The following is a 57,169-nucleotide window of genomic DNA, read 5'->3' as shown; positions in this document are numbered from 1 at the left end:
AAGCACAAGTGTAAATAATTGGTTAAAACATTACCCTGGATTCTTATTGGTCACGTAACTGGATATTTTCTTTATTCAAAGACCATGACGGACAATGAGGTCACATCAGTGTAGCTGCCTTCAATTTTTACAGCTAATATGTTGTTAATTATTATAGCCAGGGGGCATGTCTACATTAGGGGCCGCTGGGGCCCCCTAACCACATGTGCTAATTAAATAATTCAATTTCCAGTGTAAAAACAAGTAATATATATTTGTTCTTTTGTATTTGTTGTTATTATTGCATGTTTATTACATATGCCAATTAGCCTGGATACCAGACCGAATTTAGCCCCGCCCACAACATTTGAAGTCGGGAAGTTCGGTCTGGTGTCGCTCCATTAGGGAGAAATTATCTGCGAACAGAAATGGTCTGACCAATCAAATTGTCAAGGCGGGCTTTATACGATGATGGACAGATGATCAACAGTAACGTAACCAACCGCGTCACCAACACACGGGTTGAATTCGTTTTCAACAAACATGGCTGCCGCTGGAGAGCTGAAATGTATAGATTCGAGTCCATTTGGACATTGACAGTGCATTCATTTTGAAAGAGGAACAGAGAAACGCGATCAAGGCATTTGTCAATCGAAAAGATGTTTTTACCTTCCTTCCTACGGGATCCGGTAAAAGTTTAATTTATCAGCTGGCCCTGGTCACATACTACGTTGTTCTGATTGGTTGTAGGTAACCAATTGCACGAAGAGGCATTTTTTCTCCTGGTTCGGTTGAAACACGCCCCATAATCACAGCCCATTGGAGCGGTATCAGACTCATAGAATTATGAGTATGACATCGTCAGGCTATATGCCAATGGTAGCGCTGTCCGATACATTCCAAATATCTTCCTGTACCTGTTGAGTAAAGGTCAGTAGCCAAATGCAGTCTTCTTTTGGTGAGCATGGGATCAGCCCTTCAGCGCCTAACCAAGTTGGTTGAGAACACTGGGCCTCATTCTCGAATGCAGTTAAGAACAAGTTAGGAAGAAATTTCTTCTTAACTCCACTTACTCCGTTCCCGGGACAATTCTGGCATTCAAGAAGTTTTCTCATCTGGGATTCGTTCTTAATTTAGACCAGAATTTAAGAACGCTAAATAGCAGTCGTAAATTGGCCAGGTTGTTCTTAAAGGCTGAATTTTTGAGAAATCAATTCTACAGACATCCTCGGATTTAAATAATTATAATAATAATAAATACGAGAATATTTGTATCATTAACAATTACGTTTCACATTTATAGTCATGATTCTACGAGGCATCGTGATGTCCTAAAATAAATAAAAGCATTAAACGAACACTGCAAATGTAAGTGAATAAAGAAAATAAGCACTAAACTCAATCGCGTGGATATAGCTATAGTGGAATAGAATGGACACATCTACATTCTGCGACAGTACCTCCACCTCTGCACCGGTGAAGTTAGGTCTGCGTTTACTGACCTGTACACCACCAGTGTATGCTTTCCGCTTTGACATGACTGTCGATTGTGTTGCTTTCGAGTTGCTTACGCGTGGATTCTGTCGATTCTGACTGCATACGTCACTATGGTTGCGTGCCCTTATAAGGAGCCAGCGGGGCGTGTATGTATGCAAATCCAGGTGTACGAGAGCGCAAGTTCAATTTAAGAATTCTCATTCGGTGGAGCAGAGCTGAGAACATTTCGGCTTACTTTACACTGGCTTCCTGTTATCTTTAGAATTGACTTTAAGGTCCTCCTCCTCACATACGAAGCTCTAAATGGACAAGGACCTAGCTACATTGCTAACTCTCTTACTAAGTACACACCAGCTAGAACACTGCGATCATCAGATACAGGTCTATTACAGGTCACCAGAAACAGTCATAAGAAGATTGGTGATGCGGCCTTTGTCAACTACGCCCCAAAATTATGGAACACATTACTCATTAATATTAGGGAAGCAAACACTCTAAAAAGCAGCTTAAAACCTTTCAAATCTTTTTACCAAAGCATTTTATTAATTTTATCTGGCACTATTTATTTCTCTGTAACTTGCACTATTTTTACTATTTCTCTGTAAAACTGTTTTAAGGGTACCATAGCACTGTCGAAAACCATATTGTGGCTTCAATATATCTCCTGTTTTTCTCACAGATATTTCGCTAACGAATGTTCTAGTCCTCTGGGCGCGGAAAATATTGCAAGGGCTATACGAGGTATAGTCAAGTCCCTGAAGAGACGAATTAGGAGAGCTATCTCCGGTCCCCTGTAGGCCTCTGGGCGCGGAAACATAGCTAGGGAAAATATTTAACAGGGTAAGGCGGAATCTATGAAGCAGCACTATGGTTCCGACTGAGCTAAAGACCAGGCAGAAGGGTTTTATTCCTTTTATCATGATTTTAGTAATCCAAGAAGCCTATCGGAACATCAGGTTCTGATACGATGTTGATCATTATTTTACTCCATGTATTGCTCTTGCTGCTTGTTTTTATTGATTTTATGTAAAGCACTTTGAACTGCAACTCTTGTACGAAATGTGCTATATAAATAAAGTCTTACTTACTTAGACAACAACAAACCCTGTCAAGATCCTGGTGGGATCACAATTTCAGAGTTGCCAACTTTCAAGGCTGACTTGGCGTGAGAATCGGCGAGATTGACAAAGACTGACCAAAACAGGTGTATTATTTGTCGTGAGATGCATTGAAGTCAATTACATTTTTTGAGAGACCATGTGACAAGCTGGAAGGAGGAAATAGACCCCACTGCAGCTGCTTTGGGCTAGCAACCCGTAGGAGCTGCATCTTTGGCTGATAGATCCAAGTAGATGTACCCAACTAAGGTACAGAAGCACAAACCAAATGAATGCCCCTAGAGGCAGTGAGAGCAGGGGTGGAAGATGACTCACGGGCAGTTGATGGAGGAAGGAAACTTCACTAAAAAAAGGCTTGAGGATTCACCAGGGAAGGAAGAAATGCCTGTATTTACAGGGACATCGCATTGAGCACTACTTTTTAAGAAGGAGCTCAAGTCAGTTGGTTGGAGTCCAGCGGCGGGTTGAGCACCAAAGAGCACAGTACCCCTGCAACAGTGGAAGGAGAACCAGAGGTAACAGGCCAAATTAACCCCCGCCCAGATTAAACCTGGGTATACTTTGGCCCAGGCCAGAGTATACCCAGGGGATAAACTGTACTAGGCCAAACTATACCCGGGGGTGTAAAATAGCCCAGGCCACACTATACCCCTCCAGGCCGGGCCGGTCCTTCCTATAGGCGACAAAGGAGGTTGCCTACAGCGCCACCTAGAGGGGGGCGCCAAAAAACTGCGCTTAGCAAAAAAATAAAACTTTGCTGGGCAGAGTTTTTTGCGCCCCTTCTATTTCTCCAACCAATATTTTGACATTCAAAAATATATTTAACATAAGGGGAAAATTTGCCAAAAATCTAAAGAGGTAGGGGGTGTTGTTAGAGCATGCTAGCGCATTGATGGGTATGGGTCGAGTGTGGGTCGAACGGACAATAACAAAATGTGTTATGCACTGGTTGCTAATTGCATTATGATATATATATATATATACCCCCAAAGTGAGAGGTAGTTTTAATTCATACTTCCCTCTTCACAGCACAAAGGCAACTGTAAGAACAAAAGAAATGAATAATAGCGGTGTCACCTGTAAGACCCAACCCTGTTTAACCAACCTGAAAAAAATGAAGCTTGAATGAATATATACTATTGTTCTCACGTTCTGCTCTCCTCCCTTTTCATGGCATCTAGACCGTAGTTGTTAATAGGTCAACCATACTTCTGTCAGTATTTACAGTTACTGTTTCATACAAGACAACACAGACATTCAGAATCCCTTTATTTGGTTTGATCAGTAATAAAACACAACAAAGGCCAAGGACAGGAGCGTCAACCACTGAAGACAAGCAACAACAATGATAAGATCTATGGCTTATGGGAACGGTGGTTTTGGAACAGCATGGTGGAGAAGAGCAAGCAGAATGTTGATAGGGGCCAACTGACTGGTCTTAACAGCAGATGACCGAAGAGCTTGAGCTAAAGAGATAAATGCAGCCGGGTGGAAGTGGTGACTGGGGGTTGGGAGGAGGGAGGTTTAGCTGCTCTCTTTGCCCAGCGTGTGCTTGTCAAACAGGTACTCGGCCATGCCGTTCTGGGGGGCACCCATGCGGCGCAGGTTGGTCACCCAGTCTGCCAGCTCCTTGATGGACTTCACATGCTCGTTCAGGTAGTGTGTCTCGATGAAATCACACATCTGTGAGGGAGAACAGCAGATCATGAGGGCGAGGAGGAAGTTAAAAAGTTGTAACCATCCCCCATAACCAGATGACTTGGCAACAGAGATCCATCACAGGTAAGTGGCTTCTAGGTGTATGTGTGTACTTACGTGAGGATCAACGTGGTCGGAAGCGACCTTGTGGAGGTCCAGCAGGGACTGGTTGACACTCTTCTCCAGCTGGAGGGCACATTCCAGTGCCTCCACTCCACTTCCCCACTCATCCCTTTCAGGCTTCTGTAGGCGATACAACCCAAGCACACACACTTGTTCAGTGACACAACCTCAAACTCACATCTTATTCACACACTACCCTCAACCCTTTTTACAAAGCCAGCTTATGGAACCATCGCAACAATTTAGTGAAATCCACATTGGTACTTTCCACTGAGGTCTGTGTCCTGGATTTGGAGGGTTTCCAGATTTTACTGACCACAGTTGTCTGGCTGACTAAATATTTCGCTTCGTGAAGTGCATTTGTGCGCCATTATTCCCCATCCATCTGTTTAAATTCAGTGGCTAACTTTCGCTTAATAGGAATTGTGGCCGAAGTGCTTTTTGGCATATCTGTTTTCCTATCTTCTGTCAAGTTGGGTTTTTTCTGAAACAAAACTTTGATATTACAAGACGTTCCCTTACAGTTGAGGTTTAATGTCTTTGAGAGATAGGTGCTCCACCCTTCACTCCCTCCGTATCTACACTCCCCGTTAGCCACCTCCCTTTGTGGGCTCTATATCTCCTCAATGCACACAAACACAAACACCAACACCAACACAAACACAAACACATGCTCACACTCAACAACTGGCATTCACATACCACAGAGAGAGCTCATGAAAAGTTATCCAAAACTATATATTCTGACACACTCACCCACAGACACACATAACAGCACGCATGCACACCACACAACATAAATACACACCCTGATGTCCTGCAGGAGGATCCTGCCTCCCCTCTGGTTCTGTAGTTTCATGAGTTTCTCAGCATGTTCAAGCTTCTCGTGAGACTGGTCGCGAAAAAACTTGGCAAAATTATGCAAGGCCTGGTCATCCCTGTCAAAGTAGTATCCCTGGACAGGAGAAAGAAGGAAAGCAAACATGAGTGCAGGGGCGGACTGGCCATCGGGGATACCGGGGGAATTCCCGGTGGGCCGACGGGGTTGGGATGGTCCAAAACACCAGGCCACTTCCATCACCAACCAGCCCTTCCTCTATCATCGCCGGAACCATCAATTATTCCTTATTATACAAAACACGTATAATTTCCACTATTACCTTTAGTGTAACCAAATCACTGACTGAGTTTTATACTCCTCCTCGCGATCTGTATTCACACTCATGGTGCCTATTTTTCGAAAATGTTCTGAAGTGTCTTCTGAAATGTGATTCCTATGGACTTTGGAAGTTCAACGTAAGAAAAGATCTCCACATTTTAATTCCTTCTTAAATTCTTCTGAACTGCGTTCGAGAATTAGGCTCATGGTTTCCATCTTCTTTACTCATCTAATCTCTTTCGTCAGTCTAACGTTGTTTTAGGTGTTATTAAATGTCAATCACTCTAGCCTACATTTTATTTTATTTATTTTAATTCTTTGTGGCCTTTCCTGTTATTGTATATGTAAAGCACATTGAGTTGCATAAATAAATAAATAAAGTTGCCTTGCCTTGCCTACTCAGCACTTGCGTCACTCGCGGTGGAGCTGAAAAGCTCAGGGAGAAAAAGAAAAGATGTCTGGAGGAAGGTGCATCAAAATATTTAAAAAATTCTGATTTATTTGGGAAACCACCGACTGGTGACAGTGATACGAAGGTAAGTTGTGGCGTTGACTTGGCCAATGTTAGCTTGCTTTTCACAGATGAGGTAACGTTCCCTACAAGCTAGCCTAGCTAACGTTAGGTACATATATGTCCAAAATTGAGACCTTAATGATCTGGTAAAATAAGCAAGCTGGCGCTGTTGTCATCATCGAGATTATCTATTTTAACATGTTAGTCGTAGTCACTTGCTTACAATCGATGAGCAAGCTATCCATGGTGGTAGTTGTAAAGAGGGCAATCTTATAATTTTTAATAATTTATGTAAAATAAGTTGACCAGCTAGCTTGTTATGCTAAAATCACCGTGTTACACACAACACTAACATTATAAACAATGTTAATATGTTATCTAGATTAGATAGTGAGGTAATGATAACACATGAGTATACTGATATTGTTTTTTATTATCATGTGACTATAATGCACCCGGGCCGGCAGAGTTAGTTTAGGTTCTGTTACTTAACTTATTGTTTTGTTATGCACCTTCAACACCCCTACACACACACACACAATCACACACCCAGCATGCAACACTACTGATACCACTGATGTTCACACCCCATCATATGTTCTATTCTGTTCATTTCTACAATATAGTTCATACTAATTCTACCCTCTGATTCCAGTTTCTGTATTGTGTGGACATTCATTCCTTAAGGTTCTGTAGTTATAACCATCTGATACTAGCCCATAGTTAATCATATTCATCTAGCAAACTATACCTACCTTGGAGTGTTACAATAGCCAGTATCATTTTATTCCATGTGTCCATCCAGGCAAATTGGTGGATCCAAATGTTATAAAAAAAATTACAAAAAAAAAACATATATGATGTAATTTCTTTGTAATCATCCAAAATAATGTTAAGTGTATGGGTATTTTTCCAAGTAGGCCACTGACTGGTCGATACGTGCGATGCATTGAGTGGGCAACGCGCCGTGTATTGAGTGGGCAGTGCGCCGTGTACTGAGTGGGCTGCGCGCCGTGTATTGAGTGGGCCGGTCTGACAGTAACTCCCGGGCCACTTTTTTCTCCCAGTCCGCCCCTGCATGAGTGTGTTGAAACATGGCAGAGAGCGGGGCTTAAATGAGGGAAGACCTATCTCCAGGTGAGGTAAGGGCAAGCCATGGCTTTTTCTTTTTATCTACAACCAAGGATGTGAACTCACTGCTCCCAGGTTGAACTGAGGTAAACAGTCACTCACCCACTTCATGCCCTAGTCCTCCAAGTTCAATCTGCCCTTGGTACATAAGACACCACCCCTCCTCATTTCAGCAGTTTTCAACCCTTCATTCTGAAGGTTTTGCAGTTTCTCTTACCATGGAAAGGTAGACATAGGAGGCATACAGCTCCAGGTTGATATGACGGTTGATGGCTGCCTCGCTTTCCTGGTGGAAATTCTGTCTCACCATATTTCTAGAAAATATATTCAAAAACAACAAAACATAAACAGGTGTGATGAAAAAAAGTCAAAGCTGCACTGAAAAATACATCTTTACAAAATGTACAATATTAACAGGGTTAACCACCCAGTAGAGTGGCCACATGGAGAAATGAGTGCATTAGGTACAGGTTTGTCCTTTAGAATGACCGTCTGGAAGTCGGCACAAAACAGGTCAAAGTTTAGTGAGATCAGGAGCTCCACAGAGGATCGGTTCCGATGCAACATCTCAAACAGCACGCAGAGCATGTCGATCTATAGCTCACCAATGGCAACGATGACGCTGACAAGCAATATCACACAGCACGCTGCTTGTCCGTGGCTCACTACTGAAATGAAACGTCTTCACTCTGCTTGTATAACTAGTTTGATATGAAACGACGTGTACGAAAATCGCGTCACTTAGTTGTTCAATTCAGGACGACCCCTGTACGGTAAGGGACGGGTGGCAACCCTACCATTCAGGATGTCCTCATACAAGGTCGTCAGGAAACTAAAAGGCTGTGAAGACAGAAGTGTGATGATGTAGAAACCAACATCGTGTTTCATTTTTCATGTGATCACTTCTTAAAAACAGTGCCTCACAAAACATTCAGCACAAAAGACATTATGACCAAAATACTGAATCTGCACTCAAAGACAACGCTTCGTTTTACTGCTTCATAAGATTATTCACAGGGTTATCCCAAGATGACGTCCTTAGAGAGTTTACATGAAATTGGGTAATGCCACTTCAGTCTGGAGTGTAGGTAGACAATACACGTAAGGGCCGATGATGAAATACAGGGAATTAACTGTAGATGACCCTGTTTATCCAGTGTGAAATGTTTTATTTGGTATGTCAAACGTGGTACAAAGGACCTTTAATATTAGATACTAAGAATTGTATTTTGTTAAAACGAAAGACTTTTATTTTGTTAATGTGACCTGTGACCTGGATGTTTAGAGGTGTATAGGTTGGCCCGCTGAAAAGTCACTGTGAGTTAGTTCTCTATTGACGGATTAAGGTTCGCTACTCTACTAAAAGAGATGACAAGCTCTTGCGGTGTTAAGGGTAATGTGTTTCATACAGTTTAATAAACGCAACAGTTTTATAACATCAGTCGTCGAGCCATCATTTGGTAGAGATAGTTACATTAACATTGGGTTACATTTTTTCATGTACTAGCTTCTGGGACATCGGGACTCTAATCTAACGTTACATAAACACGTCTAATCCTAAACATCAATCCACCTTCTCTACAATAGAAATGTATAAGTGACCCAAACTATGAGGTTGCAATTATTGAGCAAGTTGAGTGTATAAACTGACGACATAAAACAGTTCACATTTATTTCACTGCCGTTAACTTTCAACTTCTTTTCTGACCTGATACAGCAGCAGAGCACGTGACAAGAAAAACGGGCACATTCCCAGCTGCACTTTTTTTTTTGAGCTTCCCGCTTTTCAGACGTGAGCATAAACGTGATCTGATTGGCTAGCGCCTGTGGTGTCAGTTATGCATGAAAGGCAATTTGATTGGCTGACGCATGCATTGCCTCTCGAAAAGTTGAACATTTTTCAACTGTTGCCGCAAGCTATGCATGAAACGCAACGCAACGGAGCCAAAATTCAGTTCAGCAAAGGATGACGTCACCCCGTTCAAAGTGAATGGGGATGCGTCAACCTTGCCGGATCAACGCATTCCAACGGCTACGTGTGTGACCCCATTCACACGGTTGCGTCTGAGTGCGTTGATCCGTTAAGGGCGACGGATCCCCATTCACTTTGAATGGGGTGACGTCATCCTTTGCCGAACTGAACGGAGCTGTCATGGTAAAAGGTGTCCGGGCACCAGAAGGGGTCCGGGCGACGTCATAATGGCTTTCGAACGACTCTTGAGTGACAGTTGCTATACCAACGCTAGCATTACGTAACCCGGACCCCTTTTGGCTATCAGTCAGTGAGTCTCAAGAGTCGTTCGAAAGCCATCAGCTACTTTTTAATCGCTTAATATTGTGCCTAAACGGACACTACGTAACCCAGACGCCTTTTGGCTATCAGTCAGTGAGTCTCAAGAGTCGTTCGAAAGCCATCAGCTACTTTTTAATCGCTTAATATTGTGCCTAAACGGACACTACGTAACCCAGACGCCTTTTGGCTATCAGTCAGTGAGTCTCAAGAGTCGTTCGAAAGACATCAGCTACTTTTTAGTCGCTTAAGATTGTTGCACAACGGGGGAATTGCTAATCGCTAAGGAGATGCTAGTGGCTAAACCTATGTGCTTACTTACAGGAGACTGGCAGCCAATATTAAGCGTCTAAAAAGCAGCTGATGGCTTTCGAACAACTCTTGAGACTATCTGACTGATAGCCAAAAAGTGTCCGGGTTACGTAGTGTCCTTTCAGGCACAATATTAAGAGACTAAGCTGTAGTTTTAGCTGCACCTGCCTTGCAGGTATCCTGTAGCAAATTTCAACAGGTTTCGCCGCTAGCATCTTGTTAGCGATTAGCAATTACTCCATTGTGCTCTTCAGTTAAAGGTGCTGCAAACAATTCCCTGTTTTGTGAAAATGTAATTGTGGGTGCCGTCAGATATGTCTAATAATCACAACACATTAAGGACTTTCTTAGAGCAACACAACAAAGGAATTGCTAATCGCTAACAAGATGCTAGCGCGAACCTGAAATTTGATTACTTTGATACTATAACAAACTAGCGAGTCAACAACTTTCCTAACACAGTCAAACATCAAGCACATGGTTGTTTTGCTTTGTTTATGTCAGGTCAAATAAAGGCAAACTGGTCTCAGGTAGAGAAGTATAATGGGAGATGCTCTGGGGTAAATTGCGTTATTGAGGTACTTAATGCAGTGCAAGTCTGTCACTTCCAAAAAGCATCCGGGTGACGTAATGCTAGCATTGGTATAGCAACTGTCACTCAAGAGTCGTTCGAAAGCCAATATTACATCACCCGGACACCTTTTGCCATGACAGAGCCACAATTCAGTTCGGCAAAGGATAACGACACCCCATTCAAAGTGAATGGGGATCTGTCGCCCTTAACGGATCAACGCATTCGGACGCAACCGTGTGAATGGGGTCTGAGTCTAGTGTCACCGTCCCCAGCACCTGATTACTGATCCCGCACACCTGTCATTCACTCATATAACCTCCTCACGCCCTTCACTCCCTGTCGGTTCTAGCATCACGCTCGTTTCACTCCTGGACTTTCGGTCAAGATGACACGAGTTCTGGATCCCCGACCTCTGCTGCCACGCCAGTCTTCTCCGCGACTTCCCGGTCGATCCGTCACAGTTCAGAATTTGTCACGATTATCAGGTCGTTGGACTTCTAGTTTGATCCCGTTGACGCCGTTGTGTTTACCGCGACTCCCACGTCGTTTGATTCGAAGTCTTGTCCTGCACAACGGCACAGTGTAGTTTAGTTTCAGTAGTTCTTAGTTCCCCCGCCCGTATCTTTTGTGCTTTCCCGTTATGAACATGTCTACTGTGCTTTTTAATCCTGAGTTGCTTTGAGGTTTTTGCTGTTTTCACTGTTTGTAAGTTGTAATCAGTAACCTAATCGAAGTATCACAATATTAAAGTTATGTAACTTGATTACCTCAAATGTGCAAATGAAGGCAACACAAGATACATCAATAAGATGGCTTTTACTTAAGCATATTATGTAAGTCAACAGCACAATGTAACCTTAGAAAAGAATATGAGGAAACCAAGTTTTAGGAATTAAACCTGCCCTCTGCTCAGTGTTTTTTGAAGAAATGCAAATTATGCAAATTCAGCCTACAGACCTACAATGAAAGTGCACCACAGTTTACAAAGCATAGGCTGATAAAAAATTAAATCAGCTTATTTCACAAGAAAGATCTCTTTTGATTACAACACAGATTTAGAACATCCAAAGTATTTTTAATGAATCAAGTGTCTGAACTGTCAAAGAGAAGAAAACCTTAAAGTAAATACTAACAGTAGGCCTACGGGTTCCAAATTAAAATATAGGGCGGACCTACGGAGTAGTATAGTAGTATAGTTTATATGCTGTTTGAATGTTGTTTAAGTGAAAGTCCGCAGCCAAACTTGCTTTGTTAATAAACAGGTGTTACTCACACTTCAATTAAACTGCCATGAACATATTTAGGTCAGGGGCTTGTGTTTTATCCAAACACGATCATCCCAATTATCACAGTCCCCATTTTTCATTACGTTAGTAGGCAAGCACTAACTTAACTAACAGTTATACTAACAGGTTAGCTAACCAAATTTGTCTGTGGAGACGTTAGCAGTGTTGGTCTTGCTTCATTAAATTTGACGTGGAGTCCTTGGATAACGATGGTATTTTCACCACGGGGAGCCATAAGGTGCACTGCACTGTTATGTTCTTCCCACTTTCAGCTTTGAGGACAAAATAGTCGATTTTTCTAGCCAGGGTAACCATTTTTTGAACTCGAGGTCATCATATGGACTTGGATGATAGTATAATGTTCTGCATTTTAAAATCCATTTTAAATGTGTAATCCTGTTAGTAATCCCAATTTTTGCTAAAAGTATCTGTAATCTAAATGCGTATTTGTTTTCTGTAACTGTACCGGAATACAGTTACCTTTTTCTTGTATCCTAATTAAGTTACGCCATTCCACGTATCCCGTTACTCCCCAAGCCTGGAGAGGACTGTGTGCTGAAGGCTGTACTCACGGCTCTGGTATTCCTGTGGAGGAGCAGAGAGAGTAGAGGCAGCTCAGCAGCCCCCCAGCAATCAGGATCCTGATGAGGGCCATTCTACTGAGCCTGAAGAGGAGAGGCTCACACACCAGTGCTTCTGCTCTGAACTAAACACACTTTTATACCAACAGGCTGATGAAATCAACCACACACACACACAGAGGAGAGGCTCACACACCAGTGCTGCTGCTCTGCACTAAACACACTTTTATTCCAACAGGCTGATGAAATCAACCCCCCCACACACACACACACACAGAGGAGAGGCTCACACACCAGTGCTGCTGCTCTGCACTAAACACACTTTTATACCAACAGGCTGATGACCTCCGCTTTCATTGAATGATTAATTTGCAACTAGACTATTTTCTTCTCCTTTCTGGTAATTCACGTCAATGTCATTTGTGACTCATTCTACTCAGGAAACATTTACAAACTGCATTTCAAGCAAATATTTGCAAAGTCAAGCAAAAAGAAGCCTGTGTGCACTCAACCTACACACACACACACACACTCAACCTACGGTATTTCACAGACATGCAACTTTCAAATCCTAATGATCATCTAATCTCAGTTGTCTGCTTGTGAGAAGGGTGACTCATTCCTTCAGAGAGGAAGAGGGAAGGAGTACCTACCTGCTGCCAGGTGAAGTGAATACTGTGAATAATGTGAATACTCTGAGTACTTATTTTCTGTCTGTCTGTCTGTCTGTATCTGTACTAATGTTCTTTCTGTCTGTCTGTATCTGTACTAATGTTCTTTCTGTCCGTCTGTCTGACTGTCTCTCTGTATGTGACTAATGTTATTTCTGTCTGTCTGAATTTATACTTATGTTCTTTCTGTCTGTATACTTATGTTCTGTCTGTGTGTCGCAGTGTGGTCACTTTCAGTCATACCCTTGAATTTGCATTCAAGTAATTGGCTAAAATTGTAAGATTTCATTGGATAGGCTACAGAGAATGTCTTTTTGAAGGGAAAATGCATTTGTGAATCAAGCCAGGAAAGTGTCAGGAAAATGTCAAAAATCCACAAATAAATGCAGGGATGTTCACAAATGGTGAGTGGTTTGTAAATGCACGTCTGTTAGTCTGTAAATAAATGTAACAGTGTTTACATTTGTGAATCATGTGAAATGTATTTGTGAATCACAGAATACATTTGAGAATTTTGAAACTATTCTCCCTACCTAGTAGGACAGGAGCATCTGAAAGCTAGTCATAGTTGGCAACTGCATGTGAATTGAGCTTTTGAAGGCACTTTCATGAGGACTGAGTATCATTGAGCTTTTGAAGGCACTTTCATGCTGTGGGAGCACAGTATACTACTGAGCTACTGGGTTGTTGTTCCCCAGGAATAACCTGGTTGACGCGCTTGGATCAGTTTAAAGATGATTACCGTCAGCGAGATAAAGTCCATACACGTCTTGATTGCGTTAAACAGTTCTCCATTTATTGTACGATTGTCCATTACAACGCAGAGCAACGACATGTTACTCGCTCAAACCTTCGCGGTATAGCGGTCAAAACCATTCCGGGGTCAACACCTGACCACAACAGTAGGCTTCCTACCTATATGCCTAAAAACACCTGTGCAATGAACAGCAACACCCAGTGTACAACAGGGACATTACACATTGAGTGACAAACACATTTAGCTGTAGCAACCCATTTGGCTGCTACACATGCCATTACATGAGGACTGAGGATGTGTCCTAGAACAGGAAGTACCCTTCAACTCCTCCCTTCTCTTAAAACTCACTGCCCGGGTCATGGACAGCAGATAGTGATGGTGCCTTTACCCTGTAAATAACTACTCTTTCTGCCCTGAAGCTTCTGTGATTGATTAGTTACTGCCCTGACTAGGGATGGGACAAGAACCGGTTCTCGATTCCCATCCCTAGGTAAGATTGATTATGAACATACAATCCTTCCCCCCTACCCCGAAAGCTACTGCATTTTTTGTACACTGTAACAAAACATAGCTGCAAGCAGGTAACGGTTAGATGTACTCGTACGCAAGTATTGACAATACTAATGTACACTGATGTGTGAAAATGTTGTGGCAGTGGCAGCAAATTGCAGAGGAGTTATATCAGAAGTCTCAGTTTCCCCATTGCCTGGGTGCCATTGATGGGAAACACATCATCATACAGCTACCAGCACACAGCAGAAGCAACTTCTGCAACTACAAATGACGCTCCTCCTTGCAGATGATAGCTGTTGTTGATGCGACATACCAATTCAGGTATGTCAGTGTGGGTACACATTCAGATTTTGTCTGAAGCATGTGGGAATCAAAGTCAAGCTTAGAGAGGTTACAAAAATGTCAGTGAAAACCTCAGCTTTGAGGCAACTGCAGATAGCAACACTCACACCCATTTCGGTGGAACGCTGAGTGACATGTTTTTGGATGTCAAGACCCACCTCTGCTTAATGCCTAATGTTTTGTATTCTTTCCTGCTAGGTTTTGGTTTCAGGAGATTTCAAATTAAGGTTCGTAAGGGAATTGCCCTAGTCTTCACTTCCTGATTCTGATACAGGCTTTACAAAACTGTTTATATCAAAAGTTTATTTCTATCTACCATACAATGTTACACCTAACAGCTAACACGCTAAACTTTTGCAGCTATGTTAGCTTGTTGCACCCAAAGCAAAGGCAATATCTGCCAAACATTTTTCATTTTCTGTTCTATTGTGGTAAATCATAGAGGATATATTAAACATACACTTATACTGTTCCCATAATTCAATTATCAAATCCTCCATTTCGACTGCCCACCTGGCTTAGGAGATGACAGTAGACTTGCAGTTGGCAGCTATGTTTTTGTTCTACACAACATCTGTTGGTGACACTTTCCAGTCAGCTAGCTCTCATTGGCTATTGTGGGTTTCTTCTCAATATTCCATCACTGTTTCTTTCACACTACAGAATTATCATATCAGCATTAGACACGCCTGTGAATGACTAGATAGCGGACGCAAAGTGGCTTAGGATTTGTAGTTTTTTTGTAAAACATATACAAAGAAGTTGTATATGGAATGTTTTTATAATTAGGGCCTGACCACCAGAGGTGCTGCGCCTCTATTGTCCACCAGAGGTCCGCCTGCACCAGAGGTCAGCCTGCACCAGAGGTGCTGCGCCTCTATTGTCCACCAGAGGTCAGCCTGCACCAGAGGTGCAGGACCCTATTGGTTTTGAAATGTTTTTATTATTAGGGCCTGAGTTATTCAGCAATTCTGTTTGATCAGCCTCACATGGAAAATGCATTCAGCTTGTGTATGTGTGCGCTTGGGTTCATCTGTGTGTCAATAACTAGGATAATACTTTAAAATGAATTCTGCACTAGCCATTTAGGCCAAAAGGACACCTTAAGGGATTTGATCTTTCCATATACACAACATGAAGTTTTCAATGTCATGAAATGAACCACACATGTGTAGGGGACATTATGATGATGGGCACCCCCTGTGTCTGTGAGGGTATTAATCCAAAACACTATTGCAAATTTAAAAATGAACATATCTCGAATCTGTCTAGGTATAATAAAGGTAATAAACACCCACAAACATGAAAATAGAAATCAATAAAAACAGTTGACAATAACTCAGCACATGTTTAAACTATAGACATGAGTTGAGTTTTCATGTACACCACGGGGAGAGTAACGGTTTTAGCTCATTCTATGAGCATATTTGGTTGCCAGTGTGCTAAACCATCCATTCTGGAGTAGCTAAGAGTGGACACATGACCACATTCCCATTGGTCTTTCCCACAGACAGTATATGAAGGTCTTTGGCTTTATTTTTATTTTTTTGTAAAAGGGCAGTGCCAATCCTTATCTCAGCATTTCATCTGATTTGTCATTCTTCAAAATATAGCATGACTTGTAGTACTCCTAAACTCAACAAAGACACATTTCATTTGGTGCCATATTTAATAACGGTTATTCTTTAGGGAAATATGTTATTTGGAATTTCAACTGAATAAAAAAACAGAATATCTGTTTAGCTTGTGAGGTATAGGCCTTTTATTTGCTTTAGTTGTTTGCATTTGTGTGACGTGTTTTTGTGTTATTGTTTAAATATTAAATGCTAAGAGATTTACATTTATAACTGTAGTAAAAATGTTTATTTTTATTTATGTATCTGTTATTGGCCCTCCAGCCTACAATCATTTTTTTTATTTGGATGATGGCTGTTGTATGATGTGTTGTGATGATGTTGTGTTTATTAGACAACTGGGCATGACCATACATTTGAATATAATGCATATGCCTAATAGGTGTAAAAATATCATCATATGAAATTTCATGAGATACATACAACTATGAAAGAACACATATGGAATTATGTAGTAAACAAACCAGAATATGTTTTAGATTTTAGATTCTTCAACGTAGCCACCTTTTGCGTTGATGACAGCTTTGCACACTCTTGGCATTCTCTCAATCAGGTCCATGAGGTAGTCACCTGGAATGGTTTCCCAACAGTCTTGAAGGAGTTCCCAGAGGTGTTGAGGACTTGTCTGCTTTTCCTTCACTCTGCAGTTCAACACATCCCAAATCATTTCGTGTGGGTTAAGGTTGGGTGATGGTGCAGGCCAGGTCTCGCCTTCTGTGCGTCTCACAAAGACATGGCAGTTGGAACCAAAAATCTCAGATTTGGACTCATCAGACCAAAGTAAAGATTTCCACTGGTCTAATGTCTATTACTTGTGTTTCTTGGCCCCAGTGTTAATTTCGTTGAGGGAAATATGCGTTAACGACCTTTTTCCCATGACTAAGCCATGACGAAAAACGGATCTTTGAAAATAAAAACTATGACTAAATCTATTTTAACTTTGTTGACGAGACGAGACGAAAATGTTGGTGGTTGATGTTATATAGCACACTCTATACTGATATAACTATTAATGATAGGACATGAGACTATGATTCAAGTAACGTGCATTCTTTTACTGTATATTTCATAGGACAACTATACCCAGCATCCTATGCGGGTTAACAGTGGGGCATTACGGATGCCCCGAGGGAACAAACACAATTGAATAACAATACACAACAGTTGACTAACTCACAATTATAATTTTTTTTCTAAACTTGCATGCACCTAACATCATTGGTTGAATGTTGCCCGGTCCTGTATCCCTCCTCCACTACCTGAGATGCCCAGACATGCAAGTGACGCCCTAACAAACGTTATATGATCGCTCAAGTTCAAGCACTCGGTACTGGAAGAAAAAGAAGAATAGATATCTGGTCACTCTTTAATTATAACTTGACAGAAAATAAAACAATGCACCGCAATAACGGGAGAGAAACCTTGTGGCTTCAAAATAGGTGGGAAGAACACAACAAATGTCAAGAGGCACCTGAAAGCGCACAAAACGAGGGTTACGTATGTAACCACGGTTCTATGAGTTTCGGATGACCACCAGAGGCGGTGCTTTCAGCACTGGATATCCATCGCACATACGTGCAGGTCGAGTGTTAATACCAACAAAGTCACCTGTTACCTGGGTGACGTCCTCAATGTGCGCCATCACAAAAGGCCGGTCCACCCAGGAAGCGACCTCTTGGCAATCTTCTCGTGCAAACTCTGAGTGACTGCCAAGGTCTGGCGGTCATCCGAAACTCATAGAACCGTGGTTACATACGTAACCCTCATTCTATTTTGTTTCTCCTGACCGGCAGAGGCGGTGCTTTTAGCACTGGATGACTAATACCAACAAAGTCATGAGGAGTGCCTACCCGCTTCTAGAGATGCCGTGACGGAGTAGGGAGTATTGCTGCAGCGACCGGGTTATGGGACACCGCATTCACCCTGTAAAACCTTGTAAACGTGCAGCCTGATGCCCAGGAGGCTGCCTTGCAAATGTCACTGAGGGGGACCCCCCTTAGAGCAGGGTTCCCACAGTACCTGGAAAACATGGAATTTATTTTTTCATTTTCCAGGTTTAGAAAAGTCATGGAAACAGAGCCATGTTCGCGTTTCTCTGTTCCTCTTTCAAAATAAACGCGCTGTCTTCTAAAACAGACTTGATGGCAGAACACATCTCGGCTCTCCAACGCCAGCCATGTTTGTTGAAAACAAATTCAAACCAAGCGCTCTTTGGTGACGTGGTTTATTACGTTACTGTTGATCATCTGTCCATCATCGTGTAAAGCCCACCCTGACAATTTGATTGGTCCGACCATTTCTGTCATAGTTTCTCCCCAACGGAGCAAGGCCAGACCGAACTTCCCGACCTCAAATGTTGTGGGTGGGACTAAGTTTGGCTGGTTCCCAGGCTAGCTAAAGTGAACACTTACATGGAAATTGAAACAGTTGTCCTGAAAAATGTTATTGGATGATGTGTAAAATAGTAATAAAATGAAACTATTGAGCACAGAATTAAGATGAGTTTATAAAAACCCTTTACATGTGAACAGCTTTTACTGAAGATAGATGGATGATCCCATGTTGTAGAGCAGTGGTTCCCAAACTTTTTACAGTCCTGTACCCCTTCAGGCATTAAATCTCCAGCTACGTACCACCCCCCCGGTTTAAAAAAAAAAAATGTAAACGTTTAATTCCGTTTTGACTCATTTTGTTCACCCTGAGGTAGATTGATGGCTTAAAATGAGTGAATAATATGTGCCACAAATGACCCAAACCTTCTAAGGTTGCTGTTTGCCAGCCATCATTACAGCCATCAAACATTATTTGCAGGCGATTGGGAAGATGAGCAAATTAATTTGACACGGAGGTCTGTGTGTCAACCGTTGAATAGGGGGCCGGAGCGGAGTTCAGCACAGACGTGACATTTTCTAAGTGGTTTTGTTTTCTAATGCTTGTTCATCGTTACAATCGTTGTTGTGTTTATAAGAAAGAAATACAGCCTTGCAGGACAAAACACAGGGGAATTTGGGTGATTTTGATGCACAAAATGATGTTTCCGTCTGAAAGTTGCAATTCTGCGAATTCCGTCCGTTTTCCGTTATCGCGGAAATTTTCTCCCCGCGTACCCCCTGAACCACTTTGCGTACCCCAGTTTGGGAACCGAGGTTGTAGAGCATGCTCTTGGCATCCTATCTGGTATATTGGATGTTGGAATTTGATGCAGGCAACCTGGTGATATGGACTTTAAAAGTATAGTTATGGATTGGTGGACTTCGGGAATAATAACCGAGAAACGTTACTCGTGATCTCAATAGAAGGGTCAAATACATGCATTGCCCAGCCAACATGGGAGCCTCGACATCTAGAGTGAAACTTCTTATGCAAGTTTATCCTCAAATGTAAGTAGCTGTGTTTTAACTGTGTGGTAAACCTGGGTTTATCAACGTTAGTTAGTAAGCAGTGCAATCTTGCTAACTAGCTAGCAGCTTAAACTAGAGTTGCTAGCAGCTTAAACCAACATTCAGTTTGCTAACTAACTAGCTAGTGTTAGCTAGCTTGCATTGCTAGCTAACTACCAATACGTTTTCACATTAGGCTGTGACATTACTTCTATACTAGTTGACATGACCAGTCTAGTCTTAATCCATTTTGTAACATTCATTCTTTTCAATTCAATCTACTTTTAGCTATTTTGTGATTTTTCGTTTAAAAAAAAAAAATGATACATGACCAGACTGATTCTATACATCTATACTGTTAAGCTAAGCTTACTAGTGAGGTTGCTGTACTGAGGAGCCACAGGGGAACCAGCCTTATGTTTCCCCTTTATGTTCATTAGTTTGATTTACAAAAGCTTTTACAGAGTAAGAGTAGGCATACTACCCCTTCTACGTAAGATTGATCATCTCAAAAGTGTGACGCATTACAGGAGTGAGTGACAATGACATGCTGCAGATTCAAGTCCTATTGGAAAGATGACTCCCAATACAAGGACTGGATTGGAGAGGTACCAGGAGATGTCCACAAGGCTTATTGCAAGTTTGTCCGCAAGTCATTTTACATCAGCAATATGGGGGTCGCTTCCCTCAAGAGCCATTCAAAAGGACGAACCCACACCAAGGTAGCTGGACAGCTAAATAATAAAAGAAGAATGACAGATTTCTTGACTACAAAAACAGAAGAGGGAAGAAGCGGTCCAACAAGCCAGGATAACGAAAGTGACAGTCAGGTGCCCAGTACCAGCAGGGAACAGCCTACGGGAAAAGGCTCTGGAGCTGCTGTATTTGAAGCAGAGATTAGCTGGGTCATGAAGATGGTCAGGTCACACTTCTCGTTCAACTCCAACTCTGACATTTCAAACACATTTGCTCAGATCTTCCCAGACAGCGAAATTGTTAAACACTTCATGTGGCGCAACAAAATCGGCCTAAGTTATATGTTTAGGCTTGTATCCTCATTTTAAAGAGCAGCTGATCGAAGACGTTGTAACAATTCGCCCTTTCTAATGAGAGAGAACAGTTACTACGCTTATAAATGTAGGTCGCTGGCAGATTCTATTTGACTATAACTGGAACTGTTGCTGCCAGATCAATACTAAGGGCTACCTTCACCATACACCCCAAACTTTTAGACAATATACAAGACACAAACACAGGTATCTAAGTGAAATGCACGTTGTATTCTGTCAACAGGAAATTAAACGCGCTTCTATGGCGCGTACCGAACTCAATCGACAATACATAACATAATCAACAACGCCAAACATTTCATCCAACAATCAAAACATCCCCAGAGTTCATCCACCCGACAGTCCCAAAGTCTCCCGATCAAACCCCACAGTGAAAACACAAAAGTAGTTTCTCTTACGAAACTATTGTCCGGTGCAGAGAGAGAGTTCAACGTCTTACAGTGTGATGAGAGGCCGCTCCACACAGCCTGGGTAGCGCAATCTCACCACTTTGCTTGATATAGAACCCATACGAAACTCAGGATATTCCAACTGCCTTGGTAAGTGCTCCGCCGTTTGGAAATACGGCATCCAAAGCCAATGAGGCAGGGTATAATCCAATACTTGGTTTTGTGTAATCGCCACGCGTTTCTCTCCAACTCCACACAGGTAAACGGAAAAGCTCCCCTGGGCTCACGACCCCGCCTTCATATTTAAAGTCCTCTAAATCAACGTCACATGTTCCCGTAACCAGGTTCATTCCCGTCAGCTGATTACAAATTGACATACATGGCATGAGAAAATACATACATATCAAAGTCATACATAATATTCTCATTCTAAATAGCCCTGTACAAAGGTGATTTCAGGCAACCTTTACAACGTAAGAAAAGCAAAGTGTCATGTAGTGTCTTTTGACGAATGCCTTAACAAAGTGACACAAACAGAACAGATGGATATCATTCTGCGCTACTGGAGTGAACGCGAAGGGAAAGTAGCTGTGCGTTACTTCACTTTAGAGTTCCTAGGACACACTCAGGCAGAGAAGCTCTTGCTGGGTCTCAACAGATCCCTGTCACCTCTGGACCCCAAGAAGCCCCTGCAAATATTGATGGACGGCCCTACAGTGAATTGGAAGTTCTTAAGAATATTCCAAGAGGACAAGAGCAAAGAGGACCCAGATGCACCAAAGCTCATCAACCTGGGAAGTTGTGGTCTGCATGGAAGGGAAACAGGTTGGAAAATCGGACATGCGCTGAGAGTGCTTTGGCAGGTGTTCCATGACTCGCCAGCAAGGCGAGAGGATTTCAGTGAGCTGACTAAAATGGCAAGATTTCCTCTGAAGTTCTGTGCCACTCGATGGGTTGAAGACTTACAAGTTGCTGAGCGGGCAATCGAAGTGTGGCCAGCTGTGACGGCGTACATACACAGCCTCAAGAAACTTCCGAAGAGTAAAGTGCCAACATCTGCGTCCTACTTGACAGTCAAGAAGGCAACCGAAGACCCTTTTTTCCTGGCTAAACTTGAGTTTTTCCGCTTTTATTGCAAGACAGCTGAAGCCTTTTTTGGAGGTATTTCAGACAGATGCCCCGATGGTGCCATCTTGGCAAAGGAGCGCCAAAGCACCATGACAGGCCTGCTGTCATGCTTTATCAGGAGAGAAGAGCTGGCAAAGATCAAGACACCTCTCCAGCTCACTAAACTGGACCCCAAGAGAAGCAAATCTATGTCCCACTTAAACACCTGGACATAGGATTTTCAACCAAGCAGGCTTTGCAGAAGGCATCTGAGAAGCTCCAGGAAAATCCAGTGAAAACTGGATCGCAATGACCTCCAAGAAAATGGAGAGAAGTCCTCTCATGTATCCAGCTGTGCGGCATATGAGGTCCCTTGACCCTGTGATGATTGTGACAGAAACCAAAAGTGCAACAGCAATGTTTGAGAAACTCCTTCAGGTTCTCCTCAATGCTGGAAGTGTTCCTGCCACAGAGTGTGACTAAGTCCTTTCTCAGAATAAAGCATTCTCACTCGATGTCAACACAAACCACAAAGCAGAGTTCCAAGAATTTGTTTACAGCTGCAGACTTGATGAATTCTATGGAAGATATCTCAGTGGCAAAGAAGAGTATGCAGAACTGTGGAACATCATGAAAATGTCTCTTCACGCTGTCTCATGGACAAGCTGCAGTAGAAAGGGGGTACTCTGTTAACAAGGATATGCTTGTTGAAAACCTACAGGAGAAGACGCTAATAGCAATGCGCTTGGTCCACGATGCAATGGCTGGGCACACAGATGAAGCTCTTCCAAAAGACCTCAAGCAACACTGCAGAGGAGCAAGGACAAGATATGAGATGTATCTGGAAGACCAGAAGAAGTTGAGAGAGCAAACCACCAAAGAGAAGAAAAGAAAGGAGCTCTGCCAGGAAATCCAGAAAGTGAAAACAAAGCGGCACAAAGTAATGACAAGCGCTGAAACGATGGAGAAAGAAGCACATGAAATGGCAGTCATGGCAGAGAAGAGGCACGATTTTACACTGCTGTCAAAATCAAATGCCTATCGGAAAGGGCTTGCTGATAAAAAGGAAGAGGTGGCAGCTCTAGACAAAGAGCTGCAAGAGTCTGTCAATAAGTTAAAGCAATGAGGTATGTGCAATAGCCTTTATGGATGTGTGAAAGATTGTAATATTTATTGGTCACCCTCCTAAAGACAAATATAACACCATTTTAGCTGATGGAGATGACCAATTTTAACTCAAAATAACATTCTGGGCGGAAAGCTTCAGGGGCCTATAGATCCTCACTTAATATGGTACCTGGAAAATCAGGAGGTAGCATGGAATTTTTTTTCAAGGCAAGCGTGGGAACCCTGTTAGAGACGCCCATGAAGTTGCCACACTCCTCGTGGAGTGGGCTCGGACATGCTGAGGGGCTGGGGAGCCACTGTGCCTGTAAGCATGTTGGATCGTCTCTGCAATCCACTTAGACAGTCTCTGCCTGGAGAGTGCCTGACCCCTTCTTGGACCCGTGTGGCAGACAAACAGAACTGTCGTTCTTGTGATGTAAGTTCTGAGAGTGCGCACTGGACACAGCAGTTCTGCACTCAGGCCCTGCCCCTCCTCCAGGGCGGACTCGAAAGCTGCAAGGCTGAGGGGCTGGTTGGTAAATGTGGAGGAAAGGGTCTTTGGGAGGAAGGAAGGGTTCGGCCATAGGGTGACCCCACTGCCTTCCGGATGCCACTGCAGGCAATCCTTGCCTACCGATGAGGCGTGTAATTCCCCTACTCGCCTTGCCAATGTAATGGCTAGGAGAAAAACGGTCTTCATTGAAAGCCAGCTGAGCTCCGTCGTCTGCAAAGGCTCAAACTCCACAGAGTGCTCGCAGCACCAGGAGGAGATCCCACAGGGGCACCCGCTTACGCTGTGGGGGTCTCAGTCGAAGAGCCCCCTTGAGGAAACGGGTCACCAGGGTATGAGACCCGATAGTTCTTCCTTCTACCCGAACATGCCTTGCGGAGATGGCAGCAGTATATACCTTGATGGTGGAGGCGTGAGTCACTTATCAAGGAGTGACTAAGAATTGTAGTACGGCTGGCAGGGGGCAGCATGTTGGCTCCTGTCCCTGCGCCTGGCACCATTCTGTGAAGATTTTCCATCTGTTAGCATAGAGGGCGTTATTGGAAGGCACCCGCAAGCTGTTAATGGTGAAGACCACCGCCTGCTCACAAAGTCCTAGCAGTGGGTCCGGCCCCTCAGAGGCCAGACCCAGAGCTGTAGCCGAGACGGATCTGGATGCTAGATCTGGCCGCCCAGCTGCGAGAGTAGATCCCTCCTCACTGGGAGGCACCAGGGTCTCCCGTGGAACAGCTGAAGCAACTTGGGGAACCATACTCTCCCCGGCCACCAGGGAGCAATCCAAACGCCTGTGCAGGGTGGGCCAGATTAGTGGCAGAGGAGGAAATGCGTACAGCTGAAGTCTCGGCCATGTATGCGCCAGTGCGTCCCGGCCTAGCGGGCTTGGCTCCGAGGGGCTGAACCAGAGGGGACAATGTGTCGACTCTCGAGAGGCGAATAGGTCCACCTCTGCCTGCCGAATTGATCCCATACAATCTGTACTACCGCTGGATGGAGTCTCCATTCCCCTGGGTCGGGGTTCTGACGGGACAGGAGATCTGCGGCTCTATTAGAAGTGCCGGGCAAATACACAGCCCTCAGGCTCAACAGGTGCTGATGGGCCCCCTACAAGAGCTGCTGGGCTATCCCCAAGCACTGCAGAGATCTGGTGCCTCCCTGGTGGTTGATGTAGTACACCGCCGACATATTGTCCGACCTTACCAGTACATGCCTCCCTGCTAGCACCGGGAGGAAGTGCCTTAGAGCAAGCAGCACCGCTCGAAGCTCTAGCACATTTATCTGCTGCCTTCTCTGTTGAGGGCTCCAACGACCTCTGACCGTCCGACACTGCCACACGGCGCCCCACCCTACCTGAGAAGCATCCGTGGCCACCACCTCCCTCCGGGGAGGAATAGAGCCCAATGGAACTCCCTGGGTCAGGTACCTCCTCCTCCTCCAGGGACGGAGGAACCTCCTGCAGCTGGTGGTGACCCTCACCAGCCTGTGTCTGTGCTGCACGGGATGGAGGCCAAGGCCGTTTAGCCAGATTTGAAAAGGCCGCAGTGCCAGGAGGCCTAGTGGGATCAGGGATGCTGCTGTTAGCATACCCAGTAGGCGTTGGAATGACTTCAGGGTCAGTGCCCTGTCCCTTCTGAAGCACGCCACGAGCTGATGGATTCTGTCGATTCGCTGTTGAGAGGGGACAGCCCTCATCACAGGGTCATGCCCAAGAACCCAGTCTGCTGACGGGGAACTAGGGAACTCTTCCTGAGGTTCAGTCTGAGCCCTAGATCTGTGACATGCGCCATCAACGCGGCAACATCCTTGCGGGCCTGTACCTCTGACTGGGAGCAGATCAGCCAATCGTCGAGGTAGGGTAAAATGCGCATTCCCTGGGCCTGCAGTGGAGCCAGAGCAGCTGCAATGCACCTGGTGAACACGGGGTGCCAGAGCTATTCCAAATGGTAGGACCCGAAATTGGTACGCCCGACTCTCAAAGGCAAACCGGAGGAATTGCCTGTGGTGTGGTGCGATTGGGACGTGGAAGTAAGCGTCCTTCAAATTCGAGATGCTCCGATCAGGTTTTTTGGTGCCGATCACCGATCACTGAAATCAGTATCTGCTGATCCGATAATACCGATCACCGATCACGTTTTCGATTGAAGCTTTTTATTTATTGTGTAGCATTATTTATGAAATTAATTATTCTTAACAACATTGGTATTGTATTTTAAGTATTTAAATTACAAGATGAGAGAGTATCATGAATTGACAACCATCCGTTTTATTGCAGGGAACGTGCAACATTGCAGTGTAGAAGCTCTCTCGCTTACTATTAAATGTGTAAATAATAATAAATATTAAAATAATAATAAAATATACATCTTTAAATGAAAATCACAACAATAGTGTGATGTGCAACATGTGCAACATTCCACTCTCTAGAGGCTCTCAAGAGAACTTGGAGCTTATACAGTAGCTTTCCTGTGAAAAAAAATAATACAAACTTAACTGCAACATAAACAGGCTATAGCCAAATATCCAATATGAGGATAGCAACGACATCACGTACACAAGACTTCACAACCTCTCCCTCACTATATAACTTTTTTGCTCGAGCAATATTCCATGCCACCTGATACAATGCCAACGTGACCGTTTCAGAGTACTTCGTTACTTCGTGAATTTTCGAAAAGTTGAGTCTGTTTATCTGACTGATTCAAAGTATTTACCTTGTGCTAGCTCTGTGCCTTTAGGAAACTCCTGGGCTATGTTAGCAAGGTGTGTGGAGAATGGCACTCCAAGTTTGAGGATTTAAAATGCGACAGTACCACTGGCATATTACGCAGAGGGGTTTCCCATTTCGCTCCACATCGCGCACCTCGCCATAACCCTTGTTTGTGTAAGTTACCGTTTTGAAACTTCCGTCTATAATAAAAATCTTTTCACGTCAGATTTGCTCATATAGGCTATTGCTGACACTTTCAAAAACTGGCTTTGTAAAATGGTCTGATGCAAATAGATTAAACAGTGATAGATTAAAGTGTGGCTTGTTAATGTCATCCCTTTCCTAACAACATCAATTTAGATACACTTGTATTAATCCCGTAAGGGAAATTCACGTGTAATTGCAGCAAGGTAATAGAAAGAATTTTGTATGATTTTTTTTTAAGCTGGAGAGCTGCTATAACAGCTATAACACACTCGCTGCGCCATGGCAACCATTCCAGTTATTAAATAATGCCGTTGTGTCCGTTGTTCTGGCTGGTCTAAAAAATTACGTCCAACTGCTGGCTAAGTAAGACCACAAAAAACTATCCACATGTAGGTAGAGCAGCACACTATCCCAATACAAACAACTAAGCACAGTAGAAAAATTTAAGTCACGAAAAAGGAGCCACGTCATACATTTAGTTTATGTTGTTGCTGTTATGAAGTGAAACAGTGGGGTTAATAAAGGTTCAGCCTGAGGTTGCGAGGCGATCGCGAGAATCATTTCTTACCATTGGCGGCCTGAAATGCCTATCTCTAAAGTTTTATTGAAATGTCTCTGATCGTAGTTCTCGCAGATTTTATGTCATCTGATCGGCCATGTATGATCGGCCGTTTTGAGGACACCGATCAAAACCGATAATGGGAATATCGGACGATATGGCTCGGCGCCGATCAGATTGGAGCATCCCTACTTCAAATCAATGTTTGTGAACCAATCGTTCTCCTGGATGCTGTGCAGGACTTCCTTGGTGCGCAGCGTATGAGACCTCAACGTCTTGAGGTGGGTATTCAAGTGCCTTAGATCTAGGATGGGACGGAGCCCGCCATCTTTCTTGGGAATTATAAAATAAGTTGAGTAGAACCCACCTTCCTGTGTATGCGCGTCAAGTTGTTCGATGGCCCCTTTTTGCAGGAGAGCGCCGATCTCCTGATGTAGGGCTAGGGCCTTCCCTGGGTTGGTGAAAATGGTGGTCTTGACCACACAGAACCTTGGCGGTCGGCTTTGAAACTGGATACTGTAACCCTGAGACAGGGTTTGCCAGCACCCAGGGGTCTGATGTCACCGCTTCCCAGCACCTGAGCTGTTGGCTGGAGAAGCGGCCGACCACCGGTGTACTGCTGTCATCGTCTGCCCGCTCGCTCCCTCTCGTCCCTAGAGGGGTAACGGGCCACGGCTTGGGCGCCCTGTGTAGGGCGACGGGTCCGGGTGGAGAGGGGTCGACGAAATCTGTCTGACTGACGAAATCTATCTGACTGCCGTGACCCCTGCTGGCTGACTGATGAGGTCGTCTGTCATCCGACATTGTGGGCGGGGGCAGCGAGCATGGGGTCTAAGCGCCTCATCGGGGGACAGTACTAAGGCCGCCACCGATGGCTCTATATTGGGCATACTCTCTAGCCCATAGGTGGATGCGCCCTGCATGGCCGACAGGGCCCTGCAGTCACTGGGATGGTGAGAAAATTGTCTGGGGTCTGCCCAGCACCTCTGCAGCTCTTCGATGTACGGAGATGTATTCTTCGATGTCCGCAAAGGCTGTCTGCTGCACAGCAGTTCTAAAAAACACATTCTGTGGGGGCACTGTCACTGGGGCAGGGTCCAGCCCCAAACGTGCTGTGGTACCCCTAACTGCACTTGGTGTCCCACGTGGTTTAAACATGGTGAATTCCCTAACCAGGGCTGTACTGGGCAGGCTCTAGGACCCTGAGGAGGTGCTCTGGGGACTAGGGAGGGCAGGCCATCCACTGATTGCAAGCTCAGGTGCAAATGGTTAGGCTAGTTTGGCACCTGAGCAATACCTAGTGCAACAGAGAGTTGATAGTCAGACGGCCCATTCACACGGTTGCGTCGGAATGCGTTGATCCGTTAAGGGCGACAGATCCCATTCACTTTGAATGGGGTGTCGTCATCCTTTGCCGAACTGAATTTTGGCTCCGTTCAGTTCGGCAAAGGATGACGTCACCCGCCCTTAACGGATCAACGCATTCCGACGCAACCGTGTGAATGGGCCGTCTGACTCTCAACTCTCTGTTGCACTAGGTATTGCTCTCTCTGACCCCATTTACACGGTTGCGTCGGAATGCGTTGATCCGTTAAGGGCGACAGATCCCCATTCACTTTGAATGGGGTGTCGTCATCCTTTGCCGAACTGAATTGTGGCTCCGTTCAGTTCGGCAAAGAATGACGTCACCCCATTCAAAGTGAATGGGGATCCGTCGCCCTTAACGGATCAACGTATTCGGACGCAACCGTGTGAATGGGGTCAGAGAGAGAGAAGCAGGACTAAGAGAGGGGAAAGGTGCCAGTCACACTTGGTGAAAGCCGGTGGGTTTACCTGTTTTCAGTTATGTTTGAGTGCCTAAGTTTGTACCTGCATTGCTGAAATTCCCTTTTCGTGTCCTTCTGAACGCTGCCTTCAGGGTGGACTTGATGGAAAGCCGGCCAGCCTCTGAATCCTCAACCGTACTCTGGGCTGTACCCTGGGAGCTAGTCCGAGAGTCGTGGGGGGCTGACTCGTAAGACCCGGTCCCGTACCCTTGTCCCACGTCCTAACTCTCTGATGCCCTTGTGGAGAGTGTATCCTGCTCCTGGGCTCTCCTTACTGCCGATAGTGCCGGTGGTGGCAGCTCCGCCTGACCGGCTGGTGGGGTTCCAGTGGGGACGCTACTACCCTGCACCCCCTGTGCCGGAGGCTGCAAATTGGCCCAGAGCCCCCTAAGTCTCTCCAGCTCCGGGGTCACTGAGTTCACTTTCTGCGCCAGGCCACCGTTCTTCCTCTTTGCTTTACAGGCGGTGTGCCGTGTAGTACTCCTGCGCCTGGTCGGCCGTAGAACTGGCGCTCTCTCGTCTGCCCATTCATGGGCCTGTGCAGTGCCTGCTTCCACCTGAACTAGCCTAGCTGCCAGGGCTGTCCGGCTTAGGCAGGTACAACTCATACAAGCAAATTCTGTTAGCCCCTGTCTTAGATGATCAATGCCCAGACAGGCGGGGCACTCCATGTGGCCATCCTCTGATTTGAAGGGGGCCCGGCATCCGGCACAGATGGTCAACATCCTACACTGCACTGCTAGTTCTGGCTTACAGCGTGGAACACCTAGCCAGACTACTATAAGCTCGATGTGGCCGCCTTCCAAGGATAGCAGGCTAGCGAGGGCGTGTACATCCCGGCTCTGTCCGAGCAACGAAACCAAGAGTGAGTGCACTCAGGCTCCGTGTGAGCCAACGGTCGTTTCCAACCGCCGCCAAAAGGTAACTTAAACAAAAGATCCACAAAAGAGTCTTAATTTATTTTACAGAGCGAGACACACTCCAAAATGAAACAAGCCGTCTTAAACCAGGCTACTACAGCGGTGGAGCGAGCACACTCTACAGCAGCTATCATAAATTAATTCACAATACAATGTTTACCTACCGCACGAACCCCGGTGCCTTGCTAACTTAGCTGCTAAGCTAAGTCCCGTTTATATCAACGTTCGATAATGCGACACCTAAATATGGCCGTAGCCTGCCAGGTAGCTTTTTAACTGAAAATACTGAGGACACTGCATCCAAAGAACACCGGCGAGAACACCGTTCAACTAGGTTCACTTCTACCTGTGCGTTAGTGAGCGAGGCCGCCCCTGGCCCAGGCTACATTTCAAGTAAGAAAAACCTGTTAGCTTACCCGTTCGATGCAAACAAAAACAAACTTTGAGTAACGCAGTTTCTCGGAGGGCGAAATATCCACTGCTCCGATCACGATGAGTAACGAAACTACCCGCGTCTACTTCGAATCACAAATGAATAATCAACCTGCTTTCGCGAGAAGATGCAAGAGGTTGCTTCCTGGGTGGACCGTGTCACTACCCGATCCTAGTCGATGCTCATGAGCATGCGTCACTTTGCGACATTGTCGCACATGCGTCATGTAAGATTGCCGGTTTCAATCATACACATTTATATCTATATTTGTCTATGGTTTCAATCATGGAAGACAGCGAAGACAGCCAGTTTTACCGAAACATGACCGTTTATTTAAAAATGAGAGAGATGGTGTCACTATGGACTAAAAATATGAGGTGAAGGATCACACTGTCTATCCCCAGTTACATTTTGACAGCAAATGAAAACTGCTCAAATAGTCCGAGCCAATTAGCTTAAAAAGGGTGAAAGGTATAAATATTACATTAACTATACCCACATTATGCGTTTAAGGCAAGCCCCATATGTTCACGCTGAGCCTTATGCTATAAACCGTTTACAACATTATTAAATATTACATGAAATAAACCCACATTATCCATTAAGACAAGCCCCATATGTTGATGATGAGCCTTATGCCGTAAACCGTTTGTGTCTGAGCATGCGCATCGACTAGGATCGGGTAGCGGACTAGGATCGGGTAGCGACAGTTCACCCTGAGGTAGATTGATGGCTTAAAATGAGTGAATAATATGTGCCAGAAGTGACCCAAACCTTATAAGGTTGTTGTTTGCCAGCCATCAACAGAACAGAAGACTAAAAAAACATTATTCGCAGGCGATTGGGAAGATGAGAAAAATAATTTGACAGGCTGTGAGAGGTGTGCGTGTCAACCGTTGAACAGGGGGGCGTGGCCGGAGCGGAGTTAAGCACAGACGTGACATTTTCTCAGTGGTTTTAATTCATTTTTAATTAATGCTTGTTCATCATTGTGATCGTTGTTGTGTTTATTAGAAAGAAATACAGCCTTGCAGGGCAAAATACAGGGGAATTTGGGCGATTTTGATGCACAAAATTATGTTTCCGTCTGAAAGTTGCAATTCTGTTTCAAAGGGTACATTCCACGAATTCCATCCGTTTTCCGTTATCACTGACATTTTTCATTATCACTGCTTGGCCCAAACAATTATATTCTTTCTCAGTAGTGGCTTCTTTGCAGCAATTCAACCATGAAGGCCTAATTCACGCGTTCTCCTCTGAACAGTTGATGTTGGGATGTGCCTGCTACTTGAACTCTGTGAAGCATTTGTGTGGGCTCTGATCTGAGGTGCTGGTAATGGTGGTTTCTGAGGCTGGTAACTAGAACTTATCCTCTGCAGCATAGGTAACTCTTAGTCTTCCTTTTCTGGGGCGGTCCTCATGAGAGCCAGTTTCATCATAGCGTTTGATGGTTTTTGAGATTCCACTTGATAGAATGGAGAATTCATTTTTTCTTTCCAAATCTTTTATTTACTTTATTGTATTCTTGTGGTTGTTTTAGTGACTCCTCATGGCATCAACAGGAGCAGCGCTCCAAATTCCATTGTATGCAGAGCTTTACAATGACAATAATGGCTTTCAAAGTTTCAATGTTCAAAGTAAAAATTAGTCTTTGTCATATTTGCTAAAACTGTCACTATGTCCTGACAGTAGTACATGAGAGAGACATCATGTTAAAAACTCAGGTTACAGTAACACTCCAGCTTGAAAACTTGAACAAGTTCAACTTCCAGGTCCCTTCCTCATCCTCTGCCCTGCTCCAGCCCTGCCTCTAGAGCTCCTCCATGCAGAGGAGGCTGTGCACGCATAATCTACAGCAATATCTATTTGGTGAAAGAACTACCACACACTTATTTCGTTGCTTAGATATTTGTTTGAAACTCATGAATAGAGCTAATTAAGCAGTAAACCACTTATGAGAACATGTAGCTGTGACAGCAGAGGCACACATACTGTACATATCAGGACACCAACCTAACACCAACTTATATGACTGGGCACAAAGATATTTTCAATAACTTTAAAATAAAACAACATAGAGCATAAAAGAATTGGGTAGATTCTAGTATTATTTTTTTTTCTCCAAAGACTCTTCCTGACAGCCCTGCACTTCAACGAAAATGCTGGGCATCCCCAAGCAAGAACGTCATCTTGAGCTGCTATTAAGAGTGAACTTCCCAATGTACATGAAAGAAGAATGCACAAAGCCAACAAAAGCAGATCAAACTTTCCGTGAGTGTCACTAGCTTTTATAAAAAAAATTCCATAAAGTGAAAGAATTTACAGACAGCCATATACACGTGGACAATAAATAACTCGAAATAAAATAATTGGATTATTTTTGTCATTTTCTTTGATAAGGTTTTTCATATGTGGATAAGGTGCTAAAGATCCCCATCCCTGAAGATCGCTCTGCCCAGTTTGACCAACCAGACAAGCTGAAAGTGATAGCCAGCTTTGTGTCATGGTTCAATCAAGGGCAGGTCTGAACATAGACATACATACATACATACATACATACATACGGTATGTATATATTGATATATCCGTAGCACCACGCAGGAGGGGCTGTACCTCTCAGATTCCCAGAAAGCCAGTTTACAAAGCTTTTGTATGCCAAAGACCTTTAACGGCTGAGCAAAGTTGACATCGTATTTAGAGAACAATAACAAATACATATTTTGGGTGAATGGAATCAAAGACCCATGTACCCATCAAGAGGCAAATCTCCCCCCGGTCCTGAAGTTGGTCGAGTGCATCTTCCAATGTACAAGGACCTGCCAAACGCAGGTCAAAGAGAACTACAAGTCCCAGTGCTGTGCTCATAGGTTGTCAACCATCTTGGTTCATACGCCCGGCGTGGGCACGTTTCGTATGTGTACATGGTGTGCAAGTAACCCTGTGCTGCTCACCCTTCTGCAGGGGACTTGTGTAGCTCACTCTATCTTGATTCACCTTGTTTAGTGTAAACACATTTCAGAGTTATGGCTGAAGCAGTCGCAGAAATGTGCGATCAGCTAATTAAAGCTGTTAACGTAATGATGGATCCTGAATCGAGCCAACGATATCGCCTGGAGGCCCTTAAGGTAACGTTAGCTCCCCAAGTAACGTTAGCCTAATATCATCCACTGTCGTTCTATTACCTAGTGAGGTTAGCATTAGATGGCTTTACTATTTCTGAAATCTGATTGCCCCCTGTCAAATTTTTACCTTTCGTATCTATAGATATTTTAACGGTGACAAGCTGGGCAGTTTTGAATTGAATGGCTGCTGTTGCTGGTTATATTGGTCATTCATCACTAATATAGCCAACGTTAGCTTTTTAGCTAACCCGCCAGAGTCCTCATGCAGTGCTTTTCTCACCACACGATTGTAAGACTAACGTCAATGTTAAGAGATTAATCCATCATATATGACGAAGACACCGAAACAGTTTAATCAGCACAAAACAGATTTCTCCCAAATAAATCCTTTTTTTCCCCCTGAATGATTCTTGGTCGCGCCTCGTGTATGGTCGCATGAGGCTTTCCACTAGGCACTTGCTGTATTCACTATCTAATGTTATATAATGCTTTCTGTGTGGAGTGGATACATGAAATTGAATTAAATGAATTTATGCACTGGAATGAGATGCGGTTTCAAGATGCTTGGCCTGCCCAAATTGCCTTGCTAACGTTATATACTCTTTTGCAGTTCTGTGAAGAGTTTAAAGAAAAGTGTCCCTTCTGTGTCCAGTGTGGCCTTCAATTGTCAGAGAGGACACAAAATCCTATCATTAGGCATTTTGGTCTTCAAATTTTGGAACATGTCATCAAGTAAGTTATACCACATGTGCTGCAATTAACAGTTATTTAGTCATTTATCAACCAGAATATTTGAATTAATCTCATACTGTATATGTATATGTCTTTCCCCCTTTTTTCTGTGTACATTTTACCCCGACAAATGTAGGTTTCGATGGAACAATATGTCACAGCAGGAGAAAGTCCACTTAAAAAATTGTGCCATGGACCTCTTATCAAAGGTGTGTGCTTATCAAAGGTGTTCAGCCTCATTTGTCATTCTGCTTCGTCAGACCTTTTGAATTGTTTTTGTGCTCTCTAGGGAACACATCCTATCTTAAAGGAAGAAAGTCACATTAAGGATGCCTTGTCTCGTATTGTTGTGGAAATGGTCAAGAGAGAGTGGCCTCAGCACTGGCCAGACTTGCTGAAAGAACTGGAGACACTTACTACTTTGGGAGTGAGGATTGTTCCTTTTGAGTTTCTATTTTTGTGACACCTATTTAGCTGTTGTTGTTTTGGTGTATGGTTACTATTTAGGTATAGTAAATCTGTCTATCCGGCCAGAAATGGTCATTTACTTAGCAGCCGTCTTTCTTTATATGTGGTGTTGATCCCTGTATCGCTGGATTTCACCCTTTTAGGAGGCTCAAGCAGAGCTGGTGATGCTGATTCTTTTACGACTGGCCGAGGACGTGATTACATTTCAGACACTGCCCACACAGAGGCGGCGGGACATCCAGCAAACCCTAACCCAGAATATGGATGGCGTCTTCAGTTTCCTGCTGACTGTCCTGCAGCTCAATGTGGACAACTACCGCAAACTGGTTGGTGAATATATTTCCTTTTGCTAAAAATTCTATGCTGTCACTTTGGAATAAAGAGTACTGAATTTGAGGGTACTTTTGTTTTCTTTCCCTAGAAAGGTGTTGCTGGCGAAGAGCTGAAGGTAACTGATTGTTGTTGATTTTAGAAATGTAATGCGAATGAAAATGAATTGGTATAGAAATCGAATTATTAATATGGACTAAGTTATCGTAACCTATTCTGCTCACTCTTCACCTCTCGTGTAGGCTATGGCTCATTGTCGAGTGGGTGTGGCTACTCTAAACACACTGGCTGGTTATATAGATTGGGTGGCGATGGTGCACATCACTAATGGGAACTGCCGTCTCCTTGAGGTGTTGTGCCTGCTGCTGAGTGAACCGGAGCTCCAGCTGGAGGCAGCAGAGTGTCTACTCATCGCCATCAGCAGAAAGGTCAGCTCAGATCAACACTTTAGTGGGCTGTTCCAGAAAGCAGATTAAATGGAGTCAAACTCCAACTTAGGGCTGCACAATGAATCGTATTGTAATCACAATCGTGATTTCTGCCTTTGTCGGGTAATGAAATGTAAATCGGTGATATTCCAGAATCAAAAATTAGGCTAAATTAGCAAGAAGTTAAGCTGTGGAGTGTGATTTATTATTTTCATAGTTTATGGGTGGCCTTAACGACAATGGAGAGAGAATGACCCATATATGCTGCCAGGGGCCAATGTTCTGAAGATTAGTCCAGACTTTTTCTGACCCCGGGAAATAACTTGAACAAGTTGCCAAACGTGTTTTCTGAAATACCCCCTTGAAAGACTCTGATGCAGAAAGTTTAATGCGGAGAGTTACAAGTGTTTGCAATAATGTTTTGATGGTTGTAGATTGAAAAACTGGGAATGTTCTTTGTGTTGTAAAACTGTGCCTGAAGCCCAAATAGTTTGTGTAAATGTTTTGGGAGTTGAGGTGGCCTAATGTATTGAGTTGATGATGTAGGGGAAACTGGAGGATAGGAAGCCTCTCATGGTGCTGTTTGATGATGTCGCCATGCATTACATCCTTTCTGCAGCACAGTAAGTCACCATTCATTCATTCCTTCATTCAGTTCTTTTCAATTAAGTCCCAAATGATATAAATCAGTATCTCAAGATTGAATGATTTTTGCTTTGTTTTAGGTCTGCAGATGGGGCAGCTATCTGCAACCAATCCTCTACGAGGTGAGTAGCAGTAGACGTCACTCTTCTCTTGGTTGTTATCTAGAAAAGTATCTAGCAAGTGTGCTTTTAAAAAAAAACTATTAACAATTTGAATATTGTAAGGGATTAGTAAAGAGGTGCTCAAATCTGTCACATCTCATTTAGAACGTATAAGACAAGTGGGGTTGTGGAGAGGCATTACACCTTCCTGAAGAGGCTGTGTCAGGTGCTCTCCGCCTTAGGAAGCCAGCTGTGTTCACTGGTGGTGAGTCACCACACGCCATATTGTCATCTACTACTTCAATTCTCAGTTACTATTTCAATTGCAGCGTCGAGTGTAATATGTTGAAGCATCAAGTGTACTTATATCCTGTTTGTTGCTTCAGGGTTCTGCTGCTGAAGTTGACGTACCCCGGAATCTGAATAAGTACATAGAGGCCTTTCTTGCCTTCACTACTCATCCCAGTCAGGTAATGTATTGTTCGTCTTTTGTTTATTGCCACCATTGCTATAAGGAAATAATGTGCTAATGTAATGCTCTCTGTTTGCAGTTCCTGAAATCTTCGACCCAAATTACCTGGGGAACCTTGTTTAGGCACGAGGTCCTCTCAAAGGATCCTGTTGTTATCAAGATGGCTGTGAAGTACTTGAGGGAGACCATGACAAACCTTGTAAAGGTAGTGCCATTAGAAATCTCTCTGTATAATGTCTTGCTTTAGAAACTGCATTTTCTCAAATCCTGTCTAACCCTCATCCTCTGATAGACAGGGTTCCCTTCCAAGAAAGACAGCCCTAGCTGTGAGTACTCCCGGGGCGACTTTGACAGCGATGAGGACTTCAACTCTTTCTTCAACTGTACGTTTAAATCTTTGTGAGTGTGCTTTGTGCATTCAAAATGTATGACTGGTACTGTTTTAATACGTCATGTGTCTGTAGCTTTCAGGGCTCAACAGGGCGAGGTTGTCCGTTTGGCATGTCGGATAGTGCCTAAGGAGGCATTTCTGATCACCAGTGAATGGCTACAATACCAGATCATGACTCCCATCGACACAGGAAATACAACATGTGAGTCGTTACATCAGAAGTACTTTTGTGGACATCCCGACCTGTTGTCAACCATTAACAAACCTTTTTGTCTTTAACATCAGATTATGTGGATTTGTAGGGCCTCTGGGTGTCTTTCCTTGCATTCAAGTAGCTGAGTTAGTTTTAACTATAAAATAGGATGCCAATTTCTGTGTGTGCTCAGCAAGAAAACCTGGGGCAGGAAATGTAAGGCATTACAATCTTACATTTAATCCACATTGTCAATTAAAGATGGACAAACATGGTATGATTCATGACATTTATAGTTTTATGTAAAAAAATAAAAATAATATATATATATATATATAAATATATACCTTTTGTCAAATTCAGGTAATTTGTCATTAAAGCCCTCTAGCTGTCCATCCTCACACTCTGGTGTTTCTCCAGTCTTGGTTCTGTAAATGGGAAACAAAGTGGCTTGGAGGGAGCCCTGCACTGTTCCAGCCAATCAGTGTGTTGCTTGAGAAACACACAAGGGAGGGGTGGCTTTGTTTTGCTGTTGAGCTCAAATATCCACACTCTTTTGTCAGAATCGCAGGCTGCACCTTTACGTAAGCCTTCAAATGTGTGCATTAGTTTGAGTTTAGCTGCACGCAAAACATCACTGTAATATGCCCTGAAATTATGCAATACCACCTGTATTTTTTTTTAATGCTCCCCCTTTGATGTAATATTTTGTGGAAGTTAAAAGATAACTTTACCCTCACATACTTTACTTTGGTTTGCCCGCTGTCAACCGAAGTCATTTGTTTTCAATTAGGAAGTATTGGTTTTTGTGTGGGCAAAGTTTCAGCCAGTTAATCAGTGAAGCAGAACTTTGTCATTTCATCTCTGACAGTTTATTTCCCCCAGAGGGTTTAGGAGTGGTTTATGGAAGGCAATACCTTTTTGCATGTCTGAAAGATTTAATTTGTCTGTGGGCAGGTTGCACTTGGATGTTATGGGCTATAACAAATTCAGTGTTACAGGGGGTGGCTTTTTGTTTTTTTGGATTGGCTGAAAACACCTGAATTTGTAGATCTGATCTGTTGGAAGAGATTTCTTGAGATTCATGCTTGTTTTGTCTGTTTGTTCTTGTCTTTTGGCGCTCAGCCAAGATAGGGGAAGGTCTATGCTCCATTCTCTCTCCTTCTGCAGTGCAATGGGATGCAATGACCTTCTTCACTGAGAGTGTGTTGGGTCAGCTTTTCAAAGTTCTGGACAAAGAGGTAAGATTACCTATTCATTTGACTAGGTACCAGTATCTCATATATTCATAGAAGATGTTGGTAGCCCAAATAAAACATCTGCTAGGGAGCCTTCCAAACATGGCAGGAGCACTGGGAGCAGTTTATCACTGCACAAGGTAGCTATACCTCCAGGAGATGGCCACCACATTACATTTTTTGATTTTCTTTTTAGACGCAGTCTGTAAACTTTTTGATATCCACATTCTAATCCAAAAAAGATTCTCCAGAATGTATGCCTACATGTGATGGGCTATATGAATATCAGTAAAAATAATCTTAGATTGTCATGGAGTCTAAGTGAGCAAAACGCTTTATTTTTTCACAGGCTCAGAATCATATAGGCTACCCTGATTAACAATATAACCATCAGTGCTCATGTGCTCCTGATCACACCTCTACCGCTCGCACCATCAGTGCTCATGTGCTCAAAATAGGGACCTAAATCTATACGAAATGTAGCTTTCTAAAATTAGCTAGTTATGCCTGGTATGCATGCATTGTGTAGGCTAATGTTTTTTCTAGTATTTTAAGATGATACCTATACAAATATCTCAACGTGGAAAATTGTTTCATAGTGTAACTTAAACTGCAAAAGTAAAAGATAAAAAGTATGTCGACAATTCTAATGTTCTCCTGCCTTTTTTTTTTTTTTTTTCCTTCCTCCAGAGACTTCCTATTGAACAGGGCATTGAGCTGCTCCAAATGGTGGTGTCCTTTGACACGCATGACCCCCTCATTTTGTCCTGTGTCCTCACCAACGTCTCCTCCCTCTTCCCGTTCGCCACGCACCAGCCACAGATTCTGCCTCAGGTGCTCGCTAAGGTACGGTCATCACATGTTTGAGCCTCAGCTTCAGTATAGCTCCTTCAGTTTTCAATTGGATTCTTTGGAAAAAAATCTAAGAGTTTATGTTTTCATTTTGCAGCTGTTTGCTGCCATTACATTCGAGGTGTTGGAAGAAAACAAGGTCAGTCCATGAGTCTATGAAAGCAAATATTATGCTCTTTTATCGTAATTATATTCACTTGGCAGTGATGGCCAGAATGAGAGCGAAAGGGAGCCAGTAATGGAATGGCTGACGCGCTCCTGAACTTGTGTTTTTCTAGACACCCCGCACGCGAGCTGTGAAGAATGTTAGAAGACATGCCTGTTCTTCCATTGTCAAGATGTGTCGGGACTATCCACAGCTCATCCTGGTATTTCACATGCATGCATTCTGTCCTTTCTTTCCTCATATTTTAAGCTCGCTTGACCTTGAAGTATCTTCTGAAGGTCTGAAATTGCAAGTTTAAATGCTTTCAAATGGCTGTAATAGGGCTGCTCCATTAAAACAATAACAATATGTATTGTCAAATACATTTATTCAATATTCAACATAAAATGGTACCTTTTTATATATGCCACCAACTTCGTTATAAACCTATGTTCCAGCTAACAAGTGGCTAACCTTAGCTTGAAATATTAGCTTGTTCATAGCCAGCTTAGTTTAGCTAGTTGGATAAAGCCAGAAATGTCTGAGAAACAGGAGAAAGATGGAGAATAAAGGTTCATATTGTAGTAGCTGCAGCTAAAACGTTATCATAATGGCAGTTTTTTAAACCCTAAGCTATTGTGGTTTAAGTGTATTTTAACTCTATTTACCTGTGTGTGTTTGTGTCTTTAGCCATGCTTTGACATGCTCTACGCACATGTGAAGAAGCTGTTCTGCAATGAGCTGCTACTGACTCAGATGGAGAAATGTGCCCTGATGGAAGCGCTGGTTCTGATCAGTAACCAGTTTACAGACTTTAGTAAGCAGGAGGCTTTTCTGGAAGAGCTCATGTCTCCAGTCAGAACCCGCTGGCTCTCGGAGGAGATGAGTAGGTGTGTGTGCGTGCACCTGTGCTTGTGTTGTGACTGTCATTGCTCTCCAAACTTGAATCGCTGTATCTGTATCCATCTGCACCACCTTCCTAACCAGCCTCATGACTGTTTGACAGTGTTCTGTGGGACCCTGCCCTATTTCTGGCTCATGTTGGTGCTGATCAGGTCATCAATGACCCCAGCAGTGAGGATCAGTTTGGCATCAGTCGCTCACGGGTAAGCATGCATTGATTGTGAGCAAACTTTTTGTTTGTAAGTATTTAGGTATGTCCATACAAATGTGTATATTCATTGGCACCACTTGAACAAATGAACTGTGTGAACAAAGGATCGACATTTAATACTATAGTCTGCATAACAGGGGAGTGAATATGTTGGTAAGCCCAAAAGCAGGGACATTTAGAATGAAAACTGTCGATATTTTCTCCAAGAATGACTACATTTCCTGTAGGCATGCAGCAATGTCTCTACAGGTTCGGAGGCTTCCTTCCCATGTGTCTCTTGTCTATGTCAAGATATCAGCCATAGAGTCATGATGGACCACGCCTTCAAATTTGATTGATGCATAAACAGTTTGACCGATCAAAGGGGAAGGGGAGGGGAAGGAATCAGAAACATAGCAGATTAATTTGGTTGGCTGACATGGTGCATGCAAAGTTTAGTTAAACAAGGATAGCAAGGGTGGCAGGATACACAACAGTGCAGAACTGGCTGGCAACATGCTGTATCCAGGATCTGTTAAGGCCCTCTTACACAGCACAGCATGCGCTGTCCGTAGCCCAAATGTATTCATGTTGGGAATTTTAGATGTTTACAATAAGGATAATTAAAACAAGAACAATAGGGTTGCTTCGCATCTTGGAACAGTGAACAATTGTGCTATAGGGGCGGGACAAAATATTGTCTATTGGGGCAGGCATGCTTTTCAACTTCACCAGCTCTTTCACCACAATTTATAACAAATTATAATTTAATATTAAATAGGTTTTTTGCTACACAAAAATGCTACACAAAAGAATAATAGTACTTATGATCAGCATAATTTGACTGATGACATTAAGAGACTGAAGTACTGTAAAAATTATGCAGTTTATGCAGTTTATGCAGTTATCTAATAACAAGTTTTTTTTGTCCCTCTCTTTCCTGATCCATCAGATCAGTTTCTGTGTATATACACTGATGGGTGTGGTGAAGCGTGCCCGCTGGCCAGCTGATCCCCAAAAGGCCCACGCAGGGGGGTTTGTGGTGGGCCAAAGCGCTAATGGAGACCCTATCTACCGGAACCCCTGCACCACTCAGGTCTTGGCACTTCTACCCAATCTCCTTGGACTCATCAGGTGAGTGCAATCTTATAAATCCAATAAAAAAACTGCATTTCATCTTCAGCCCTGTCCCGTCTTAAGAGTTTGTATTTAGTGGCTTTAAATACAAGGGGTCTAACTGTACGTGTATTTGCCTGTACCTTCACGGTACAGAGGTTATGGTTCGCCGCATGTAGTTGCACAGAAAATATGCGGTAGCCTATGTGCGAAGACTGATGTATGTGATGCGGAACCAAATTTCACAGGTGCGAGTTCCGCCTGGAAACCTAACCTGTAAGCCATTAGCAACATGCCATGCTAAGCTGAGCTCCAGCTTATTGGTGTCGGACTGAGTGACACACTATGACGAGGGCAAATTCAATTCAATTTGGTTCAATTCACCAAAACAAAAACTCCCTGTTAATCAGGAAGAAACCTTAAACCACGGCACATAAGGTGTGGGCTATCTGCTTGAGGCCGACCGGGTAGGGATAGAAAAAGAAGGCGGGGGGAGCGCTCATTCTCGAATGCAGTTAAGAAGAAATTTCTTTTTATCTCCACTTACGAAGTTCCTCGGACAATTCTGGCATTCATGAAAGTTTTATCATCTGGGATTCGTTCTTAACTTAGAACAAAATTTAAGAAAAATAGCAGTCGTAAATCTGCCAGATTGGAGTGCGCCCATGTTCTTAAGGGCTGAATTTGATGGCTAGATAGTGTCATTCTCAATTGTTTAGGGCCGACAAGCATAACCTCCGCTTCATCTGAGTTAAGGGGCAGGAAGTTGTTAGCCATCCAAGATTTTACATCATGCAGGCAGGCTTCTATCTTGGGTAGATGTACAATTTCATCAGGTTTCATGGATAGGTAAAGTTGGCAGCATAGCAATGGAAGTTAATGCCATGTTTCCTTATGACAGCACCTAAGGGTAGCATGTACAAGGAGAAGAGCAGTGGTCCAAGGGCAGAGCCTTGGGGAACACCGTAACTTACTATGGTGTGATTAGATGACTTATTATGGACATGAACAAATTGGTGACGATCAGAAAGGTAAGACCTAAACCAGGATAGGGCACAACCTTTGATGCCAACAGGATGTTCAAGTCTCTGTAGCAAGATATGATGATCTAAAGTGTTGAAAGCAGCACTAAGGTCTAGGAGAACCAGTATTGAAGGGCACCCATGATCAGATGCGATTAGTAGGTAATTCAGAACTTTGACTAAGGCTGTTTCATTGCTGTGATGGGCTCTAAAGCCAAATGACACACAGGAGCTAGAAGACCAACCTGCTTCTTTCAAATCAGCTGTGATGTCAAATTTTGAGGTGCTCGAGATTCAAGATTTGGAATTAAGAGTGCCTATTGTGTCTTTTTTTTGTTTGACATCAGCCAACATGCACTCTGCCATAGGCCATATTTTTATGTTCGCTGTTTATATTTAACTGCGTAATACAGTACAATATGAAAATGTTTATTTAACTGCGTAATACAGTACACAATGAAAATGTTTATATTTAACTGCGTAATACATTACAATATGAAAATGTTCCTTATGTTTAGAAATAGCCTAAATAAAGGGAAGCAAAATGAAACAATCCTAATGTACAAGTTTACATTTTCTATTGGTCTGTTTATTTTGTACTTTGATAACATAAGAGATGTTTTTCAGTTGTGGAGCCAATTGTGAACTATTGCTTTTTGATTTTTATCAAAAGTATGACCTATTCAAGACTTTATATTCGCTGTTTACATTTTACTGCTTCATACACTACAGGTTGGACCAACTATGACACTAGTGGGAACAAACTGCACTACTGTCTGTTCAAAATAAATGAAAAGAAACCTAGCCGTATACATCTGGTTTTTTTTTGGTGCTTTTTCCTGTTTCCCTGAACTTGTACTGGACCGTGATGTCCAAGCAGTGGTGTGAACTGAACCGTGACTTCTATGTGCAGTTACACCCCTACTTTGAACTAAAGTCCAGCTTGTGCATGTCTTTGCAGGACCCATAATAGCTTGTTCTCACCAGAGAACATGGCTCGCCACAGTGAGACTTTCATCAGAGTACATGAGGTCATGGATGTGGAAAAGAATTTAGTACTGGGTAAGGATGTCATCGCCACTACAGTTAATCTTTATCAACATCTTATCGGAAGTAAAACTGTAAAGTATCTGCCTCTAATAGTTATTTTTAATTTGGAGGTGCAAGAGAGAGTATTAGTAGCAGACATCCAACATCAATATGAGGCCCAGTGTACCCTCGGTGCTCACTCCACATGTTTTCTGCAGGCCTGCCGCAACCTGTGCTGGATATTTATGACTCCCCGGTGTACAAGACGGCTCTGGAGCGCATGCAAGGCTTCTTCTGTACCCTGTATGATAACTGGTAGGTTTCCGTGGTTCGTGGAAGCTCTTTCTTTTTCATTCTTTTCTTGTTATGACAACTGGTAGGTTTCAGTGGTTCGTGGAAGCTCTTTCTTTTTCATCCTTTTCTTGTTATGACAACTGGTAGGTTTCAGTGGTTCGTGGAAGCTCTTTCTTTTTCATTCTTTTCTTGTTGTACTGCTTCTGATTTTCACAATTGTGTTTGTAGTTTTCATGTGCTGGGGAACCTGGGCCCCTCCCTCACGCAAGACTTCTACACCATTGATGGGCTGGCCCTTCAGATCAGCAACTCTGTTCTCAGTAATCTAGATAATGTTCCTGACCACAGACTACGCCCTTTGCTCCATATCCTTTTGATGACAATATTGTCGTCTTCAACTTAACAGCATCCTGTAATTACTGCATTTGATGTACTGTTACTGTGTCATGATTATTTTCCTTATTGTAACTATTCACGGGTGTTCATGAAGCAGCTGGTCGTTTCCTGTCCTCCGGAGTATCATGAGTCTCTACTCTGCCCCCTGCTGGGGCCTGTCTTTGCGTACATGCTGCAGGTGAAACGTTATTTCCTGCTTAACTTTCCTTCCAAATCTTTCATTGTACTCCAGTCGTATAAGGCAATTAGAAAAAAATAATTCTATAGCATGTGTTAGCTATTAGTAGGCATGGAAAAGTAACCCTCAGGTTAATAGCATTCCTGTATGTTAGCACAGATAGATTACCAAATATTGACCATAGAGTCCAAATTCGTGAAATGACTTTGGATGATTGTTCAAATCATCTCGCGATTATGTTGTCAGCAAGCAATTTAGGAGTCAAACTAATTAAAACTGCCAGATTTTGGTAATTTGTCCATTTTAGCATTTGTTGCTTGAAGATAGGGGTGAAAGATTTGGGAAAATAATGTAATTGCAATTTTTTTTTTTTCAATATTGCGATTGCGATTTAATATTTTTTTTATTTTATCCTCTTTTTATTTCCCAACAAAACGTAATGAATGATTTAAATATGACCAACACAATATTAGATACATTTAGTGTAAAATATTCTTTCCCACATTTTACATTTTTATTTAACTGCTCATTACAGAAACAAGAACAACAAATCGGTGGCTTTGCCACTGTGCATTTAAGTAATTTAAACAAAGTAATTGTAAGTATAAACACAAGGCATGCACTTTTATTTTTATTTTTTAGACCACGTTGTAATTGCGGACGTTGCGGTTAGAAAATCGCGTTTTACCATATTGCGATTTAATCGCAAATGCAATTAATCGTTCAGCCCTACTTGAAGACTCCTCAGGGATGGCTAAACCCGCTTCTGTATTGCAATTAAACAATTTTAATGCAACCTAGTGGTTTTGTGAATACAAAATTCTTGTTGTACGTATTTGAAAGGCCTGGCAGGTATCATTATCATTGTATAATGGATTCGATTTTATTGGTTGAATAATGTTTTTTAAACGAAATGGGTTGCCACTTAGGTACTGTTTAGATTCCCTAAAATGACAAGGCAAGGCATTAAAACTCTATATAGTAAAGGTTTTTCTTAGCAGAGGGCGAAAGATTTTAATGTCGGTTTTTCCCACCCCTCTTTGATTCCAGAGACTTACCTTGAGGTGGCAGATCATCAACCAGCGGAGTAGTCTGGGGTAAGAGGACATATTCAGGGTGTTTGTGTTGAGATCATTTATCGTAGGATAGATATTATGTTTTATTAGGGGTCCAAGAAGAGAAGTGTGATGTCACAGAATGAGCAACAAAATATACTTTTTACTCTGATTCCTTCAGAGGAATGAGCCAATTTCTGCCAATTTCCTGGTTCAAGTTAACCAAACTTGCTCACGGTTCCTAGTGCCCAACCAGTTTTCAGCAGTCAATATTTGCCAGTGTGAATGGCCAATCTTCATGAAGCTATTTACCGTATTTTAAATAAATGGCTCTACTGTGTTTGCCTTAAGGATTTTTAGGTATTTTGAGGTGGAACTATAGGGTGGTCAACTTCTTATTATAATAAATAATTAAATAAGCACTAAACTCAATCGCGTGGATATAGCCATAGTGGAATAGAATAGAGACATCTACATTCTGCAACAGTTCCTCCACCTCTGCACCAGTGAAGTTAGGTCTGCGTTTACTGGACCGTGTGTTGTTATGTGGAGATTAAGTAAACTGCATTACCCAGAATACACTAGGCATACGAGCTGTAGACGTGATGGTTACATGTTGAAAGTCCCTCCAGTAAAGTTCGAGCAAAACCCACGCTGACCGTGTGAGTAGTGTTTTATAATCGCTAACACACTGCTTTCCGCTTTGACATGATTTTGATCTGTCTCCAGTTGCTTTCGCGTTGCCTGTGGATTCTGCACACGTCGCTATAGTTGCATGCCCTTATAAGATGATGGATAGATAGATAGATGGATACTTTATTTATCCAGAGGGATATAAGAAGCTGGCGCGGTGTTTATATATGCAAACTCAGGTTTACGAGAACTCGCCTTCAATTTAAGAATCAGTGCACAGCTAAGAACACTTTGGCGGTTTAAGAACACATTTCCAGGTGTTCATGAATCCGGCGGAGATCTTATCTTAGGTTGGTCTTTCGAAGCTCATAAGAAGATATTTAAGACGACACTTAAGAACATTTTCGAGAATGAGGCCCATTGTCTGCCATATATGACAAGGTAAATACAGTTAGTATCAAATAACCCCAAGATTTCCAGTTTATTCCCGTTAATTCCCATGGAAAGTTTCCAACTTTGAATATTCCTGGAATTTTGCAACCCTAAGCTCAACAGCCAATCAAATTGCATGCCTCCCTTCCATACTCCTGAAGCAACATGTTGATTGGCTGGAATTGTTTAGGGCTCAGTGTGAGCAACTATGTTTGTTTCCCATTTACCAGCACTGTGTATGTACACTGGACATGTTTAGAGCAAGCACACCAGACAGACAGCTAGATGACTGTGAAGAGTCTTTATTTTAGCTTTTGAAATTGGATTTTAGTGATTAATAAGTGAGGCCGGACTGACAGTGGCTGATTAAAATGCTTTAGCAAATTTCTTGGCAACACCGTTCATAGGTGTTTTTGACAGTATGTCAAATTGGTTATTTCTTCACATTCTGTTATTTGTAGTTCATTTGTGAATGTTTTGAACTAAACATCTTTAACAGTCCAGCTAACGCCCCTACCTTAAGCATTCACACCGTCTTTCAAAGTGTCACTTATCTACACATGTATGCTGGTAGGACGAGCTGGGAAAGCAAGTAAATCAAAGTTTGTGGGCTTGACTATCAGTACTACTGTAAAAATGTACTTGACTATAGGTCTCAATGGATTCATGAATAAATGGAGAAGTAAATAGTCTAGTAAAAAAGGCTCCAAAACTGTACGAGCTGTGACCTATTCAAAATTACGTAAGTAGGCCAAACATTTCTTGCTGTTCTACTTTTCCCTTTAAAAACGAAGTGGCCTCCCTCCAGTGCTCCCAGACATGCACTGAACAGGACAAATGACGATAAGAAAAATCAAAGAAAACAAATCCTCATAAGGGCTTCATAACGTTGTGAGCATGTGAACACATGCTTTATTAAGGAATTTGTATGAAGAATTGTGCTTAGAACCTTCAATAAATCTAGAATGTATCTGCCTTGTAGGGTGCGTTCGTAAATTAAATCTGGTAATTTGAAAATGGAATGAGCGTTCCATCTCTCTACGAACAGATCAAAATTGAAACAACAAACATCCGTGTTGAAATTAGGTTTACGTCCTGATGTTTGAACATGGTTTTATGTTCTATGTCCTCAGGGGCTCAGAAGAGGAGAGTCTGATCTTGGAAGAGACGCAGGTAACTCAAGAAATGTTGGAGGAACAACTGGTGCGCATTGTGACCAGGGAGCTCCTAGATCTGATCAGTAAGTGACTTAAGCTTTACAATGTAAACAATGGAACTAAAACCCTTCCTGAAGCTCACTGATATCACACTTATGGGTTTTGTCCTTGTTTTGCCCCTCAGTTGTTTCGTGTATATCAAGAAAAGTCCCTGAGCCCGTAGGAAGCAAAGAGGAGACGGCAGATAATGATGGTAAACATTCATGTCGTTTACAGTTTTACTTACAGATATCAGTTAAGTCTCATTTTAACGATGAGTTTCTCTTCGCAGATGAGATGATGGCAACAGATGCGTCTCAGGGTATCCAGATGAATTCTGCTACCTCTGTAGATGAGCTTACCGATCTTGGGAAGTGCTTGCTCAAACATGAGGTGAACAATTCTAACAGAGGAAATCATTGGTGATGGCCGTTCCAATGTGTGTACAATCAAGGCCTAAAGAATCCTGCCTGACCCCGTTTTTGTCCTTTCCACAGGACATTTACATGACTCTTCTGACTATTGCCTTCACCGCTGTGTCTTGGAAAGACACAAGTATCTGCCACCGCACTGCCTCTCTGGTTTGCTGGACTCTCCTTCGACAGGTTTGTGATTTATTTAGGTTAAGCGGGGCGTGCCTCACCTGTTCCTCACCCTTTCCTGTTCCGATCATAAAATAATAACACATCTTTTCCTAAGGAATGCTATTCTCACCATAGTAGCTTTTAAGAATTGGAATGGAATTGGAAGCCATGGGTTCAAAACCTGAGGTTGCTAGGGTAAATGTGATTAGATGCGAATATACCCATTTCCATCAACCTTAGTCGTATTTTACTTAATGCAAATTGGTAGTTGAATTTCTTTTTTGACTTTATGCGAATTTCGAAGTGTTTCCAGTCGGGATATCCTATTTGAATGTAAAAAAAATTGCGTTAAAAAGTTGGATGGAAATCCGGCTACTGAGTGTCATGACTGCTTGTGTGTAGGTGGTCGGGGGGAACCTGTTGCCAGAGGCAGTGACATGGCTGTATGTCAGTGTGCTGAAGGGATTGCAGATTCACGGCCAACATGAGGGCTCTAACGCCACCCTCACACAGCTCGCACTCTTCATGTATGAGAACCTGGTAAGTCCTGCGGCACACCTCACCTGACCTGACCTGAGCTGACTACTGTGGGCAGGTGGTGTCATTCAAACGCTCTAGATTTAGGCGCTTTCCCTCCGCAGGAACTCCTCATCCTTCTCAGGGGGCTCAAACCTTTAGAGAAGATAAAACTCCTTGACTGTTTGTGGTGCACTTTCCAACTGTGTTGCATGAATTGTTGGAACCCCAAGTTAACATAATAATTCCATGATAAACTGTCATTTTGCCACAAGGATTCAAAATCTCTCAGTGTTTCACCCGTCCCACAGTCCAGTCCACGATTCTAATTCTATTCATTGTTTGTCAAATTCAACAAATATCTCCTCAGTCTTCTAGCTGTCCGTTCAGTGTTTGCTCTCAAAACATCTCCAGTGTTCGTACACAATCCTGGCTCTGTAAATGTATTGTTATATATTGTTTTTCCATTACCACTTTTGGCCATGCCGCATTGCACCACACTAACTTGCATTTCCAAATATAGTCTGAAGCAGCTAGCCAAAGGTAACGAAACAACTAAGGGTTTGGCAATCAGTCTGTTTGTTAAAACGTATTAGGGTATTTATTTGCCACATTAATGGTACACTAATATTTCAGCTCAACAGCTAATCAAATTACACCCCTCCCTTCTGTGTCCCTGAGGCTACAGGTTGATTGGCTGAAATTCTTTATGGCTCAGTGCGAGCCACCATGTTTGCTTCCCATTAACCAGGACTGTATGGACACCATTTATTTTCTTAACATGCACACTGAACAGCTGACAGCTATGGACTGTGAGGAGCAGTTCACTCAATTCGAATAAAATTTGAGTCGCAGAGTATTGGGCATAAAACAGAACACACATCATATGACTGCATAAACATGGTTTACTTACTCATTGCATGTCTTGGATTGAAACAGGAATTGGTCTTATCAAATACCTTATTACACTTTCAATTTATTTAATTATGATGTAACCTCTCCAGAAAACAATCAGTGGTTTTAAAAATGGTGCATATCTTCTGCTCAGCTTGCATGAAAATAGGCACCATTTTTTAAAACCACTGATTGTTTTCTGAAGAGAGGTTACATCATAATTAAATAAATTGAAAGTGTAATAAGGTATTTGATAAGACCAATTCCATTGATAATTTTTCGATAGGCATTGATAATCACTCTATGCAAACATGTTGTGAAGGGACTTGAAAAGGGGTGGTTCCTGCAGTGGGGTTGGGCTTGTTTCGAGCCCCCAAAAGTGGTTCCTTGAGTTCCTTGAGTTCCTGCAGTTTGAAAGGGCCACGAGTTTAGCATAGACCATAGTGTATGTATATTGGTTTTAGCATAACTAGTGATTACTCTGGAGAATTTGGATATTGATTACTAAATCTGGATCATCTTGTCATTTTGATCTTGACAGAGAGCACGCTATGTGGAACTACGGGGAGTCATGACTCAGATCCCCAACATCCAGCAGGAGGCCCTGGACCAGTTTGACCACAGGATCCTGAACCCTGCTGCTAATAAGGTCACGGAGAAGAAGAGGAAAGAGCAGTTCAAGAAGCTTATTGCTGGTGCTATTGGGGTAAGGTTAAGTCTTTTAGAATAAAATATGAAAAAGGAGAATGCATGGCTAGTGCTGGTATTTTTAAACTAATTTTACATGCATAGCAGTGGCAATAAATGACATCTGTTTATCCTTCCACCAGAAACCTTTGGGCCAGCAGTTTAAAAAAGAGGTGCATATACGCAACCTTCCATCTCTCTTCAAAGCGGGTAAGGCTGACACCAAAAGGGACCTTCTGGAGAATAACGAGACCACTGGCCTGACCGCACTCTTCTGCCCTCAGCAAGAGGATGTCTGAGGGGCCAGATAGCACCTCTGCCGGGACCACATAGCCAAACTGTCAGGAGATTCCTTCTCTGGTCCTCGCTGACCAATGAATGCTAAGTTGTGAGACAATACGTCCCAGTGTCCTTCACCATTAACAATACATTGTGCAGCACAAAGTCTCAAACGGTTGAGCTGAAAATAAAGCAACATGGGAGGATTGGAGTCTGAATGGTCTTAAGTAGAAAACCTTTAGCTGTCGATGATCCAACATGAGATTGACCATTGTGTGATGTGTCCGTTGAAAGGTTCAGTAATCTGCACTACATTCCCGGTTTTCCTATTAGTATTAAGGACAGTACACTGTCCTGGCCATATTTTTTTCTTTCTTACATTCATGATTGCAAAGGTTTTTGATGTACAGGCAGCAATTTATGTAAAAACTGTTTATATTTTGTTTTTAATAAATGTAGAGTTTATGGTCATTTTGATTGTATGTGTCTACTTGGATGGAATTCTTTTCGGTCAAAAGACCTCTCTTGATGCCTTTTTAAAACACCTTTACGCACAAAATACTGGTCCTCACTCAGTCCTCTTCACAGCTCCTCCTTTACACACAAAATACTGGTCCTCACTCAGTCCTCTTCACAGCTCCTCCTTTACACACAAAATACTGGTCCTCACTCAGTCCTCTTCACAGCTCCACTCAACACCTTTACGCACAAAATACTGGTCCTCAGTCAGTCCTCTTCACAGCTCCTCCTTTACACACAAAATACTGGTCCTCACTCAGTCCTCTTCACAGCTCCACTCAACACCTTTACACACAAAATACTGGTCCTCACTCAGTCCTCTTCACAGCTGCACTCTTCATGGATTGCATACCTCTGAAACAATATTACTTAACATTGGAAGTTATATGACGTGACATTATTTACCTTTCGATGATGCACAAGGTAACGGTTTCTCATTTCTGAAGTTGTATGGGCTTATTTGTTCAATCATCCATACTTCTTGAATTTGAATGCTACTACTAAATGCTAGTATAACTTTAAAACTACTTTGGCTTGCTGATAAGTTGTCATCTTCTGAATCTCAGCCACCTTTGTGTTGTAGCCTCTTTCCTTTCTCAATGGCCAGTTGTTTGGTCTGAAGCCACTTGTGGCTTCCTGCATTTTCAGTACATGAGATTGTGGATACTGCTAGTGCTCTGCTTTCGCTACTTGAACACTCGGCTGCTTTGCTTGCTGACTTCTATTGCCATTGGTTAGGCTTTGGCCCACCTCTGCAGTGAGTGGCAGGGGTAAGGCATGTTGCAAGAATCAGCCCTGGCCCATCGTGTGTTGAACAGGTATCAAGTATATGTGTACTAATTATCTGGGATCGTGTCAGAATGCTGCTCCAAGACCTGACAACTTGCACTGACTGATACCATTCACATCTCAAAGGTCAACGTCAGCATCAAAGCTGTCAAGTGTTTTGACAACCAATCCATGATCTTTGTAAGTGTATGCGCAGCAGCCAACCCCACCACAGGTGTAGAGAGCTGTGCCTGGGACCGGAGGAAGGGGGCCATAACGGTGGCCTTTATCAAAACTCTGACTCTACAACAAGGGTGTTGGTGGTATCGAGGTTTTGGAATTACTCTGCTCTTGACATCATCAAGAGAAGGTCCATGAAAAGCTACCACATGATGGTATTCCACATGTTGGACCTAACTCTTGTGCAATGTATTGGTGGGAGATGGGGGAGATGCAGAAACCATCATGAGGATGAGATGCTCAAAATGGCAAATATTAAAATCAAATATTAAATGTTTATAATCTGACTACAAGCGTGATCAGAATGAAATTGCATCTTTTAACCACCTCAGTCAGAATGAACTGCCCCAATCCAAAGGAAAGTTCAATCGGATTGATCGGGTTGGGTTAAACCTTTAATATTGGGAAATATTATGGACTAATAAGGTTAAAAAAATATATATACTTCCCCTCCCTTGTTTCAAGACTTTTCAGTGGAAGTGGTCTGTCTCACCTTGTCCCGCCTTGGCCCCGCCCAATGGGACAACTTCCTGGTTGTCAAATTGAATGTAAGTGAATCAGCGGCCCTCACATCAGTGGGCTTCATGATGTGTTTTAAACCAGTTACCTCATATGTATACTTTAAAGTAACTATCAGTGTGACTTTGCTAGCTAACGTGATCTGGTTTGCTGAAATTGGCCAACGTTAATTTCTTATGAACCAACATGATTTCATGTTGATTCAGAGGGGTCTATCTTAAAATCTTGTTACTAGAAGTGATACTTACTCTATTGTCACACAAGCAACACAGGAGGGAGACAAACTCTTTATCTTTTGCCACTTATGGGCGTTCCTAGCTTGTGGTTACTAGGTTACAATCTTCTGTATGGCTCAGCTTTGTGGGTGGTTAGCTTGCTGGCAGACGCCTGGCAAATCACCTCAGGTATATTTTATTGTTACAATAACAGAGTTTTTAGAATACAGTGTCTATTTCTCGGTTACTGTTCAAAAATCTAAAGGAAAAAATCCAAACAAATTAATGTATATACAAACACCACTGACTATGGAGTTTGGTCCGCCATCTTTGATTCCAGTTGAGGTTACATTTGGTATATGTACATCATGCTGCCTTCACTATCACTGGTAGTTGCCTTGTCACGTCACTCAGTATCTGCATAAAATAGACCTTTCGCCTATTTCCACCCAGCCTAGTTGGCAATGCAACGGCCTCTCGTCTTTTGTCATTGTAAATCGACAACTTTCATTGAAAATGAAGGGCAGCTGGTTGCTTTGTCTCTACTCTGTGGGTCGTCTGACCGAAGGGTAAGGGCTGTAGTGATGTGTAGTGTAAACTTTTTCAGGTGTTCATTAGGCTTAAGAGCTAAAGACCCTTACCAACTGAGCCTCGATAGAATTTTAAGTCGCGTAAAAATATACATTTAAGAGAGCATGATTTTGATGAACCCAAATGAAAGATTAGACAACCTGTGTTGGAAGCCAACTGTCATTGTGAGATTAATACTTTTCTCTCATTCCTCTGTTGGAGTGTGGCTGGGACAGTCTTGTCATGTGTGACGGACCGAGCCTCGGTTGCCGTCAAAAATGTGGGTTTGGCCCAAAAGCTCAGAGACAGAGTGAGGGTTCAAATATATTGGTTTATTTATGCTTCCAATATCCTGGAAGACTGCTAAGCCTCTGAATTAGCAGAGGACAAATAGCAACAGTCTCCAGATATATCACCTGCTAAGCCTCTATCTGCAGAGGACAACATTCAGCAGTCTAAAACATAACAGAACCTGCTAAGCCTCTATCTGCAGAGGACAACACTAGTGATGGGCAAATGAAGCTTTGGTGAAGCATTGAACCATTAGGCACATTGTTTCAAAAATCGGTTCATTACTTGAAGCTTCAGTAACAGTGACCTCTCCTGGTGATGTGCCAAGGCTGCAACTTAATTAGCCCAGCTAGACAGTGGCACAAGGCGTTTAAAACAATGACAATCTAGTGTGCACGCACCAAATCCCCCCCCCCCCCACCCCACACACACACACTCACCCACCCACACCACACACATGCACCCGTATACAAAAGATTGTGATATATATGTGATATATTTATTTTTTTACAAATAAAGATTCATTATATTTTGTATATTGTGTTATTGGGGAGAGAGTGCTTGGGGAAAGGATGTGCTGAAAAAATATGGCACAAGTTGGGTGTGCTTGTGTAACCAGTTATGTTGGATAGGGAACAGTCAAAGATTTTGAAAACATTATTTTTTCTACACTTTTTGGACTGAGCCTGTTGATACAGTCACATTACAGACTACATATTTAACAGCCAGCGCACCTTATCATGAGCGATCAGAATAAAGTGTTCCCACATGTCAGAACGACCTCTCTTCCTAGATGCTTCTATAATGATGATAAATCAATACGAACGTAATGACTGTCACAGTATGAGACAGGCTACTACGAACCAAACGCAATGTTGTGCGCTGAAGTTTTTATGCTTTGAAGGCGCTACAATTCAGACTTGAAACGAGGCAACTGACTGGTTTGTGTGTGGCGCTGTGAACCACTCAGCTGGTTCATTCGGAGAAAGAAGCAGTTTGCTGTTTCGCGCGTAATATGTCACGTGATTTTTCCGTACCAAAGCAACCTTCGAAGCAGTGGTTTTATGGTTGGTATAGTTTATGGTTTGAAGCACGTTCCGGCGCTTCAGTGTCAGGCTGCCATCACTAGACAACAATCAGCAGTTAAAGTACACAGAACCTGCTAAGCCTCTATATGGGTAGAGGACGACGACGACGACAACAACAACAACAACAACAACAAGCAGCAGCAGCAGCAGCAAACGGTCTACATAGGAACACATACATGACACGACAAGACTAACCAAACCAGGCAGAGCAATGAACATATATACATGGCGGCCAGCACCATTTCTAAACACAGGGGTAGACACAACAAAACAAACAATACACAATGACAAGACAGACCCTTAAACATAAACGTAGTATTCCTCAGTGTTCTAAACACCAAAGAAATAACTAGGTAATAAAAAAAGGACTTTCTTAGTACATAAAAACACTTTATCAAAGTGGTCTGGCCCAGACCGTCACACCATGAAACTGAGTATTTTATTATTTGTTATTATTAAATGCTTTGATGACGACCTTAATTTTCTTGGACTACCAGAACTACCAGTTCTCATTTTTTTATGCTTTCAATCTTCTGACAAGCAAGACTTTTAATTACTTTTGAACAAGTACATGGAGAAGCATCATTCTGAGAGACCAGCTCCATCTCATCCTTGTCAAGGCCCTAATATGTCTAATTCATAATGCCTTCATCAAATAGAACAAGGCCCTAATATGTCTAATTCATAAGGCCTTCATCAAATAGAACAAGGCCCTAATATGTCTAATTCATAAGGCTTTCATCAAATAGAACAAGGCCCTAATATGTCTAATTCATAATGCCTTCATCAAATAGAACAAGGCCCTAATATGTCTAATTCATAAGGCCTTCATCAAATAGAACAAGGCCCTAATATGTCTAATTCATAAGGCTTTCATCAAATAGAACAAGGCCCTAATATGTCTAATTCATAATGCCTTCATCAAATAGAACAAGGCCCTAATATGTCTAATTCATAAGGCCTTCATCAAATAGAACAAGGCCCTAATATGTCTAATTCATAATGCCTTCATCAAATAGAACAAGGCCCTAATATGTCTAATTCATAAGGCCTTCATCAAATAGAACAAGGCCCTAATATGTCTAATTCATAATGCCTTCATCAAATAGAACAAGGCCTTATTATATTTGCCATGTCTTCTCAATCTTTGGATACATTTCATGTGGTCTTGACAGAAACTGTAATACCCTATGTGATGAGGAGTTGTGCCCCCCAACCCCCAAACACAAACACACACACACGTCTCCAGTCTGGAATGGATAAGCCAACAGATGGTGAGGTTTGTGTTGGCGTTCTCTGTGCTATGGATGTGCCATGCACTCAAAGCCCAGCCTGCCCTCTCTGTTGCCATTAGCAGCACACAGTCAGGTGTCCTAATGCCTCCATCTGAAGAAGGGGGAGGATGTCTCCTCAGCCCATGGCGTGCCACAGACCCTGGATTTGGATCCTTTTCTTCCATGTCCCCCCACGCTGCCCCCCTGTATAGTCTGGTGCCCCGGACCAAACCCTCCATTCATCTGTGTTGTTTGCCATCTCTTATCCATTTGGTTTATCATTGCATCCCATGGCTAAAACTCAGGTGAGTTCATCTGTGTGATGGATGGCATTGGTGAGGTGGGTTAAAGGTCAGGTATGTTATGTTCTCAGGGTCACGAGTGGACAGTGAATTAGCCTTAGTTTGCATTAGACCAAATGTTCAAAAAAGATGGGTTTACATAGGATGACATTGTGCCCAACATTAGCATATTCAAAGTGTCTGTATCTGTGTAACTAGATAGATAGATAGATAGATAGATAGATAGATATATAGATAGATAGATAGATAGATAGATAGATAGTACCTCAACCATGGATCTATTCAGTTTTTTGGAATTTCTTTTGAATTGGCCAGTCATCCATTTTACATTTATCTCAAGCATAGTGGTCTGTAGTAGGACCTTCCTCTTCCTCTCCATTGCGTTATTTCTGTCCTGACACCTAGGGTTTCCTTATGATGAGGAATAAGCTGCATGGTGAAGAAATCAATACTTGCAATGTAGCATGCAG

At 42.8% G+C, this 57,169-nt stretch overlaps 2 protein-coding genes and 1 long non-coding RNA gene across 3 annotated transcripts; 2 read left to right on the top strand and 1 right to left on the bottom strand.

The window, feature by feature from the left end:
- Window positions 1-3,846: 3,846 nt before the first annotated feature.
- LOC105910049 (ferritin, heavy subunit-like) lies at window positions 3,847-12,470 on the bottom strand. Its single transcript, XM_012838731.3, has 5 exons — window positions 12,254-12,470; window positions 7,437-7,533; window positions 5,224-5,370; window positions 4,410-4,535; window positions 3,847-4,277 (listed from the first exon to the last, which is right to left on the bottom strand). The coding sequence occupies exons 1-5, from the start codon at window positions 12,334-12,336 to the stop codon at window positions 4,119-4,121; spliced, it is 612 nt and encodes a 203-aa protein (XP_012694185.1). The 5' UTR covers window positions 12,337-12,470; the 3' UTR covers window positions 3,847-4,118.
- Window positions 12,471-12,774: 304 nt separating this feature from the next.
- On the top strand, window positions 12,775-16,978 carry LOC116223232. The gene is made up of 5 exons (XR_004164986.1): window positions 12,775-12,925; window positions 14,110-14,180; window positions 14,346-14,524; window positions 14,744-14,772; window positions 16,733-16,978. It is a non-coding gene; the product is annotated as an uncharacterized LOC116223232 (long non-coding RNA).
- A 16,307-nt stretch (window positions 16,979-33,285) lies between these two features.
- Window positions 33,286-51,384, top strand: LOC105910135 (exportin-5). The gene is made up of 33 exons (XM_031579053.2): window positions 33,286-33,517; window positions 34,125-34,246; window positions 34,383-34,455; window positions 34,536-34,673; window positions 34,858-35,040; window positions 35,136-35,162; window positions 35,287-35,472; window positions 36,019-36,095; window positions 36,198-36,239; window positions 36,384-36,483; window positions 36,605-36,688; window positions 36,770-36,895; window positions 36,983-37,073; window positions 37,155-37,283; window positions 38,400-38,515; window positions 39,203-39,358; window positions 39,462-39,503; window positions 39,643-39,732; window positions 40,200-40,399; window positions 40,516-40,615; window positions 41,555-41,736; window positions 43,702-43,802; window positions 43,988-44,084; window positions 44,292-44,428; window positions 44,540-44,637; window positions 45,688-45,734; window positions 47,891-47,997; window positions 48,099-48,167; window positions 48,246-48,346; window positions 48,451-48,558; window positions 48,940-49,077; window positions 50,489-50,653; window positions 50,778-51,384. The coding sequence occupies exons 1-33, from the start codon at window positions 33,416-33,418 to the stop codon at window positions 50,931-50,933; spliced, it is 3,690 nt and encodes a 1,229-aa protein (XP_031434913.1). The 5' UTR covers window positions 33,286-33,415; the 3' UTR covers window positions 50,934-51,384.
- The last annotated feature ends 5,785 nt before the right edge of the window (window positions 51,385-57,169 follow it).

This window comes from Clupea harengus, chromosome 13 (assembly GCF_900700415.2).
Source record: "Clupea harengus chromosome 13, Ch_v2.0.2, whole genome shotgun sequence".
Taxonomy (NCBI): domain Eukaryota; kingdom Metazoa; phylum Chordata; class Actinopteri; order Clupeiformes; family Clupeidae; genus Clupea; species Clupea harengus.
Note: the sequence above shows the minus strand (reverse complement) of the source record. Positions and strands in the feature narration are given on the sequence as shown.

What these genes read in the sequence shown, in the direction of transcription:
- LOC105910049 (XM_012838731.3), bottom strand. Translation starts at nt 12,336, where the DNA reads ATGGCCCTCATCAGGATCCTGATTGCTGGGGGGCTGCTGAGCTGCCTC. An exon ending in CCTATGTCTACCTTTCCATG is followed by an intron (nt 5,371 to 7,436) that starts GTAAGAGAAACT and finishes TCTCCTGTCCAG; the next exon opens with GGATACTACTTTGACAGGGA. An exon ending in CCGACCACGTTGATCCTCAC is followed by an intron (nt 4,278 to 4,409) that starts GTAAGTACACAC and finishes TCTCCCTCACAG; the next exon opens with ATGTGTGATTTCATCGAGAC.
- LOC105910135 (XM_031579053.2), top strand. Translation starts at nt 33,416, where the DNA reads ATGGCTGAAGCAGTCGCAGAAATGTGCGATCAGCTAATTAAAGCTGTT. An exon ending in AGGTGTTGGAAGAAAACAAG is followed by an intron (nt 39,504 to 39,642) that starts GTCAGTCCATGA and finishes GTGTTTTTCTAG; the next exon opens with ACACCCCGCACGCGAGCTGT. An exon ending in TGTACCCTGTATGATAACTG is followed by an intron (nt 44,085 to 44,291) that starts GTAGGTTTCCGT and finishes TTGTGTTTGTAG; the next exon opens with TTTTCATGTGCTGGGGAACC.